Source organism: Numida meleagris, chromosome 1 (genome assembly GCF_002078875.1).
Source record: "Numida meleagris isolate 19003 breed g44 Domestic line chromosome 1, NumMel1.0, whole genome shotgun sequence".
Lineage (NCBI taxonomy): Eukaryota > Metazoa > Chordata > Aves > Galliformes > Numididae > Numida > Numida meleagris.
In genome coordinates this window covers 100,228,025-100,300,113 of record NC_034409.1, presented here as the reverse complement: position 1 = coordinate 100,300,113, position 72,089 = coordinate 100,228,025, and the positions used below count along the sequence as shown (strand labels likewise).

General features: G+C 37.1%; 1 long non-coding RNA gene across 1 annotated transcript; it reads left to right on the top strand.

Moving 5' to 3' along the window:
* On the top strand, positions 19,123 to 21,283 carry LOC110396924. Its single transcript, XR_002437370.1, has 3 exons — positions 19,123 to 19,276; positions 19,689 to 19,752; positions 21,121 to 21,283. It is a non-coding gene; the product is annotated as an uncharacterized LOC110396924 (long non-coding RNA).

Below are 72,089 nucleotides of genomic sequence, written 5' to 3'. Positions count from 1 at the left end.
CACATTCAAGTGTTTGCAGGCCAGGAGAGATTCCAGTGACCAGAGTTTTCTAATAACTGGCTTTAGCCCTTGGACGGGATTAAGTAGTGTAGGAGACCTGGTCCAGGAACTTCTGTAAGATGGGATAGGCAAAGGAGGGCCTCGGAGGATGTTTCGAGGGGCAAGCAGGGCAGATCAAGAGGAGGGGATCTGCAGACTGAAACTAGTTGAAAGTTGATTGTGTTGCCCTTATTCCAAACTGCAACTACAAGAAAACATCAAATTAACTACAATGATTACAATTCTGAGTGGCCACCCATTTCCAAAAACCAAAAACAACAGACCCTTCAAAAAACTACAGCTTGCTTGCAGCAATTTCTGGTAAATAAAATACATGCACTTGGTGTAAAACCTTCTATTTATGAAGCCTTACTTATAAAAACAAATCCCCTGGTAAAAGATGCCCAGCGTGATATTAAATTTACTGCTTTCTGTGTGTCATGGCTGGTGCAATACAAATCTGTCTCTGACTGCCCACTGAGTGCAACATGATGCTTAAATGTGAAATGCTGCTAAAGCAACTGTGAGCCCATTGAAAATAAACCAGTTTATTTTAAGAACAAAAGGAAATTCTGTTCTATATCACAGCAAAACCATTACAGATGAGCAAGGCTGTCCATGGAAGTAAATAATGTGGAAGAAAAGAATAAATATATTATAGAGTATGCTGGCTGCAGACCAAGAAGTACATTTCAGTGTAATTGGTCTGTTGAAAGAATCGATCTGTGAGTACAATCTCTCTACGCCAAACCAAAGTAAATGTTATAAATCAGCGAAGCTATATCATTTGAATATCTGTAAGAAGAATGAAGTCATTCAAAGCAAACATTTATGCACGATTTTTTTTTTCTTCTAACTGCAGTGTTTGCCTTGCAAAAAAGGAGTTGTGAACCACTGAAGGGAGTCTGAGCATCTCATGCAAGTTAAGGAGCTGGGCATCTCACCAGGGCAGATAGTAATGCTCTTCTTACTCTTCTTACTGAGCTCCAGCAGGCTGAACTTCATCCCCTGCTTATACTGTATATTCCATGGCCAGACACTTGATTGTGTTCAGAGATCCTATCTCGATGCATTTAAATACCAGTTGTGTGAGACTTAATCACAAGATTATTTAGGCAGTCTCTGTGTTTGTGGCTACCTGATGAATCACAACAGTAACTGTAAATTGTGAAGCATACGGGTCCATCTTTTCACAGAGGTCCAACAAAATGGAAAAAATATTCCTTTACTCTTAAAATGGTACTCAGCAAGTCATGAAATGAAAAGTTCAGAAATACGCAATACCCTGTATACACACATATACAAATAATGCCGCTGCTTTTGCAGAAGATTGGCTTTTGAACATTAGAGGAAATAAAATCGACTTTTTGCACCCAGCTATGCAATAGAATCTGATGGAATGGCATGGAGTTGAGACAGGGGAGATTCAGCATGGATATCAGGAAAAGGTTATTCATCAGAGGGTGGCTGGGCACTGGTCTCCAGGGTAGTGATCACAACCCTGAGCTTACTGGAGTTCGAGAAGCATCTGGACAGTGCTCATATGGTCTGATTTTTGAGTGGTCTTGTGTGGAGCCAGGAATTGTACTTGATGATCCATGTGGGTTCCCTCCAACTCAGGATATTCTATGATTTTATGATAAGTGTGACACAGGGAAGTTTACTCCTTTCAGCTCTTGTTCAGTGCCCCTTGGCCTGATCCTATGGCTTATGAGAATGAGAAAGACGTATACTGCCCTACCTTGGCCACTGCAACAAGCACGCTTTCCTGAACAGCACAAACATCATAGCTGAAATGACACACAAAACACCTCTTTAAAGGAATCAAAGCTTTTATATCATCCTGAAGGTAATATAACAGCAACTGATACACATTCAGACTCCTGTTAGTTATTTATTGTCATAAATTCTAGTAGTAGCAAAGCAGAACATATATGTTGGTCTCACTCTTTTTACTTTAAAATGAACCATAAAAAATAAAGTAAGGGTAGCTTTTATTACCTCTGTATGGAAAAGCTGCTATACGCATAATAGTGTTTTGTATGACGTGCATTTTTCCATTTACGTCTAACATATACCATTAACTTGCCTTCTAGCCCTGGTAACCTGGCTCCTCCCAAGGACTGGTGATTCTACATGCTCCCTCTTCTTTTTCTGTCTGAGAAGGAAATGGCTGCCCAACACTCATCCTCAGCACTTTGATCCCTCTTCAGAAAGGCAGTTTGTCTTCCTGCAGTTCATTCAGGATCGCTTTAAAGCCAATTATGTTTGCCTTACATGGTGATACATGATAATTAATGGGATTGGGTAGAGATGGTTAAGAGCTCTTTATAGCTACAGTACCTGGAATATATTGTATTATAAAGCTTTGTTATAAAGCTATAGTAGGTATGAGGCTCTTATCCAGTGTTCCTGAGTTTTGTGTTACACCATTACATTTTAAGCTCATTGCACTTAAAGAAAGCGATATATCCAATTTTATTAATCAAAGGGCAGCAAAGATGGCCAAAAACCTCAGTCATTAGACATTCAGGATTAACTGAAGGACAGTTGTGTGCTTCGTGTATCTGAGATGATAAAATCTTGTAACAGGATCTAAAGTATGGATTTGTCTTGTTGTATTCTCCTCCCACCCTCAATATTTTAATCTTTTTAAATCTTTTTGCATGTCTTCTGTGTTTTACTTCTAATCCCTAGAAATGAAACTAGATCAGCTGGTGTTTCATATATGGTTAAACTGGTAGAGACAAATGAGCAAATACATAATAGTTTGGGCTCAAAGGTACTACAATAATCTTTTGAGTTTCAAATATAGTTAATAGAATAGCTCACAGTATCTTCACCTCAGGAGGATGAAATGGGGGAAGATTGTAATCCTCATGATTCATCCAGTGACCATCCAGAATGACCAAGGTTTCTGTCTTTGTTATCCCGTACTATTTGTCATCAGTTAAAATGGAGTGTTATCCAGGAAATATCTGAGAACTGTGTTAGAGTGATAAAATTATTTTAAATTTCTCCATCGACTTGTGTTATTGAAATGCATTTTTTATGCTTTGAATGCAGCAAATTGAAAGAGTAACCACAGTTTATTAAAACATGATGGTTTGCTGAACGTTCTGTATAAATTTATGAATGACCTCTGTCAAAGTGGAGAGTGCCTGTTAATAATTTTGTGCTTTAAAACAAAGCAAACAAATAAACATTTAAAGAACATTACAGCTATCTTCAGGCTAAATGTTGTAAATTCAGATGGTTCAGATACACTTAAAATATATAAAATACATAAAATTAATAAAATGTTGAATGTCTGAATAACTTTCATTCTATTCTGATATAGATGGACAATAGCCATATATTTAAAGATGTTTGTGTACACGTAAAATGTGTTTTTTTTTTTGCTACATACTATGTTTTTCCTTGTTTAACATTGCATGATGTGTTTTATCTCTGAGTGCAATTTCTTCTTTTCTGAAGGGGCAGAAAAGGAAATGTAAAGTTATGACACATCATATTTTTCCATATTGCTACCTGTGGAATGGTTCCAACTTCTAAGGTTCATCATCTCTTAAAAAAGATTAATTTTACCAGGTTCAATTTTTTTTTGTCAAGCAGAATTATCTGGTTCCTTTTTTATTTTCTTTGTATGCACTGGAAGTTGTGAAAGGCAGTTTCTGGAGGAATTATGGAAATATAAAACAGGATCATCTTGTGCTGCCTATGGAAGGTAGGCAACTGAGGGGCTAATTAGGTGCTCATTATAGTAGGAAAGTAAACTGAATCAGTGGATGTCTTGGCAAAATAATCTGAGAGGAACTGCATCTCTCACAGCATATGTTATTAAGTACATAAATGAATCTATGTAATGCTTTGCCATGCCTAGCAGAAGAATATTTTACCCTAATTGACCCTGATTCTGCTCTCATGCAAGGAACTGACAAAGGTCTTACAAACTCCAGTGTGTTGGGACTACAATTATTGGCAGCATGAGGAAAAGTGTTAATTCATGGGACTGTCTTAGGTGAAAAGTTAGATAGTGTGCTAGGCTTGTCTCCACCTTTATGTTGTGTTCAGAAATGAACTACTCTTATGGGCTTCACCTACACTCTACAAGGGCATTTATATTTGATTTCTTTGTGCTGTATACGATAGCATTTTATAAAATAAGTCTGTTCTTGCATTTGAAATACACTTCCAGTCTCCCTTACCCTATGAGCAACCTACTGTACATCCTCAGTGCAGGCAGCCATCTGCTTTTTTATTGTAATATATTAGGATTCATATATCTTTAAAGATTTTTCAATCTGATAAAATCAGAACCAATCCATTTTTCTAATGTAAAGATCTAAAACTGTGAACTGTTTGCTGAGAAATATTTTCAGGCTAAGATGCCTTCTGGAATATGTAATAGACTCTACATGATTGGCCTAATTCTGCTCTCTTAACAATTTTGTGTCTGTATTGATGTTTTTGCAGTGCTCAGGCTATGAAAAATTGTGCATCCTTCTCTGTAGTTTAGAGAAAAATAAGTCATGACTGCTAATGATTTTATGCTATCTATTTATTAGAAATAAATGAGCATGGATGGTCGGCGATACTTCATTTTGTAATGGTCTGCTAGTATTTGTAAATAGGGTAATAATTTTTCTAGTACTTCCCATTTCCCTCACTTGAGACTTGTTGCTGTCAAAGCCGGGAAAGGCAAGTCAGGCTGATGAGCTAGGAAATGCCATGAAAGGTACTGAAGCAACACAAGAGCCTGTCAAATCAAGTGGCTCCTCCTTTCAATCACAGGAGGTTCCAGGTCTGAAAAATAAGAGCAGCATGATTTCTGAGAGTTAATTGGAAACTTCCTTTTTTTCTGCTGACTGTTGGCCTCGAGGACCTGCCAGGCTGGAATGGATTTTAGGAAGATGCCCAGTCCATCCCCATGCTGTGGTTGCTCTCAGCTGTAACTGTGTTATCCCTAGCAGATATTTATCTACCCTGCTCTTAAAATACCCTAGTGAGGGAGAGTTTGAAGCCTTCCAGGCTATTTACTTCAGTCCACTGCTATTTGTATTGCTGTTTCTCTGTTGTATAAGCCAAATCTTTTTTTTTTTGCTATGATCTAAGTTCATTCATTTATCTATTTACCATGGACACAAACACAATGTTCTTCCCTGTGTTTGGCAGCAGATTTTTGTGCACTTCATTTTTATGCCTCCTAAATCTTCTCATTTTTATATCAGCCATTGTGAGTCATTTTCCAAATACAATTCATCCATTTTAGGTCTCAGGCCACATTAGCTATTCTTTTCATTCATCTCATTTGATTTATGGTGTTCTTCAAAGTGTGCTCTCCAAAACTATTCCTTGTATTCCCATTGGACACGTAAAAAGATGTAATTCATCTCATTATTGATTATTTTCATCTTTCTAGTATTATGAGATTGGCAGGCCACACTGCAGTTTGAAATTCCAGGGTGATACTCAGCTTTGGTTTACCAACTAAAATGAGAGTAAAACCTAAAAAAGGGTCTCTACAGTACCTGATGTCAGCAACCTTAAGGCCATCTTTCTTTAACTTGCTTCCATGAGTTTCGTAAGTGATTGAACTTCTGTAAATTTTCTGTCAGAATTTAGAATGTACGTAAGGATTTGCAACATCAAAACCATTCTACATTAAGTGGAGAGGGATTCTGGTTTCTTTTCAACAAACTGCTTCTAGAAATAGTTAAGATTTCTTCAGGAAGAATCTCAATTTTTTGGAGAGATGGTGGTAGAAATGAAATGATACCCGAACATGTGTTTCTCCTTAACTATGTTTTACCTTCATTGAAATAGGTATAAGACTTTTAAGAGGCAACCAATAAATCAAATAGAGTTTTTTTTTTTTTTTAGAAATCCCATTCATGTGACAGTATCTCTTGTCCTCCTAATTTAACTTACGATTTTTCTATTTTCAAAACAAAACAAAACAAAACAAAACAAAACCCCAAAACTGCATCTGTTTAAAATAGAAAATATTTCAATTTTCCAATTAGTAAATAATTTCAGGGATCAAAGTTTGCATATTAATGCAAATCCTGGAATACAAATTTTGGAAGTTTTGTGCTTCCATATAAATAAATAAGGAAGAATCTATATTGCGGTTGGGACAAAAAAAACATTCAAACAGATTATGGACCTAAGTTATTAGAATCATTTTATAGCACTCTGCAATCCGTGTCATAGGTTCAAATCCTTTTCAGCAGTGGCATAGTCTGGAAAGATAGTACTAGCCTGAAAATTAGTAGTATTTACCTTGAGGAACCAAACAACAAAGTTATTCAGATCATAGCAGGATGCTTGCTAATAGAGGATAACAGATAGATCTACATAGATAAATGACAAAGTGACAAAGTGACAAAAAATCACTTTGGCAGAATTTTTATAATTGGTACACTGTTCAAGGCTGAGGCAGGTCAGGAAAATAATGAAAAAATGATAGTAATTAAAATAAGGTCCTGTGGGATCCTGCCTTTTTATGTATGGAAGAAGGAAGAGGGATACTTCTGTTATTGTCTTTTAAAGTAAAAAATGAAGTGAAAGACTAATTATTATAAAGTTTCATGTATTTTAGATACAATTCATAGCAGATTATCTCTACATATAGACATTTTAAAGATAAAATTTATACCTTTAAGCCTTGCTAGGCTTTGATTCTGCTTCTCACTACTGAAATACATTGTATTAAAGTCAATTAGAATCCACAGTAAGCCTTTGAGCACCACACCTTTGTACTTGGATCAAAGTGAGGAATACCTTTGAGGTTAGGGGTGAATTCAAATCAAAAGCTCATAGTGAGGAAAGAAATGAGTGTTCACCAACATGAACAAGGCAATTCTTTCCAAAAAGCTTTTTGCTATTGTTAGCTATGGTAATATTTTACAGAAGTTGCTGCGTTTTAGAACTGTGTTTGTATATTGCTTTGAAGTTAAATTTTCAGAATGTTGCAGCTAAAACTGGGCAAAACTTCTATAGCCCAGTAAAAGGCCTAAGTAATCTTATTTGGACACAATATTCATTGTGTCATAATTGAAGTTCAGCTTCAATTAACTGGCTGTTTCTCCTGGAGTTTCAGGTGACTTCTTCTGTTTGAAATGAAGAAAACATGACACATAGTGAAGTAGCATTTCAGCCTGCAGTGGGAATTCTTCCTCACAGTGCACATCAGCTCCTCTTTCATGCAATTCGTTATTTTTCCTCACTCTTAATAATGCCAATACTTGTTTCTTCCATTCCTTTTGAATTTCCTAGAGGTTCGTCTTCATATCTTGTGTTTTATGAAGTAGAAGGAGACAGTATTTCCTTCTTTTGTTCCAGCAAGCAGAATAAGTGAACTGAGAATTGAAAGCTATTGCCTTTTTCACCTGGCTTGGCAAAAACAGGAGCTAGCAATATTTCTCCATTGTGGTTGCTATCACTTCCCAGTGGCCTATAACTCAATATGGAGTTAAAATCTGCAAATCTGCACAGAAAATAGCCTCATTGTTGTGCGTAACACTGTAAGGTAACAAAATATAATGTGGAGATAATAAATAGATCATCATATAAAGCAATAGTGCATATGGAAAAAAGGGCAAATATTTGTACTAATTTGTACTATTTGTACTGATGTTGTACTGTTGCACGACTGATATCAGGAGCTAGAGAGCTTCCTTTTCTCTCTCTCTCAAGGATTATATGGCTTTCCATAAGGATTTAAACTTGAAAAAGATTATATCGACTATTTTTATAGGAAAAATAATGATCTGAGACCTTGTTCATGGGACTGTAAGCATGAGCATAACCCTGTAGAGGAGCTGCAGTTTGGACTAGTGCAGCCCACCCGGCAGCTGTCCATCAGCTGGTTCTCTTGTCAATCCAGTATCACTGGATTGAAAGGAAATAGAAAAGACAGAGCAGGAAAAATCAAGTGTCTCGTTCATTTGCTAACCTCCATGGGGAGAGAAGAAAAAGTTTTTCTTAAAAGGACAGCAGCATCACTAAGAGATCATACATTCTTTAACGAAAAATTGGGTGGAATTACAACATTTATTAATGGCTGCTAATGTAATAAAATTAAAGTCTAACTGTTGGAAGGGAAATGCTGAACAACATGATAATATACTATTTTTATCTTGATTCTGCTTAAATGTCCCACACAATTTGTGTCCAATAAGCTCTTATTTAATGAAACATAATAAACTTTAAAAATTGAAGGAATTTCTTTGAGAATGAGATATACACTGTGTATGACCTGTGCAGAACTGCAGTAAAATATAGAGAAAACTATGAGAATCAAAAAGTGGGGAAAAAGTTCACAAGGCTTAAATAAATTTTCATACTTATGCTAACTTTCTAAAAGATTTCTTTAAAACCTTTCAGTAATGCCCATGTGCGAGCACTTCTGGAAACATATTCAACTCCGGCAAGAGCAGTTTGATAGGTGTCTTTGGTTCAGGGTGAAGAAAGAGGGCTTACTGACTTTCTTGCTGTTCCTGACTTGGATTTTAGCTTGTTGGTTTTCTGATGAACCTTTACGTAATATAGTAAGGGTTTTATGGAACCCTTACTTGAAATTATATTGATTACTCTTTTCTGCATTAGTCTATGATTTATGAAAGAAGTTATTGGTCCGAAAAGTATGCTTTGAATTAAGAGCTTGGTGTTGTAAGTGGAATGACATCTTGCAAATGACATCTTGCAAAATCAAGTCCTTCAGTAGCACTAGAAGACATTCATAACTCCCTTCTGACTAAGCCATTCTATTCTATTCTAAAATTGACCCCAAAGATCAAATCTTTAATACTTGTTTCTCACCATTCCTTTTGTTTTAATTGGAAATAAATAAAATTAATTTTCTCCTGGTTGAGACTTTTAATTTCGTTGCAACTGGCAAGTTATCTCCCTGTCTTAAGGCTCCGATACAGAAATTTCCGGAGAGTGATCCATTTTAGAGATGCATGTAAGAAGAGCTGCGGCAGAAAGACAATCTGGTCCTTTCCATTCACTTTCATGATTATGAAATAGATTTCCATTTTGCATAACAGACAGTAAGATTTGCAGAGTCATGTAAATAACTTGCATATTTATTTTAACAAGTTACGTTCAACTAGAGTCATTCTCTTTTCGGTGGGATTCTGCCTGGAACTGTAGTAACTGATGTTCAAAACACCAGGGAGACAGAGACCTGTTCATACACTGTTTTTGGAGTAAGTGACAACTGTTTTTATTTGTATTTTTTTATTTTGTAGAAGAGCAGAAAGAGCAGAGAGAAGCGTTCAATTCAGTACGTCCAACCAGCTACCATTCTATCTCTGGAAAGTTTGTAAATTTTTTTTTTTTTTTATGGGGGGATCTTATGGAAGCATTATTTGAACCGATAAAGTAGATGCTATTTCTTTTGCAAAGAACTTTGTTCAGAAGCTATTTTAAATAGTATCTTTGAATATGGGCAGAGGAGATTGCACATATGGCATTTGTGAATTACAGCTTAAAGCAATTATAGATTTAGAACAGGAAAATATCATATGTACATGCTGAGCTTTAGTCGTGGCAAATCAGAAATATGGCTGGCATTTGACTCTGATATTGCTAGTCTATTGATTAGGCTTGTAAAGAAAATTGTATTGCTGAGGTTCTCGGCGTATTTGAGTGTGAAAAAGGAAGTCACTGTTGCTGGTGTCAGTTTGTCACTTTGATGTACACTCTAGATGTGCCCAACCATGTTGCTCTTTGCAGTTTTAATTTCCGCATTCTCACAGCTCTGGCAATATTCTCCATTTGCCATGTATAATAGTCTCTGTCTCCAATAGCACTGTGGTAAACTTAATTGACTCTAAGTCCCATCATTATGCTGAGAGAGGTTATATAATGTTTCACTTTAACATAAAAAATTCTTCACCCCAAGGAACAGCTTTCTGTATGTGACATATGGAGACATATAAAGTGCTGTTGGTGTAAAGATTCAGAGATCGCTCATTCTGTACTTCACATGTTTTATGACACTGTCATATTCCCTCCTGTCAATTGATGTTCTCCCCATGGCTACAAGCTTTTAAAGCATCAATCCAGCCATTCAGGGATTCCCTTGTATTTTGAATTTAACATACATCTAGTACACACTTAATTCTTGAATTGAGGAAAATAAACTAAGACTAAAACAAGGTGCTTATTTTTTTCTCATATGTAATAGCTTAACAGTTATATATCTTTTAATTGTGGATATCTTTCATCATTAAACTTTCACTCATTGGAACTGTATGATCCAAACATCATTATATACAAAAAAAGAAGAAATTTTAAAAAAGTCTTTGCAAAATGACCCTTTCACAGCCTGTATGTCCCACTTGAAGGCGCTGAAAAATTAACCCCTTCATTTGAGAGACACGAGTACATTACTCAAAGTCAAAAGATGGATCAAATACATGACATTAAAGTTTCCTACTCTCATACAAGTGTGGTAGTAGATCTGAGCTGTAGGAGGAGTGTGAAATTATATAGCAAAGTACAGGAGTACAGAATGAGTCTGCTTGGGGAGCAGGAAGTTATTTGGTGGTGTCTGTCTACTTTATTCTTACAGAACTGGAGAAGGCAGGAACAAAGTGAACCTCTTGATTAGGAAGTATAGTTGCATCTATTTCAAAAACAAAGTAATTCCAATGTTGAAAAAAACCAAACAGATATTTTAACTTCATTATGTATTTCATTGTGCTTATTTGCGCTCTGGGTGAGTGAAATCTGGAGGCTGGGATTATTTTGAAATTTAGCACTGCCATACTATTTCACTAGTGCCCACCTGTTTGAAGACATATTGTGAATACCAGAACAGACTGATTGAAACACAAATGATGTAAATTTTCAGTAGCAGTCGAGTTTACTTCCAAAGTGCAAATTTGAAAGAAGAACCTCAGTCCTTGCTCAGCTGTGGGATATACTATTCCAGCCCTTGCAATGACTTCAAAACTTTATGAGTGGGTTGATTTTGCTAAGGCTCATCTCCCCATGCTAATACTAAGGAGCAGAGCATGCAACATAGAAATTGTTACAGCAGATTGGAACTACTAGCAAATCCTTCTAAAACTATTATCCTCATTTTGGGTTGCTAGCACCATCTTTAACCAATGCCTTTCTGCTAACTGGTGCTATATCTTTTCAAAAAAATCCCACAGTTTATTGCTGCACAGTATGTGATCAGAATAGTGTTTTACTGCATGAGTCATAATGGAGAGAAAAGATTTTTGCAAGAAAACTATGCTTGCGGATTTAGAGGAAGTAAAACAGAAATTATATAAAGTGATATTTTCCAGAACCTGTGTAGTAGAGACCTTAAGCTTTTGACAACAACAGTCATTATTTCTAGTAATGATCTGAGGGACAGGGGATTGCACTTGGGTGGGACTGTCTGAAGATTCAATAGGATTGGTTGCAAGTACTGTAAAATGAAACTTCAGAATGATATTGACAACTTAGAGAGGTGGTCTCAGATAAGTGAAATGTAATCTGACATTGACAAATATGCAGTCTTAGCTAAATGTTTTGCAGAATCAAGACAGATTAGCTGGTGACAGTTCTGTGGAGGAAGATCTTGAGATTACAACAAATAACTCAATATCAAACTTGTGAAAGAAGCAGTGTAAAACTAAATTCATAAATATATGAAAGTCATGAGAAACAGTTTTTTGCTCTCCCAGGCACAGGGGATTCTGCAGGACATTGTGAGAGTCTTTGGCAAAGATGCTAAAGGGTGAAGTGGACCAAGTGAACAGGGTCATAAGAGGAGTAACAAATGACTGAGGATGTAAAAAACTTCAAACTTTCTGAATTTATGGTGGATTACAATGAAAGAACAGGATAACATAAAGGAGAATGGGTGCGGGGCACCAATACTGCAATCAGACAGATGAGCACCAGGGATTGCTGCTCAGTAGTGTTCAAAAGAAAAGGTGCAACATGAAACATGGGAGGAGATGCATGAAAATAGATGTTTGGAGATAAATGGAGGTAAAGAAGAAGAGAAGAAGTGGCATAAACACATGGGATGGAATACTGTTAGGGACATAACTGTAGGTGAACTCTTGGAAGCAGGCATTCAGTGCCAAAGGAGGTACCTCTGATGGTCTGCAACGCATCTCAGACAGGGACGTTACTGGGGGACTGTGGCCCATGAGCAACTCACACCAGTAGGCACATCCCTGAGTAACTATCATCCACACAGGACTCATTCCAGAGCATAAACACCTCACAGAAAACTGTTACCCACTGAAAACCCATGCTGGGGGAAGGATACTCCTGAGGAACTTCAGCCTCTGGAGAACCCAGCAGGAGTAGAGGGCCAGTAGTAAATGTGGAGCGATGGAGGAAAATGAGTAAGAAGAAAGGAATGGCAGAAAGAAAACATTACACACAGCCTTCAATGAAGGGATTGAGTATGTAACTGAATATGACATGTGGCATCAACGGAAAATGAAAGTAGGAAGTGGGAAGAAGAGTTGTACTGACTCTGAAGTCTGGGTAAAGAGAGGGGAAAAGTGTTTCTATAAGGACAGGCTTATTTGTTTGCATTCTTTGTTTCTAAATACCTGAATCAGTAGCAAAGTTTGTATTAATTAATAATAATAATAAAAAAAATAAAATGGTATGAGCTGAAACTGCTTTGTCCCCAACAATGCGATGAGTATTGAGCGTGGGTTAGATATTGTGACAGGCTTTCTAAAGGCCTAGATTCTACTGCGGCAGGTTTGAATGTTGCTGTGATACACATGCTAAGCAGGGGTTACCTAATCACAGGACTGATTTTTTGATCTCTTTACCCATGTTTAGAGAACAGTACCTTCCTCTGTTTCACTGCTACAACTCTACCTTACAACTCAGTCTCATTCTCTTAACTTACAAGTCTTAAAAGCCTTTAACTTTCAGTCTCCTGCTCCCTTATACATTCCCTTAAATATTTGCTCCTAGGTTCATTACTGTCCCTGGTATTGATTATACACAGAAGCATTTCACTCAGTATCAGCAGACATGATGTAGGCTCATTCTCATTTTTCACATATCCCTCCTGTTTACCATCTCCCATTGCAGCTGCAGCCAAGGAGTTTAGTATTAGCTCACAGTTATTGACAATTATATAGAAAACTCCAAAGTGCAGCTTAACTAATGAAATACCAGGCTACTTGCTAATATCATTGCTTTGATTGTTAGCCTGAGAATTAGATTTGGGAGTCCAGTAAATGATTGGGTAAATCCTTTAGAATATTGTCTATTCCTAACAGAGGGTAATTAATGCCATCCAATTGGAATTCAAAATTCCAGACAGTTGGGACCTAATGGAACAAATAATCATGCTGGAGGTGTGTACAAATTAATCTGCATTTACAAATGCCAAACTCACAAAAAGACTTTGACTTTTCAAAGATCACATGAATATTGTCTTTTGAGATAGCAAACTGAATACCTCAAAGATTTCCTGTGGGTATATTTCATACTAAACTTTCATTTTTTATTAAGGATTGCATGGCTGTAATTCTTCTTTGTGTCTCAGATTTCCCACTGGTAACACACAAAATATTTCAAATTCAGATCTTTTCTTGCAGCTTCAAAATTTTAATGCAAATAATATTTTCTTAAAATGTAAATTTGATAACTCTGCCAGATACAGCAGCAACCAGAATCCATTCTGAAAATCAGCATAACTATGGCTGAAGGTTTCTATCCAGAATTCAAATAATATAAGTGGTTCTGCAAGGAAGTAGAAAATAATGACACAAAGACAGGTGTCTTTACACCTGTCTGTCTCTTCCATGTTTAAGACTCATCACAATTTTTTGGAACTAAACCCTTCTTTTTTTTTGGTGAAGAGTCATACTTTCTAATCATAGAGCACAGAATATGCTTAGTGTTTCAAACTCAGATAAGAACTATCTGGATGCCATGGTCAAATAGTCATTCCCTGGTGCAAGAAACCTCCACCAGCAGGTGGATTTAGACCAGTGGTGCAATGGTGTGGACACACAGTTCTGACCAGAGATATTTGTGCTACCACATTCAGCCACTGTCTTGGGAACAAATGAAATAAGTCTTGGGACAATTCAGAAGGGAAGGTTTTCACAGCAAGTCCCAAGAAAAAAAACAAGCCCTCTGCATGTAATTGTGTTTGCACGATTTGCTTTCTATGCTTATATTACAATAGAGTTTCTTTAGTTTCATTTGAGGTAGGTATGCTCACTGGAATTTCATCGAAAGCTGTGGTATAAAAACTAGGAGAACTTACTGTCTGATGGCCTGTGACATGTTACGATAAAGGCCAAATAATCTAGCATTATTACTTACATTCTGCAATCAAATGACAAAAGTCTTCTCCATCTTAATGTGCATAACCAAAGACTTAAAAGAAGGCCATTACTCTGAAAACTATAATTCTATATTTTTCTGTTTTTGTATCTTTGGATCTCCATTTTAACTTTATTGAGCACTCCTTTGAACCATTACAGGTTTTCTTCATTACATTAAGTATTTAAATCATTTAAGATTTTATTGGATAAGAAGACTGGTTACTTATACATTATCTGCTCTGAATTCATCATTAATGGAAAAACATACTTAGCACACTTGCCATGCTTCTGCAGAACACTTGCTGATCTTCTGATCTTTCTGGTATTCCCTCTGCTTGAATCGAGGTGTTACAATTCCTGCTCATGCTAGTGTGTTAGTTTTTTCTAACCAGCTTTCAGTTGTGATCCCTCTCAAAATATTAGCTCTTCAATTCATGTACCTGTTGGCTGGAATAGGGTGTTACCATGGCAACAAGATTAGTACGGTAGCCATATTGTTCCATCTCTCTACAATCTGTATTCTTATCAGCTCCAGATCACCTTTTTTTTTTTTTTTTTTTTTTTTTAAATACTTTCTTTTCCAGGAAGAAGAGCTTGGGAATAGTTGATCAACCCTGCTCTGATATTTTTATGGGGATTCCTAACATCACATGCTGATCTTTCTGTCAATAAATAACTCTGGGGCAGTATAAATTCCACAAGCTTATTTGGTAGCGCTCGAACTCATGATTCCAATTTATGTTGGTTTAGATTCACAGACAGTGTCTGAAAATTCTGTGCTGTAGGCACAGGCATTTAGACAATGTCACTCACTGATGTTAAGACAACTTCTTGGCTAAACCTTGACGGTAAGCTAACTTGCTCTGTGCTTTTATTAGTGCCATATCAAGGCGATGGAGTTCTGCTTCTTTTTTTCTTTCCTTTGGTATATACTTTGTACTTCTGAAACGTATTAGAACACTTCGAAAATGGAAACTGATAGAGATAATGCTGAAGACCTTTAAAGAAGAAATAAGAGTTTATCTAAATATATAGTTGAAAAACACTGAAGTTTTGATTAATTGCAGCACTTTTAATCCAAACACTTAAAGGAGGGAGAAAAAGAAAAAAAAATCATAAATTCATCACATGCAAATACACATAAACAGATTATAACATAAATAAGGACAAGTATATATATACATATAGACAGTTCATGTACAATATATAAATATAGAAATAATCTGCCCTTTTTAAAAAGCATTTCCTATACCACTTTTCATTTTTCATGATTCTGGCTATAGCACCAGGAACTTCGAGAAAACATTCATTCAAGAAAAAATTACAGTAAAATGGTCAGAAAGAACAACATGGGCTCCCTCAAACAAATCCCTTACAAAATGAGCTTTGGATTGTGAGGGATGGATGATGTGTGGAGAAGTATTGCAATATGTTCTGCACAACGCAGTTTTAGTATCTGCTTATGTGCTGCTGATCTCACCACAAATGCCCAGCGGCTGTGCTTATTTTCAGGCTCATCTAGCTGACAGGAGCAGGGCTTGAGTCTCCCTGGATGCAGTGTGCAGGGCAGATGCATAACAGCAATGCAGCAACACTAGGCTACTTGTAGCAGGCTAAGACGAAGATTAGGAAACAATAATTTAAAAATACAGGTAAAGACCATTCTCAAAATCCACTTTTATCATCATTTGGATTTTCTGATTTCTTCTCAAAGTAAAGTTTAAAAAATCATTAATTTAAAAATACTGTCTTTTTTCAAACATAGCTTTCTCTTTGAAATATATATAGGTCTAATATTTAGATTCTCAGTGTGAGGAGTGGTATAAATAATCCTCGTTGTAGATAAGTCTGAAAACAGCTTTTTACATCTCAAGGGGAACCCTTTTTAACTTTTCTTTCTTATGCTTTCCATTTAATTGTTTTTTGTAAAAACAATAACATAGATGACAGCTCCACAGGCGATCTGCTGTCTGATACGCCTCTCTTTTTTCCACCTTTCTAAATTGCTAATGGATCCACTAACAATAAAGTATATGTAGTGCTAAGTAGAAAGGCAAATTGTCTCTGGCATAGAACACTGATAAGATTTCAACACCAGATCATAAATCAGTGCTCTGGACTGAAGAAGAAACTATATGCATATATTTAAATGAACCTTCTCAAACTGATCCTAATTTGAAGATTATAGTGAAAAGAAATTGGAATACACTATCTAGCTATTAAAACATGTTAGCAAACAGAGCAGAAAAAAATAACAGCTGGTAAACCAGCTATTAAGGAAGCCAAAAGAGTTCCATCAGATTTGTTTGCTGTCTAAGAGTTTAATAAATGCAGTTGCTTTTGTTGAAATAATGTTGGGTTTCAGAGCACATTCCTTTTAGACAGTATAACGAAGAGGAATATCTTGCATTTACAGTCACAGTCTCAAGGTTATTAGTTAAAAGGATGGGATTAGCAATATACAGTGCCTGTCTCAAAGCATTTTAGTGTCTTGTGTTTGACATGTAGCATAGGAGTCTGACTGAAGCTGAGAAAGAAGTGTCGATGCAGTTCGATGTGGATACTTGGGATATTTCTGTGAGAAATATGAAAAAGATTATTCTATGCAGCGGATAAATATATATCCACAGTAAATATATACTGATAAATATTTACCCAGTATACCCCATCATGGTTACTTTCTTATCAGACAAAAAAACAGCTACATTCTCATTTTTTTCCCCAGTCTCTTTTTTTGGTGCAAGTTTTTGAGGATCCCAATTCCACCAACAAATATATTCCATACAATTTTCAGCAGTGGGAATTTTAACATAGAGAGAAAAAGAGAAACACCTAAACTGATGATTATTTTAGCAATGCTGAAATTTTGTATACATGAATCACCAAGAGGAACCTGAAACACTTTGCTAGATGAATGGTGGTTTTGGGGAACATTTTTTTTTTCCTAAAATCTCATTTGCATCCATCTCTCCCTGAAATTGGAGAGGCTTGAGGGAGATGTAGAGAAATGAGTAGGTTATTTAACATAAATCAGCGTACAAATCAGCTGAGACCCAATATGCAAATATGCTTAGTTTATTTCACCAAGTACAAAGCTAAGTAGGAGAGACTTGTAGCACCACAGGTTTATAGGGTACTTCTGAAGAGCAGACTATAACTGCACTATGTAGCTTATTAGATCATGGCAAACATGTTTATGATCTGAATATTATTTTCAAGCCGCCTACAGAATTTCATAGATTACGTTGAAGTAATCTCAATCCTTCGTCTTCTCATAACTGTATTTTTGCATTCCCTTTCTAATGCAAGAAGAAAAACCCTTGCATTTATCTCCAGAGGTCCCTTTCAACACCTACAATTCTGTGATTCTGTGATCTGATCTTTCCTCCCAAAAATTTTTAAATACATGACAGGAAAGATTCTGTCTCTATGAACCCTAACACATCAGAAAAGTAGCTAAGTGCTTTAAAATTCATAACTTTAAATTTAGTGTTTTCTTTGGAGTACTTACTTTTCTTTTGGAGTATCTTAGGGACTTGATACAAAGGAAGCCTAGGGAAGATTTCCACACAGTTGGAAGGCCAAGAAGTCTCCTTAGGGCATCTTACAGAAGAGAGCAGCATTGTTCTATGTATTCTGTTCCCAGGTATGTTAGGCACATAGGTGTAAGAAGTCAGATACAGATTAATCAGGGGAACCTTTGATGAACTCCTTTTCTCTCCTCTGTAGATTTGCGCCAAGAAGTTCTTGAATAAACAAAGAAAAATAGCTGGAGGAAAAGGGAAGGAATGAAAGACTAATGTTTAATGGAGTGGTTAGACTGTATGTTGATTCTGTCAGTATCAGGCCTTTGGGAAAGAGAAAGCACATACACTCAAATACAAGCACTTTCTTGGACCCCATAGAGCTTGGCATCTACTAAAGAGATGCACAAATATGAGTTGCTCTTCCCAAGTGAGTATGTTGGACACAATTGTGGTGTTTTTTTTTGAAAGTCTTCTGGTTTTGTTTCAATTACTTTTACAAATTTTTAAATATCATTGGAGAACATATATTTCTATTAAAGGCATCCAGTGAATGTGTTAGTTTTAGTCTTTTAATCCTAAAACCAGTTTTACTATGAATTATGCAAAGATGAAAATATAAATATTGAAATGATGTCTGAAAACACAGCCAGGAAGCCTCAATGCATATTTTCCTCTGTCATTGCTAGAGGAGTCAACACAGAAAATAGATAAATACCTCGTGGACCTAATGCCAACCCGAGGGCCAGTTCTATCAGTTCTGTCAGCTGTAAGATGCTAAATGGAAAGCGCTGAGTACCAATCATCCTGAATTTAAAGCAATTCTCCATAGAATTAATTCATGCTTTTTTTCCCTATTACAAAACCATGTTAAAAAAATAAGATCAATGAAAGCATTGGATGGGGCTTTGAGCATCTCTGGGGGAGGAGTTGGAACTCAGTGATCTTTAAGGGTCCCTTCCTACCCACACTGTTCTATGATTCTATGATTCCGTGATTCTGTGATTCTATGATTCCCTGATTCTGTGATTCTATGATTCCATGATTCTATGTTTGTAGGCTACAGCAAACAATCTGTTCTGTAAAGACAAAGTGCCCTTAATTTCTAAATGATACACTTGTGGTCTCCTATGTCACTGATATATAGAATATGTTCCAAAGATAATGTGCTTTTTGTACCAGTGCCAACATGTGAGTCCTGTCATTGAAACCTTATACCTAGGAATATGAAGATAAAAGACAAAATTTGAGAGGAGAGGTATCCACATTGGAGCCAGAGAAGACTGTGCAAAGAGGAAGGAGCAGCAGAGAGGAGCTGTTACGGACTGGCCACATCTCGTATTTCCTGCTCTCCTGAGCCATTCAGAGCTGGAGGAGGTAGAGAAGTTGGGAGTGAAGTTCAGCCTCAGAAAAGGGGAAGGAGAGGTGTTTTAGAGTTTGTCCTTGTGTCTTACTACTCAAACCTACTTTAATTGGCAATAAATTAATTTCCTCCAACTCAAGTCTGTTTTGTCCATGATGATAACTGGTTAGTGATCTCCCTGTTTTTGTCTCAATTTAGAATGTTTTTCATCTAATTTTCTCTCCCTATCCTGTCGAGGAAGGGTGGGAGTTTGGCCCTTAGCCAAGGTTAGCACATCATATTTTACAATCATTGGACAGTAACACCAGCTAAAGTCAGCAAAAACATTCAGCATAGTTTTGGATCATGCCTGAGATGTTGCAATTTATCATCACTTCCCTGTGTTGATTTCATTGTTCTATTTTTTTTTTTTTTTTGCTTCATCAGACCAAACTGGTTGACTGAGAAGGCTTTCTATGTGCTTTTCAAGCTCTTGCAGCCCTGGCCTGAGGTATGTGGCAAATTAATGTTTCAAGTGGAGTCTTCAAGGTCTCTTAGAAAAGCTTGGGTTGTAGCCAGCATGGACCCGCATGAGGCTTCAATTGTTTGAAAATGGCTTGCTTTTGCTTCCTTAGAAGGACACTCTTCTAACATAAGGTAAAAAACTGTTGAAATCTCTGGTCAAGACTTCATTATAACCTGTCCAACAAGAATAATTGGAATGACTATTTTTGTAGTTGTTTATTTCTTCATATTAGCTGTGCAGAGCACAATATTAACTCTGTTGTAATTACACCATAATTAGTCTCACAGTAATACAAACAGGGAATTAGTGGTAACTGGTAGTAACAAAAACTGTTACTACTCTATAATTACATCTGTAATTACCAAATAAATGTTATAACTATGTAATTTAAAGGGATGCCAAAAAAGGAACCCTTCCACCTCTATCTGAAACAGATATTGTACAGACATGTACAATATATTAATTTCCTTTTTTTTTTTTTTTTTAATTAGAGAGAAATAAAGCTCAAATTTCTGTCTCAATGAAGTTATATCAGGAATACATCCCTCCTCATACAAGATTACCCCCCACCTCCTTACGTATCTATCTACTATTTGCATGTAATAAATCATTTCTACTTGGAAGTGAAATTTTGGAATACTATAATAACTTATGTATTCTCCTGGACTGCAACATTTGCTATGTTTCTTTGTAGAATACCTCTATTTTCAGACGCTTGACCTGCTTAAACTTTGGCCTGACGTTTTTAGGTGGCATTTCCAACCCAGATTAGTTTATTTCCCATGTAGATGTCAAAAAAATGCTGTTGCTGTGAATGCAGGGGTTTGCCAAAACTAACACCCAAACTTGCCTCAGAACTACAAGCCATGTATATGCTTCCAAGTGATACGATAGCCTAGCTAACTAGTCTTGCTAAAAGCTAACATGCAGTATCACATTACTGTGAGCATACTGCTTCTGGGACTTTCGTTAAAATGCTCTCTATGTGACAATCACATTGGCCCTGGAAATGTGCTACTTTGCTAGGAACTGATCTGAGGATTCCACTTAGCTATGTAAATGAGCCCAAAGCTCCTCTTCCTACTGCCTGACACATAGTGGAAGGTATGGAAGGATTAATTATGACTTAATTATGAGGCTCAATTACTAGATGGAAACCCAGGGATTTTAGTGCCTGGCTTTGCTGATGGTCCTGAGTAGAGTTTTGATTTATCACCTTCCCTAAGGCATTTTGAAACCACTAATGGATGGTACTCATCCACAGCTTGGTTTTATTTCAGAAATTCCATGAGCTATACATGAAAGAAGAACATAGCTCAGATCACTCTGCACCACCTTCTGTTTCTTTCCCAGATGCTTCCCTAGAACCACAATAACACGGAGTCTCAGCCAGATTTGGTCTCAGGAGCTGGAGAAACTACATGGAGGCCAAAGAAGAATCAGGTCAGCCTCCCTCACAGATTAAGTCTCACAATTCTTTGTTTCACTCTGGATGAGATTGTGATGCTATAAACTGATTGCAAGAGCAGCATCTTGTTCTGCTTCCTCTGGTGTCTGGAATACTCTGCTAGTCTGAGTGGGATTAAACAGTGTGTTGTCCTAAGAATTAATGCATGGGAAAGTAAACTCCATGCGGCTTTCTAAACTAGCATTTAAGTGGAGTCTGTGGGTTAATCTGGTACAGAAAGGAGTGCTTCTGTTACTGATTGGAAACTACTTTTCTGTCTTCGGATATATGTCTACTGAGTCTGGTCAGTATGCATTTTGGAAAATACAATAAAAAGTACAGAATGATAATGCTATATCCTGATTTCCTAAAGATACTTTGTAAAGTTTCTGCAACATCATCAGTGTTAGACGAAAGGGAAAAGAGACAAAAAATTTATTTCGACTTCATTTAAGATATAGCTAAGTAAATAGTTGACAAATCTTGCAAAGGCACAAATCACTTTGCTGTAAAAGACAGACAGAAAATTTTAGTACTATTTTTTGCAAATTTAGACCTTGCCTTTAATCAGCAGGGGAACTTGATTAACTTTTACATGCACTAACTTTTCATTTTAGTTGCTGCCATTTCTATTTTAAATAATATATGCATTTTTTTAAACCAGAACACTAAATGTTTGAACAAAGGCCAGGTTTTCATGGATAAAAGTGTCTACTTTCTGGTAAAATGGAATGATGGAATACAGAATGTTTTATTAATAGACTCATTTACATACTTTTAGTTTCATTTTAGTATCTTGGGGTGTGTATTTTCTTTTACTTCTGCAAAAACAAATTTGCATTTTCCATACATTAACACTTTTGATTACATCTCTGCTGTAAAATACCTGAAAACACCTCTATTTTTCAATTAAAAATACAATAATTGAATATGAAGCTATAGTGCAGGACAGGACTTTAAACGTTTCTTTTTTTAAAAGCAAACAAAAAGGTAAAGGGTTTAAGACAAAATTTGCCATGTAACAAAGAGTTGAGGTGAGGTCTTCTGACTTTGTTCACAGTTCAGTATCTCTTTGAACAGAATGTAAAGTTAGTCTACCACATAGTATGAATAAGTCACTGAGCATGAAAACTATCCAAAGATATTACCACATAGTTCTGAGCCACAAAATTCACTCCTTGTAATTGGAGTGAATGTACTTGTAAACTAGTACATTATAGGGATGGGTTCTATGTACTCAGAATAAAGTACTATATAAAATATGAAAAATGATCATTATCTAAAGTTCTTTAAAAATACTGTGAGCTACTTAAATGTACAACATAGTTAGTTAAGTATTTAATTTCTGAGCATTATTTGCCCAGGACACTGTGTGGTGTGTATAATTTCTTTTCTGCAAACTCCAGCTGAAACTGTACATTTAGCATTTCAGCAAGCAAACATAATTTCTGTGGCTAGAGTTGGCATATAAAATAAATGCATAGAGGAAACCCCACTGGTGCAGGCTACGTGCCAGTCACCATTTATTATCAGTGTCTTGGGATTTTTCTGAGGTAGTTTTTCTGAATCATGTTAGGCAAACACTGTGAAAAACATGTTTTTTGAATGACACAGCTCAGAACATTTAAACTAATTCTTCTCTTGCCACAGGACAGGCACTGAAATTGAAATGTACTGATAATACATGCTTGGAAGACACTAAATGGTATGGATAGAAATAGATACACCTGACATGGCTATAATCTTACAATAGGGATTAATAGTAAGAGTTTCTATACAAACTGCGGTGCTCATTGAAAAATGTCACTAAGATGAGGCCTTATTTAACCCGTTACAAGTTAACTCTAAGTCACCAGTGGAATGTGACACAGCCAAAAACAAAAACAAAAAAAAAAAAAAAAAAAAAAAAAAAAACATTGGAAAGAGGCAAGTGCTGAAAAGAATGACAAAAGCAAAATCTGAAACAGGGAAAACCGTAATTCTGCTGTAAAAAGGTGCTGCTAGATTCATCTTGAATGCTGTGGGCAATTCGGTGTATGAATGTTGAGGAAAAATGTTCTCAAACTACTAATACAAATGATAAGAACGAGCACAATTTGGGAAACATAGATCCTGTTTGGCATGAGGACACTAAATGAGTTTGGCAAAATTAAAGCTGAATGGAGATGTGCTTTTAAAGGTACATGAAAGCAGGTAAAGATTGCTAAAGGAAAAGCTATCTAAACTAAAGGTCAATGTTGCAAGGAGAAATGGGTGTAAACTGGCCATGATTAAAATTCACATTTGGAGCTAGATGAAGGTTTATAACTCTCAGAGGAATTTTGTTTTGAAATAGCATTTCTGTCTTGGGAGAATGTTGGATTAGACTTTGCACCTTTGTACCTGATGCATTTATGGATGGAACTGCAATAGTGTGACCTCTGTAATGTCATAGGACTAGACCAAGTAAGTGGCTTGGTAAATTGCCTTTAGTTCTAAATCCTGCCAAAACAAGCAGTGCTAGTTAATTCTTAGCTTCAACTCTCCTCTCTGTCCTGACATACACAACCAGATGCCAAACCATGGTATGTTTGTTTGCTTGTTTTTGATGCTTTGATAAATGTGCTGTCTGTCTAGTAGCTCAGCATCTCATAGAAATTTCTGGTGAGTATTTGATTGAGAGAGAGACTGCTGCAAAATCTACAATACTGCGAATGCCAAATGTATATTAATATAATTTTGATAGATTTCCCAAGGTTAACCAGAAATGGTTTTGAGGTTTGGTGCTGTGACTCATATTAATGACATATGGCAGTAATACAATTCTGCCAAGCAATTTTCAGGCCAGGCACGGTGCACAAAATCCTCGCAGAAGATTTGACAGCAGGCGATGAGTTTACATTACAAACTTCAGGTTGAAGCTTAATGTTTCAGGCATAGGTTGGAGATTAGTAATCAAAAACAAGCACAGCTTTGCATTGCTGAAAGCTTCCGCATTTTGGAGAATCTCAAAGTAGATGAAGACACGGATAAGCAGGAAATTACTGACTGAGATCAAAAATAAAATGAAAGTACACAGAAGGTGGAAGCAGGGATGCTTCATTGTATTAGAATATACTTAAGAAAGACAAAGCTCATCTGGTGTTGAAATCAACGGCAACAAGATGGACTACTGTAAGAAAAAAGGATGATGAGAGTACCCAGTGCTTTTTTTGCTTGCTGTCAAGGCCTGCCCTCTTGCCTTCCAGTTCCCAGTACCTAGACAGAACCTATGGGAATGTAGCTCTATACATTATGGAAGAAGAAAGACTTATGGAGTCATAAGCCACTATACTGGGAGTAGCTGACAAGATTTTGTTAGTGGACAGATGCAGGAGTGGTGTCTATGTGGTGAAGCCGAGGCTGCCCTTTGCATAGCCAGTTGCAGATAGCTCCAAATGCCCCCCCCCCAAAGTGGCCACCAACGGGACATCTTGTACAAAGCCTGTGTAAGGAAGGGCAGAAAACACCCATCAGAAAAAAAAGGGAACAACAAAGAGTGAGAAACACCTTAGGAACAACAAGGTCAAAGGAAAAGGAGGAAGTGCTCTGTGGTGCTGGAGCAGCTATTCACTGTGGCCTATGGAGGACCCACCTTGGCATGTAGTCCAAAGAGAGCTAATGTAGGAGCAGGAGAAGGCATGAGAAGGAAGGAGGAGCAGAGAGAAATTGTTTTGTACTGACTGTAGCCCTTACCCTACTACCTCCAGCCCATTGCTCCTTGATGAAGGGGAAGGAAGGGAATCTGGAGTGAAGGAATGGAGTCTGCTTGTAGGCAGACAGTGGAGAGCTGAGTTACAGTGGGCACAGGCTGGAGCGTGGCAGAGCCTGGCTTGTTTTGGGGACAAAACTGTCAGTGTGATTGGTGTGGCCACCTGCCTCTGGAGCTCTCACGCAATACATCAGATCAGGTGGTACCTTGCCATTGCAAACACAGTGGCCACCATTTTGTTTTAACCACCATTTTATGGCAGAGAGCCACCACTTTTGACAATGTCATGACTCGTGTTTTCATACTGCCCTTTGGTTGTCTTCTGGGACATCACACCCCTTGTTGACGTATGTCTAAAGAGTGAGCCCATTCCATACATGAAGAGGACTGTTTTTGGCAATGCCACACCAGTGTTTCTGTACTCTGCTCCATGATTTGCTGGTTGCCATGTTTTGAAACCATCATGCCCTTGTGAGCTCAGAGAACCCTCTCATTAGTGGCCTGTTTCTTTTGGACTAGGAAGCATTCATATACAGAAGCGTAAGCACTTACACATACATTACATATAGATACATGTGCATCTATACTAGTATACATATGTACACATGTATATATATATAAACACACATACAATACAGACATGCATATGTAATATAAATTATATATGAAGAAGTCTAAAATATGTATAAATCTCTCTATATAACTACCCTTTATATATGCTTATTTGTGGGTATATACAGTATACATATACATACATATCTGTAAAAGTGTGAGCATATAATATATAAAATATTCTATAATATGGACAAACGAAATGGGCAGTTAAGTATAAATAAATAAAAACAAGCAAAGCCAGGTTTCCTGTATAAGGCTGTTAAACAGGCCCTAAGATTTTTGGGGTTGGTAGGAAGGTCATTGTCCTGCAGGTGAGCATGAACCCATTGGAGTATGATCTATTGCTATGGAGCTGCCCATCTGCATGCTGCTGTTGTGATGGCCATGTCAGTGGGCAGCAGGTCAGCAGCGGCAGTGTTATACTGGGGTCTCTGTCTATGTCACACTGGGATCTATGGCGTAGCTGGCATAGGTATAAAGAGGGATATGGAAGTCAGGAAGCAGCACTTCTGAGCTGGTGAGAGCAGGAGAAGACAGGAGGTGGTAGGAGATGGGAAGGGGGTGTCATTGCCCTGTGGAGGGCTGTGCCTGTGCGCTGCTCCAACCCTGCCAAGCTCAAGGGCTGGCAGTTTGCACTGTTGCCGGCCCTGCCCCCCCTCCAAGCCATGAAGGAGACACGGGGACAGGCAGCCCCTGGGTAGGGAGCATGGAGCTTTCCTGAAGCTGCTGAGGGAGGACTGGGTACTGGGCAGGAATTTACCAGTAGCACCCACCACTGACCTATTGGCATATTTCAGCAACGAAGTAGGATGCCCTCTGAGTCAGTAAGGAGAGAGAGAAATGACTGCTCTGCTTCCGAGGCTGGGTGAAGGGGATGCTGGGGTGTCTGCTGGTGATTCTGTGTGCAGCCATGTAGAGGGGGAGGCAAGAGACCCTCAAATGCACGGTGCAGGTCTTGTCTGCTCCTCAGAAAGAGTCTTAGGGTGAGGGGAGGAATGGTGCTGCCCAGGGCTGGCTGGGAGCAAAAGTGCCCAAGGTGAAGGGGTGAAGAGGAGCAGGAGAGGAGAAAGGAGAAGTGAAAGCCAGTGAGGCTGGGGAAGGGGCCTGCTTTTGGGTCAGTGCGGGCTGTTTGGGACAGTAAGCTGGGATTTCAGCAGAAGCAGGATACGTGGAACTGACAGTGAAGGCATACATTGTGCTTTCCATCTCCATGCTTTGCTTTTATTCTGAAATGTGATGTACAGTGAAGCAATGGCAATGTTTCTGGAGTAAAGCAAGATCAGCACCAGCTGGTGAGTGTCTACATGTGCTGCAGAGAATAGTGTGGCTCCCCCATGCTCAGAGCTTTTCAGTATTGACTTTGTTCCAGGAAAAAAAGTGCACTTCTCTTGAAACATATGACTAATCTTTATGAATTCAGCGAGGTTCAACCTACTCCAGCAAACTATGTATGGTTACAAACATAATGCTGAAGAATACAGCATATTGCACATCCTTTGATATTTTCAATATGTTCAATAATAGAAAATAAGGATATCACTTTAACAATATGACTTGTGAACAGTATATTTTGGGGGGTAGAACTGGATGGCACATAAGAAAGATGTTCATTTATGGGTCTCCTAGTATGTTCTTACTTCTTTACGCATTCCACATATTCTTTTCTTAATCTTAGTGAGATCCTAATTCACAGCCTTACTGATGCCAGAGTTTTATCCAGTTTGTTCTGAGCAGAAATACAGTAAAAGCTTAATGAAAAACTTACTGTTTTGAACAAGATTAAGAAAATGCTTTTAAAACTTAATCAGTGGAAGCGGGAAGAGCCATTGGTGTCATCAGTCTGGACTTGAGTAAGGCTTTTGACATGGTTCACCATAACATCCTTCTCTCCAAATTGGAAAGATATGGATATAATGGGTGGACCGTTTGATGGATGAGAAACTGGTTATGAGATCATCCAGAGAGTGGTCGTCAATGGCTCAATGTCTGGATGGATATCAATGATGAGTAGTGTCCTTCAGGAGTCGGTACCGGGACCAGTGCTCTTTAACACTTTCATTAATGACAATGGCAATGGCAGTGGGATCGAGTGCACACTGAGCAAGTTTGCAAATGACACCAAGCTGTGTGGTTTTGACAGGCTCAAGGGATGGGATGCCATCCAGAGGGATCTAGACAGGCTCAAGAAGTGGGCCCAGGAGAACCTCATGATGTTCAACAAAGCCAAGTGCAAAGTCTTATACTTGGGTTGAGGCAATCCCCACTATCAGTACAAGCTGAGGTATGTAAGAATGGAGCATAGCCCTGCCAAAAATGACCTGGGACTAATGGCAGATGGCAAGCTTGACATGAGTCGGCAATTTGCCCTCACAGCCCAGAAAGCCAACTATATCCTGGGCTACACCAAAAGAAGCGTGGCCAGCAGGTTGAGGGAGGTGATCCCGCCTCTCTACTCTGCACTGCTGAGACCTCACCTGGAGTACTGCATCCAGACGTGGATTTCTCGGTATAGGAGAGACATGGACCTGCTGGAGTGTGTCCAGAGGAGGGCCACAAAAATGATCCAAGGGATGGAACACCTCCCCTACAAGGACAGGCTGAGAGAGCTGGGGCTGTTCAGCCTGGAGAAGGGAAGGCTCAAGGGAGACCAGGTTTCCCAGAGAGGTGGTGGATGGCCTGTCCTTGGAGACACTCAAGATCAGGCTGGATGGGGCTCTGAGCAACTTGATCTAACCACAGCTGTCCCTGTTCATTGCAGGGAAATTGGACTAGATGGCCTTTAAAGGTCCCTTCCGACTCAAACAATTCTATGATTCTATGAAAACACAACTAGTATTTTTGCATGAATTCTGTAGTTTGGCCTTTCTGTGAAAATTATATATTCACATTCATTAGTTCCATTCGTCACCTTGACAAATGTCAAATGTTTTTACTGGAAAATAGGTGATTGAAGTGTTGAAAATTTTAATGGATGCATTAATGGAGAAATTTTCCTTTTTTGGATACATTAAAAATGTTGTATTTTCCATCAGTGGGCAAAAGTGTTGTTCTATGACTGTTCAGTGCCCTACTGTTCATTACTCTTTTTTTTTTTTTTCCTCTGTAGAAGTAGGATGATTTAGGAAAAGAAAAGTAGGCTTCCTCCAAACAACCAACAAAAAAGGTAGCCTTTGGAAAAAGGGGAAAAGAACTGAAAAATTAAACGTTCTTAAAAGTCTGAGTGAAATAATTTTGGAAATAAACAAACAAACTTGAAAGCTATGCATATTTTGCTATATCTCTTGTTAAATAACTGTCCTACTTCTAACCAATGCTGACCTGCCTACCTCCTAGAGAAATTCAGTGGGAGTTAAGGAAGGCAGCGTTCCTTTTTAGAGCTATATATCAGCAAACTGCAACACACTTTTCTCCTCTTGACCATTTTAGAGGAAGATAAGCAAAACCTTTTTTTTTTTTTTTTTTTTTTTTTTTTACAGCTGAATAAACAAACAAACAGATTTTGACTATTCTGGTCTGCCTGTTGGACAAAGGAACTATTTTACCTCTCTGTAGCACAAAAGGATATATAATGATCTTTCATTTCAACACAGTAGCTAAGGTAGCAGCTTTCTTTGACTCTGCAGATTGTTATTGTTTGCATTGCAGCATTTTTCTAACGATTATCTGGAAGGGTCTGTTCAGAAGACTTATTTATGGTTGTGTTTTTTTTTGAGCTGTAACAGAACATTTTGAGCTTTAACTATTGCATAACCCTTCTGAGTTTTATTATGTTTGAAATACTTAGAAATTAAGACCTAACATTCCATGATTTCTGTGTTAATTTTCTGAGTTAACCAGTCTCTATTAAAGCTGTAATTACGTGACAATTATTAATCTTTCCTTTTTTAGACAATGTTAGTTATTGGTGTAACCTGCAGTTAGTTAAAAAGAGAATAAACAACCATCCCTACAACCTCCTCTAACAACTGACTCTTTTCTTACCTTGTTAAAATTTTTGTATATTCACAATTGTTCAGCTGGCATTCTCCTGAAATCAAGTTTGATTAGAGTTATTTTGTATGTTTATCCATTTAAAATCCTTATGTTATCAGCTTTTACCTTTTCTCTAATATGATTTTATATATCTTTATTGTATTTCTTTGTTGATTTGGAAAAAAAAGGTATTTCTGTTTGATTAATTTCTTGTGAAAGAAATAATGAAGAACTGTGGACTGGTATTAGAAGTTCATTGGATATATCCTCACCGCCAGTTTAGTATCCACTTATCTGGAGAGCTCATGTGCAGTTTTGAGTGTGGGAAAGCCTAGTAGCTCAAACTGCAAAGGTAACAATAATATAGACAGCAGTTATTGTGGATATTAGCAGAAGACCCCATTAATTCTTAGTGAGAGCATCCTTATTTACCTTGTTGTCATTTCTGTGGCTCTCCAGCCATCATGGAATACTAATGTCATTTCTAAAGCCAACCATAAGATGAACAAAGGATTAAAGAAATCCAACACACAACAATAAAACAGAAAGGAGACTCAAAAGTGAAATTCCTCCTCTCCTTTCCCAAAGCCCAAGTGTCTTTTTCTTTTGAAGATCACATTTAAAATAGCTCACTAGGATATTATTAAAAACATGCAGCAATTGCATCAGATTTTATTTCACATATAATATGAGTCTATTTGCATTATGTTTGATTTCCCTTTCTTTGTCACTTAGCACTCCTTTCTTTGAATGAAAAGCTAAATTAGGAAGCTGATGAAGGAAGACGTGCAGCGTTTTAAAGTCTGTACTGTAAGTGAAAGCAGCACATGCTGATTTTTCTATAATTAAAGGTTTAAGTAATTTCTTTTCCAGTTCATTGTCTGATGTTTCAAAGAGAATCAGTCTTAAAAATTAGCACAAGTAATTGGTCTGTAGGCAAGTTCTTTCAGTCAAAGTGATCAACATACTTTAATTTTATTATCTTAGTTAGGTAATGGCAAAAAATCACAGCTTATACATGACAACATGCTCCTTTTCTCCATTTTGGGAGCTATTTAATTCTGATTTTCCGCTGTGGTTTTATCTCTTTCTCTCTCTCCCATTGGTATTCTAGGTTTTAATCAAATCCTTAACGTTACTTCAATGCAATTTGTATTTAATAGATTTGGGCTTCAGTTAAATAATTCTCAGTTATCAGGACTCAGTGATTTGGAGAAGTGCAGCAGTAGAGCTTTTGATACAGAAGGCTTAGTGAAAGCTCCAGGGCTCAACAGCTATGAAATGGTGCTGCTCAGCGTGGGAAACGGCACTTTGCTTTCCATTAGCAGAAAAATACCTCCCCAGTTTGAATAATTATACATGCTTTGTCTTAAAGCAATTGTGTTTCATGTAAGATAACACTCAGAAAAGGTCAGATCATTACTCTGGCTCAAGTGCTCATTTGAACTAGCTACTTCCAAAAGGCATTAGGAAGAAAGTTGTGTCTGGAGTGGGAAAGAACTGAGAAACAATCCGTTTCTTTCACAGATCTGTGTCCTTCTCCATCTCATAATTAATAGATGTGGCTAGCTACTGCATCTTTGATTGACAAGTGGTTTGATCCAAACCTTGTGAAACAATGATGGGGATTTCTGCTATCTCTATGGGTAACATATTTTTGTGAGACATGTAGTCTAAATATTCTCTGAGAGTGTCAGATACTCTGTATTGCTGTCATATGTACCTTGAAGTAAAGGCGTAGAAGCATGAGTAAAGTTATTGTGCATTCACCACCAACAGTAGCAAACACTTGGGTATGACAGTTCACCCTATCTGTCTTTATTATAACTTTTTACTGTGCTCCTGCCCCAGAGTCTCAGTTAGATTCAATGGTGTGGAAGTCTTGGACCAGCAAAAGATGAGCCCAAAGTTTGCAAGGAGTTTGTCAGCAGAAAGTCTGAAAACAAAAGAAGTGAGAGGGAATATAAGAGCTAAATTGAGTGTAAAATAGAAGGTGCAGTGGAGAATCTGTCTTGATAATTAGCACACATTCAGCGCTTGGTTGGTAGTGCTGCCAAAAGACTTAGGTTGCCAGACAGATTTCATTACAACTCCTTATTTTCTGCTGCTCTACTTTGCCTATCCATGTGTACATTTTTCCATATTAGGTATTCAATTAGGCTGAATATTTTAAGACAATTTTAGCAAAAGTGCCTCAACCATTTCAGAGGAATGAAACTAGGGGAAAAACACATTGCTTATCACCATTTTTACAGCCCTTTGTGATGTTCTAGCTGACCTTTGGGTCAGAGATGCAACATTTGGCATTAGGTTGGTCTCAGGACAAAGTTGAGATTTTTTTCTACTTCAGAAAAATAACAACCAACCAACCAAACTTGTACAAAGTACAAAGCTTTGGAAAAAAAAAATAGTTCATCCATGTTCTCTAGACAAGTCTACACATGGCACTGGAAATACACTGGAATTCATATGTGAAGATCTTTCTCTGTACCAGGCATGCTGGGTCAGAAAAGTTCCCTGGAGAGTTGTTTTTCCTTATTCCACAGTTGCCGTGTGACTGAACACAGAAATGGAAAACAAGTTTTCTTTTTCGTCTTTTCTTTTTTTCCCTTTTCCTTCCGTGCATAGGAATGTAGAAGATGTAGCCCTCACAGAGACACTAGGATACTTCCAGTGATGTTTTAGACTATAATATATAGGAGGGAAAAGCAGGAGCCATTATGTGCAGACTTCATTTGGAAAAATGTGGGAATTAGGTGAACAAACTAAATCAGATGTATTTGCTGGGCTGTGAGAGTGAAGTGCTAGAGGAGCCTGTAATGGTACAGGAAGAGTGAGTCTGAATGAAAGTTTGAGGGCAGCAGAACAGTAGGGGTAGTTTAAAGCCTTTGGAGAAAAGCTAAGAACTGACAATTTTTGAAGAAATACTAGGATCTAGATGTCGAAAGACTAAAGATAAAATAAGGGCCTGGATGGTTAGAGGGAAGGCTGGCTCCACTCTTGCAGCAACAAGCTTGGATTTTGAAGCGCTTAGCCACCCTTCTGAGTATGATAAGGACTTATTAGTCCTGTGCACTAATAAGGTCTTATATTAGAATTTCTCCTAGATGGAAATAGAGGTAACAGGCTTCGATTTAGTGAAGCATTATGAAATTTATACATTTATTGTTCACTGAGCTGGTTTCCACAATTCTGTGAAAAACACAATACCATTCCCTTCTTCTCCAGTGATGGATGTACATGTTTATTACACACATCCATGGGACTCTGAACAAATGACAGCAAATCTAGGAAACCATTTTCTTGGCTTTTGGTTTCTTCTGTGAGCAAAAAGAGGAACAGAAGTAAAGACCATTTACCTAAACTACCGTTAATACTGAAAATATGCTCAGAACACTTTCAGTTTTTATTTTAAATGCGCCGTCCTATTTTCTGGAAAACAGGAAGAAAATCTATTGGAAGTACAAATGTAAAGGGTTAGTCAAACTCATCAATCTCTGTGTCTGCAGCACTGTCTTGGAAGAAATTTGCTTAAGTTATTCTCAATGGCAGGGAAATATACTCTCCTGACTTGCTATTATCTCTGATTTTGAAAGCAGCAGCCTGATTTCCTGCAATTGTAATTTAAAGCCAGGTGGGAAATTCCTCCCATTGCTCCTTCTCCCGTTTAAAACTTATTCCCAAATTGCAACGTTTTTACATCATAAAAAAAGAATCTACTGGTGTAGACTTTTCTTTTACACTCTATGTGCCCTTTAAGAATATTTATGGGGCTATTCCCCCTTAGGTGTGCATATAACTCCCATTAACTTTAATGGGGTTTTAGGTGCATACATGAAGGGATGAATATAGAGTTACTGTGTTTGGAGGAAAAAGGACCAGCCCCTTACTTAGTTGAGATTTCATTAGAATTTCAGATGCCAATTTTTAAGAGGAGGTTGGCACTCAAGGAACCTACGTTTTATAAAGTGTCTAGGGCCAAATAAGTACTTAATCTGTCTGGTGCTATTTCTTATTGTTGATGGCGATCAAAATTGAAGTTGCGCTCTTACTACCAGTGCCTTGAATATGTCTTTTTCACTTTCTGGTAACTGGGGAAAAAACCTATTTCATTCTTGGCTTTTTTGTCTGCTAAAGTCATTATAAAATGTAAATGAATACATTGTAAGCCAAATCTGAATTACAAATACTCTGTCTGGAGTTTTTTTTGGGAACACTATGCAAATTTTGTTCATCTTTAACAGCTATGGGTATGGATAGGATTTTACAATAAGGTGTCTGCTAAAGTTTCCTGGTTTTATTAAACTAGAAAACGTCCAAATTTCAAATTTAGAAAAGTTGTATATATATGTATATACACACACATCCATGTACATACACACATACATTCACTCCATATACACATAGCTAGCTATTCTTTTATTCCAAAATCATCTGAGCATGATCACTAAATGTACACATTTGTGAGGATGAAGTTTTTTCAGTACATTAGATTATTAGAGAATTGTAGGACATCCAAATCTAGGCTTACCAAGAGTCCAGCTAGACTGGACTAAACGTCTTGGTAATTTAGCCCATGAATCTGTGGTGATTGGAGGTGATTTTTTTTTTAATATTTTAAAAATCTTCTTAGTATTGTGACAATATTCATCAATGCTTACATGGCCTCCTAATTGCAGACTGCTTTGGTAGTAGAAACAATACTCTAGAATAATTTATACTGCCTTGGTAGCTGCTTAAAGAAACCTAGCTATTGTTCTACCCACTGTAGTCCTGGCCAAGGTGGCTGAGCATCATCAGACAGTTCCCGGGAACACAAAATCTTGCTTCAGCTACCTTCTACTACCTGAACTGCACTAATCTTCTAACCACTTTGTATCACTCAGTAAATTCAGTTGTAGCCCCTATAGACAGAAGAGTTCCTCCTAGGTTCCTTACCAATGAAGTTGCAGTCTGATTTCAAGGTTACAACCTAATTAACTTGTATTATGTGCAGTCTTTCTGGGTTTTTGAAGGGACTGAGTTTTTCAGTTGTTGCATAATTTGTTATTTTTTATGTTAACACAGGGCAAAGCATGAACATTGATTTTACAATTTCAACACTGTCTAGGTCACATTGTGTTATTACTTGTTCTTTCCTGTGGTTTTCATATGATAACAGTAGTGACAGGAAAAAACAGAACACCAGTCATTTTGCCTTCTGGCTTACTCAAATTTTTACAAATTTTAATTTTAGTGGTAATTCTAAAAAAAAATCAGAAGCTTTTAAAACCTTTCTGAAAACCAAATAAAATTTGGCACTCTTTCGTCATGCAGAGGTACAGATAAAACACCAAAACAGGAACTGTTTAACCTATAGTGCTTGGATAAGTAGAAATTATTGTGTCCAAATTAAGTAATAAGGCCATGAATGTTCCAGTCTTTGAGTTACCAATCCTTTTTTTGCTTAGAAAGACTATAAACAATGACATAGGTATTTGATTGACGTGCTCTACTGTTTATCTTCAGCGCATTCTAATATCTTTTGCAGATCAATTAAAATGCACCAGTGTGGAAGAAATGAAAATGAAAATGCCATTTTGTCCTTAGTTTGGAATAAAAAGAAATGCAGAAATGCAGTTGAGGAAAAAGATAAAGAGAAATGAGTTATATTAGAGCGCATTGAGAATAATGCATTTTACATATACATGAAGTTGTCTGGCATTGCTCATTGTGAAGTAAAAATAAATGAACAAGTAGATAGAAGTAATTTCCAAAATAAAGGAGTTAAGAGCAGAATACTAAGATGATATGTACAGAATCTAAGCTATCATCCAGAAGGGACAATGAATTTACTTTAGAAAGGAGAAGCTGAAAAATATGTTCTTTAAAATATAGAGTGAAACAAGTGGGCAAGTTATTGACATTTCTGAGAAATCTTGCTGGGACAGAGTTGCTGCCTCTGAAGATGAAATCCCCAGTTCTGCATGTACATGTAATATATAATCAAATATATGCTTCTCAGTGGTTTTCTTGATGTCATGAGTCCAGAGACTATAAGCATATTGCAGTTAAAAATAGCTATAAAATTGTCAGGATAAGTGATCAGTGTATGAACAATTGATGATGAAATAGGAATAGTTTTTGCATATTTCCTTGTATCCATTTTTCTTCAGAATACCTAACTGATGGAAATACTCATATACGTACTGTTTTGTTTTCCTTAAAAAGACCTTTAGAAACAGATGAATGTGAAGTATATTTTCAGAGTTTTCTCCAGAACGCTAAGCAGTTGACTTCATTACTGTTAGGGGAAAAAAAAAACAAACCTTTGATAAAAGCCCTTCTTGGTTTGCAATATTTTTTCCCTAACAGAAGATGTAATTCTTTTGAAAGGTCTTCAATACAGACAGGGAGTGACTTGAGGGAAGAACCTGAAATATGTTATGTATGCGTGTAGAAGAAGAGCAAGATAAAATGGGAAAGTCAAAGGAAAGCATAACGGATAACTTTCAATCACAGTAAAGACTGAGTCTGCATAGTTAAATCAGTAACCTTTGGACATCAAGACAAATAAGTTTTGTTCAGTACTAGTTTAGGTTCTGGGAAAGCTGATATTAAATTTCTGATATTTGACATGGATCATTTCAGTTTCCTCACTATCAAACTGTGATATAGCACAGCCTTGCAAGTGCACATGTTTGTTTCTGGTTTTGATTTTTGTCACAAGCTTCTTCTTTTCCTGTCACCTATCTGTAAAGAACCATACAATATGAAGGTACTCCCAAACTTCAGCTTCCAAGCAACTATGACCCTTAGGGTCATATACGAGCTCTGATTCAAATTACAGAACAGTCCTTTCTTTAGAGACTTTACAGATTATTTTCATTTCATTCAGGTTAGCAAGATTTGAAATACAAAAATTCTCCAAAAATGTAACTATTGTTGTCTCATTATAGAGGGCTGCAATGTGAACACAGAAATAGGAATATTCCTGTTTGCATGATACAAGTACAATAGAGAGAATACTAGGCTATACCTTCTACACTCACAACACAGTAAGTTTTCCTGACACCTCTGTTACTTCTGTAAAATTCCCTGATTTCAGCTAGACCATGTAGTCTATGAGATCAGATCCTAATGGCAGAAGCTGAACTAGCATGTCCCCTAATTAATTTGACATAATTTTATGGAAGTTTGTAAAAGCTTTTAGAGTGAAAGCTCTTAGGGTGTGTCAGCATGTGTGTATGTCTGTGTGTGGGTGGGTCTGTGTGTACATGTTTAGTAGCCTTTATAACCAAATACCCTCTTAAGGACATAGATTCAAACCTAAAACTTTTACATGAGCAAATATCTCATGCATAAGCAAAGGGCAAAAAAAAGTCAGTGAAACTGCTGCCTTGATGTCAGAGGGACACAATCTCTTTTCTTCCTACAGCAATCCTCTTGAAGCAGTTTTGTCTCAACCCAAAGATAAAATCTGTGAGACATCCTGTTCAACACTACATAGTATATTGTCTTTATCCTGATGATGTTGAAATAAGATGAATAATCTAGAAGTATTAGGGCCTCAGGTTACAAATCTAAACTCTTTTTTTGAACAAAACCCAGCTTTATTCTTTTATTTTCTTCCTTTAACTGAGCTGGTTGAGCAGATTGGTTTGAAGGAATGGGATGGTGGGATGTGGAGAGAATGAGGAAGAGGATTTCCTTAGGAGAGCTAGATCAGAAAACGGGCCATTTTCTCTGACCAGAGTCTGCATAGCAGAACAGAATGGCAAAGCCACTCAAGGAGGGCACAAATCCAACCTACTGTAAAAGCAGGCCAGCTCTAGGATCAGACCAGGCTGCTCAAGGCTGTCTCCAGATGAGATGAAAACCTCCAAAGATGGAGATCACACAGCATTGCTGGGCAACTTATTCTTCTTAGGAAAAAGTTTTTCCTTATATCCAGTCTGAACCTCTCTTTAGTTTTTTTAGGCACATTGCCTCTTGATCTCCTACCATGAAGATACGATCTCCATAGTGTCTATGACCTTCATAGAGTCCCCCCAAAACTGCTACATCTCCAGATTAGGTAAGTCCTGGTTCCTCAGGCTCTCCTTGCAGGGCTGGAGCTCTAGCCTCCGATGAGGTTTGTGACATCTGGATGCCTTTAATGCCAGGGGATGCTTCTGGCTCATACTCAGCTTGCTGTCAGTCCAGCTTCCCTAGGTCTTTTTTGCACTGCTGCTCCCCATTCAGTCAGTTCCCATCCTGTACCACTGCCTGGGTCTTTTTTTTCTGACCAAAAGGAGGGCTTCCAATTTGTCCTTGTTTAATTTCATGAAGTTCTTGTTGGCCAGCTCCTCCAAGCCACTCAGAATGGTAGTCTTCCCTCAAACGTATCAGCTCTCCAGTGTGGCATCATCTACAAACTTATATTGTGTACTCCATTGCCTCATCCAGACTATTGATTTAAACAGGACAGCTTCCATGGTAGACCCCTGTAGTACTTCACTGTGATGAAGTGCTGCGACAAAAAGTGATGACTGATGAACTCTGACAGGTGAGTGAGAGGTGAAGGCTATAATTTGTCAGTAGCAGTAATTGTTAAGAATTTCTCCCTGTCTGACTATTCTTTTCCATATTACTTTTTCTTAGTATGTTCATAGCATTTCCTAAATCCTAATTTGTGATCTTTGTACCTCAGTTTATTTAGCTTATACTTGCTGCTCTTGCATTCTCAGTCATGGATTTTATCTTACCACCTGGCATTGGTGAAGAATATTGAGTCATCAACTCTTTACTTGCTCCTGACAAATCTCAGCCCTCCACAGCCAAAAAAAAAAAAAAAAAAAAAAAAAAAAAAAAAAAAAAAAAAAGGCAGTAAAAATATATGTAAATTTGTAAACAAATAAAGGACAGAGGCTCCTAAGTAACTTTTACTTCTGATTTGGATCACTTTTGCTGCATGTATAGACTCTGTAAGTACAATAACGCATCTTAAATCTTAAAAAGCATAAGAGCTTTTTAAGCTCTTATGTCTGTGCTTTACTGGCACAGACATAGTAAATAATCAAAACCAATGAGCTAATCTGCCAAGACTGATTAAGCACCTGACAAGTCCCAGCTGACCAGGCAGTTGTTACGTGGGGAGTGAGCCTGGAGTGAGGTGATCCTCAAGGTTAGTGAGCAGCTGTCTGTTCCCTGTTTTTCCCTTTTGGATTATATACCTCTCATGTTGGTTTCTTTCCCCTTGAATCTTTTGAGCTACTACTTTTTACCATCTCAGCAGACTTACCTCTGCAATTTTAGCTTTCTTATCTTGCATGGCTGCACTTTACATATTTTCTTGCAGCTTAGGCAATTTCATCAGAAGTTTGGGCCAAGATCTCACAGCTGGGCTGTGTCAGAGCTGGATCCTTGCTCATAGGCAGATGACCCTCTGAGCTGGTGTAACACAGTGAACCTGCCCTTCCCACCCACTTTCTTTTTTTATCATCAGCTCTAAGATCAGCTAAACAAAGGTCAGCCTCAGTGCTGACGTTCAGAGAGGAGAATAACTTGATCTTCTGCTCTTAGGATGAGGAACAAGCAGTGTGAAACATGCAGAAAGAGGTTTTCAAAGTGCATATCTGTTGTAACTCACCTTGTCTCTTAAGGTCCAGAGTAGGAATAGAAGATGTGAAAGATTTAGTGCTGGGTTATGGCAAGAAGAAAAAATGACAATGCTTTAAGCCAGAGTTCAGATTCAGGTTTATGTGTAAATTTGATATGAATGAGCTGCTTGGCTCGTTCATTCTGAACACTATCATTTGACTTAAAACAATATGGATTGCATTGTTTATGCTGAAGCTGCACAGAACCCCATATTTTACTGGCTTGTTTCCATAGACGGGTTCATAAACTTTGAATGTAGGAAGACAATTTGGACATACCAGAAGAGAGAAGACTCTGTGTGAGACAAATAGTTGTTAATAGTAAGAGAAAATACAGAAGAGAAACTGGATTAGTCCAGCAGAAAAGATGAAGAACTTGAGAACTGAGAGGAAAATTAATAAATTAATTACAAGAAATAATCTATGGTGAGAAAGAGAAGAGTGAATGCAGAGTCACAAATGTGGTTGAAGAAGGAGTATTTTATAATGAGTGACTAGGTTTTAGTATGAAGGAGTTAAATAGTGGGGTTAAATAGATAAGATGTAACTGTTGCTGACCTCCCACCCCTCCCAGTTCCCCAAATGCTGTTGACTACTAGTAAGAAAAACAGTCCAAACTCATGTCACTACCAGTACAGAATGACACTGCTACATAAGATAGCTCATCCCTCAGTTTTTAAGAATGCCATTACTGAATGGTCATTTTCAATGTGTTACCCTATGGTCTGCCATAAAACTAATGCAGGCGAAGAAAGCTGTGACAATATTTTGGTCTGTTTAAATGATTTTTACTAAAATCTCATTTTCTTCTAGAGCGAGTGCCTCCAGTTACTGTTATGATTCTTCAGTACTTTTTATGCTAATAAGGACATGACATGTTCCCGTGGAAACTGATAGATAATTAAAGAATGAAGTGTGTTGTAAATTGGCCAGTGCATGGAATGTAATGTCTGTATTGTTACAAAAATAACATACATTTATTATGTCTTTGGTTCTATGATCGTAAGTGCTATAATGCAGAGCATTTTAAAACACTGGAATTTAATTTTTTGTTTGTTTGTTTTACTCCAAAAATGCAGGCTCCTATCTCTAAATGAGTTAAGTATTTTCAGAGTGCTAAGATCAGGTGGCAGCACTGCAGTGTCACTGTCGTGAGTTATGTGTTGCTTTCGAAGAGTCAAGGTCTTTTCTGACTTAGTGGGATATGGTGGTTTATTGTATCCTTTGAAGGAGAAAGGAGTGTGCTTTGGCAAGAGAATAGTGCCTTCTACCTATTCTGAATTAAAGAAAAAATTGGCTATTGCTAGAATAAATCCACTTTGCACTTTCTCAAATGTTTTTGGTGATCCAAAATTAAGAAGATACTATATTAAAATACTCAGTTTGCTTTGTTCACTCTACTTATGCTAATCAGTGAATAAAAGTCTTTTCGCAGAATGGATGAATTTTTCACTGTGCTGTTCCATTTTGCCTCCTGTTTTTCTGGCAAAAGTTTGGAGCAGAATATCTCTATTAAACAGAGGGTCTATTGTTCAAAGAACTTGTCTCTGTAGTTTTGCCATTTAATTGCCTCACCAGCACAATCCCACCTGGTCAGAGGTCAAAAGAGAGGAGCTATTGTGAAGGGCTTTACTGACAAGCGGGGCTGTTTAAAGTGTACAAAACCTTTTCCAGCAATTTCTGACTAGTTTTCCTCTTCATCACTGTAAAACTTTGTTCCAGTGGATATACTGGAGTCTTCCTCTTGAAAATTCTATATTTATCTGTCAGGGTGAGACTTGCTAAACAGCAGTTCCAAAAACTCCTTCACCTTGCTGTAAATTAATAGGAACTTCCTTCTACTGTTCCTTCCCCTTTCCCCACCTTAGAAAGACCTTGATACCTCAATTTCCTTTTTGATCTTAATGAAAGAAAAATAGGAATTTCATAATCTTTTTTTTTTTTCCCTGAAAGATTCTAGGGGGGAGCCTAATCAGTTTTACCTGGAGCAGAGCTGAATTGTTGAACTATTTCACAGAGAGCTATTGTCTCATGTTTTTCATGCTTTTGAACTAAATAGCTTTTTGGAAAATCATAGTTTTGTACTACTACTTCTTCCTTGTCACAGGTGACATTATAATTCCGTTATCTATGTTTCTGTCTTTTGGCAATCTGCCTTTCCAATACCTGGATGCCAAATTGGGTATATATATGCTAAAGTGGTCTGGGCCCTGGCTACTTTAGGAAGATTTGTAATTACACAATTACCCCAAGTCCACCAACCCTCATTACATCCTCCAGCATACACTCTGAGTGGCAACATGCTTTTTCCAAGGATGTGCAGTTGCTCTCTTGATGTTTCCTAAGGACTGCACACACAGCACAACTCCTAAAAGGACTCTGTGGAGAGCTTATTACTTTAGCAATGCCACACTAGAAATAGGTACCTCCTTTTCCCTTGCAGAGATGACTGTACCAAACTACCCCTGAAGGCAAATGAGGACCGCAGTGAGAAGCTGCTTCATGACTATGGTGAAAAGGAGAAATCTGCTACAGTATCTGCAAGGCTCTGGCTTAATGCCTTTTACAGAACGGCTGGTTGCCCACCTGGTATACTTGCTCTGATGCTTCTGGCTGTATTCCAAGACCTGGGTTGATCGATGTCCTGAATCTGCATAGCAGCCATCTGTTGAGAGCCTGGGAGGCTGTCACCAGTCACAGAGAGTGTGTGTTTGCAGACCTAATACACACAGCAGATGCCATGTTGTCCTTCAGCAGATGCTACTATGCACATTAACTATAGTTTTTGTCAGCTTGGCCACCCTTTTGCCAACACAAATCATACCTTTCCAAGCAATCTCCAGTGCTGACCACAGCCAAGGTGTGTGAGCACACACACACAGAAAGAGGAGCAGTGACAAAAATATGTCTAATGAAGAGCAGTCTCTACATAGCTCTGCCTTTCCTATCTCTTCCTTGGCAGCCTTGTCTTCATGTGGCAATGCATAAATAAAACTGTGTTTGGCTGACATCATTCACAAAAACTGTTTCACATTACTAAAAGAATGACTCCCAGGGATTGGATGGTGTGCACTCAGGAAAGAATTGTTCTTGGTCCATTGAAGGCACTCTTGAAAACGTGAGATTTCTGGAGCTCAGATTGTCTGACCATTTCTGAACAAACAAACATTTCTTTGTTGTGTTTAGCATGAATTTTCGTATGAGAGACTGTCTGTATAGGAAGAGAGACCACAGGCCTGGGAGGCCCTGAGTTCTGGTTCTGGACCTGCAATGCCAGCCCTGAGGGTCCTAGAGGAGGTAGGGCCTAGCTCCACTGGAGCCACTTCATGTAGTTCAGTTTGTCTCAAGAAGGTTTGGTGGGCATGGTGGTGATGGACCGATGTTGGACTAGATGCTCTTAGTGGTCTTTTCCAACCTTAATGATTCTATCATTCTAAGATAGCTGAGCATTGGACCAAGGGGAGCTGTTCTGGATAATACATAACACCATGCAGAGCTCTCACAGCCTTTAAATAGACTTGTTTGTAGCATACTACAAGAGCAGAATCTGACAAGATCCAGTGGAGGAAAACTTATCTGATTCTTTGGAAATATATATAGTAACTTTCATCTGCCTGTGTACATTATAAGATTTAAAAAAAAAGAGAGGTGGGTCTTTCTTTTCTACTACAGTTTGGTTTTGATAAAAAACTCTCTCCTGTTTGATGGGAGATAGATGTGAAAATATGAAGAGCATAGCTGAGTGGAAAGTAAAAAGAAAGCAATATAAATATCTCTGTACCTATAGTTGGGGCTTTATGTACTTAATTATCTATTTTTGCCACAGAGCCTGTAGAAAATATACTTAAATAGAGAATAGGCAAATAAATTACTTTCAAAAGTAAAAAGATGTGTACTTTCCCACTTCTTTCTCTCTTTTTCCTTCTTTCCTTCTTCTTTCCTTCTTTCCTTCTTCTTTCCTTCTTCTTTCCTTCTTCTTTCCTTCTTCTTTCCTGCTTCTTTCCTGCTTCGTTCCTGCTTCGTTCCTGCTTCGTTCCTGCTTCGTTCCTGCTTCGTTCCTGCTTCTTCTTCTTTCCTGCTTCTTTCCTGCTTCTTTCCTGCTTCTTTCCTGCTTCTTTCCTGCTTCTTTCCTGCTTCTTTCCTGCTTCTTTGCTTCTTTGCTTCTTTGCTTCTTTGCTTCTTTGCTTCTTTGCTTCTTTGCTTCTTTGCTTTCTTTTTCTTTTTTTGTAGGGCTGGGAGAAATTGGGAGGAATATTAAAGGGAATTGTTGAACTATGATTGGAGAAGTGTTTTGAACTTGTGCAGGTTTTCTTTCCCTATAACAGAAGAAGAACCTTTGAAAAATTAATACAAATAACTTCTGTTTTTCTCAAAGGGCTCCCATCCCATCCCATCCCATCCCATCCCATCCCATCCCATCCCATCCCATCCCATCCCATCCCATCCCATTGCTTGTAATGCAAGTTTTGCTGGTAATGCAGGTTTTGAGAAATTGCCTGCACAATAAAGCAGAACTCTACTGTGTCCTGTTGAGCTGTTAAAAAACCTGGAGCTTATTTGCAGGCAGGGAAAGTTCCGGCTTCCACAGAACTTGCAACTGATGTGATTTTCATCCTTTATGTTTAGATCTTGACAGTGTCATAAATCAATGATAAATGTGCCAGTCTTTTGGGTATTTTCAGCAGAAGGCAATCTTTTCTGCATTTTTAAAGCTCGGGAGTGTTATGATATGTGGAACTTATACATTCTCAGGTTCTTATGTAAAGCCTAGACCAGCTGCATTCCTCTTAAATGGTAATACTTAATGTTGTATTTGGATTCTAATTTAAAGTACCTTTTCACTTTATTTCATATTTTTGCATTTCCGATAGTCTAGGGTGACTTTGCTTTCCTCTTCACAATTGTCTTCTGTATTGTGTGATGAATGTCTAAGGAGATTATGTTGCTGTTTGTCTTGGGAAAAATTACTCTAAAGATGAAATCCCAGGCTTAATTAAATAAGGTAGGAATATCAGGGGAAAGAATTTTAAAAACTTACAGCTGACCATCTGAAGGTTCAAATAAAGCCATTTCTCTAATGGCACTGTGTCCTAAAGTGCTAGACAATAAACCTCTATTCCTTCCAGCTCTTCAGGCATGTCACTTTCTCCATGTTAGTACTTCCAATTAAGTGAAAAGATGCCAATTGGATACTTGCAAGATCAGGTTCGGGTATCTTTATACACATTCCATTATCTTATTTATCCTCTGTTTTTCTTGGCAGAGAAGGAAATGAGGCATATTAAATTGCTATCTTCATGTCTGCTTTCTCTTTCCCTCAGTAACTTCTAAATCTATTGCCAATTTGAAAGGGGGTGGGAGAAGGTATCGAGGATAATTACTTTTCTACCTGCTTGATGAAAATGAGCAGCTGAATAGATGAGAGACCCAGATTAGCGTCCTTGTTGAGGGGAGAACAGGGAAAGAGCTGAGCTGTGATGTATGCTTTGGCTATAACAGTTGCTCATGCCCGGACTTGCATGCAATTGCAACATCTGTTTTCTTTTGGTAAGCTTCTTAGGGCAAATGACCATGTGCTGAGCCTACAGGCAGGGAGACAGAAAGCTTTGTGGAGAAGGAGCATAAAGCTAGGAAATGCAAAGAGCACGAAGCTAACAATTAATGGAACCATTTACTTGATGCTTGTATGAAGCTATTTCACTGCTAATGTGTTGACAACAGTAATTTATTATATTAAAAGCATTAGAGTAAAAAGGCTTGAAAGTCGAAGGTATTTGAGTGTCAAAGACTTGTTGGTAAATCACAGCTTTAATACTCTTCTGAAACGATTAGCAATTTTAACACTCTACATTATTTGGATGCTTATCTCTAGCTTTCAGAGGACAAGATGCTGTACATCACTATAACAAAACTGTATTTCATTTCCACTCACCAGTTACAAATATTTAATGTTTAGGGCTATATTACTAACACATACAGAATTGTTGTTGTAAAAAAATATTTTTGAGTTTTACCAGACTGACATTCTGTAGTATTGCCCACTGGTGCAAACTGCTGCATTCACGGCTTTTTCATATGTGCCAGGCATTGCACAGAATGCAAATGATGCGCATGCAGTGTGGCTGGCTTGCATCAACATCAACAATGTTGTCAGCACTTGCACAAGCAAAATAAATACAGGTACTTCTTGAGAAATTTCATATCTCTATTTTGATGAGATGAAGGAAAATATCTTGTAGGTAGATACTGGACTATGCGGGCCTTAGTTCAGACCAGGTAGCTCCTAAAAGTTTAAACAGGAGATACTTCACCCAATGTGGCTTTCTATATTTCTATATTTCTATACTCCAGAGTCCATCTATTCTCTTTGGCCCAGATAGGTGTGATGTGTGTCTTTACAGAAGGGGTTAATGAGACTGGAGAGCTCAGCAGTCCATGGTTATGGACTGGTGCTTTAACTGGTGCTTTTTGTGTTTCCTGGGCAATAATGATTGTCCCTAAAGATAACTCATGAAACCTGATTCCATGTAGTTCAACACTATTATAGTGATTGAAATAAGCAACTTTTCCAATTTTGCTTGTCTGAGACCCATCTAGGATATATAGAGAATCATCATATATATAAAATATATAACTTTTATATCAGTAAGATATAATGAGATTAAAAATATGCAAAAAAGACTTAAAGAGAATTCTCAACACTAGAAATTGTAAGATATCACCTATACTTATGGTAAAATGTGCATTACCTAGCTGAATGCAATTTTTCTTAATACTCATTTTAGTGAGATTTCTGGTAAAAATGTTCAAAAGAAAAATAGAGATCTGAAAGTTTAACTTAGGAAAATCAACAAAAGTGTGAGTTTAGGAAAGAAGAAATAAAATTAGCATTCAGATATAAGAAAAGCTTATATTCTCCTATGTAGTTAACAAATAACAAGGTATTTCTAAAGAACTGTTGTTTGCCTCCAAAAATGACATAATGTGGATTTATGTATGGTGTGTAGCCTTTTGGCTCAGGATATCTCCAGAAAATTTGCAGAACTCCCCACTGCAGTTGTGGAGTGGGCTCTTTCAGCCAGGAACAGGGATTGGAAGAAGAAAAAACATGCCTATTTTTGATTTTTGTGACTAAAAGTATTGATTAATAGCATAATGTGCTGCTAGCTGCATTACATCCATCGCTAGAGGAAGAAATAGAAGAATGGCAGTTATCCTTGATTAAATCTCAACTCAGAAGTAGTGATGCTCTGAGATTTTTGAGATGATAGTCTCTACATTCACAAGTGAGATAGGAAGAAGATTGAAACACCTAACAAGAGTGTAAAATGTGCAATCACAACAGAAAAGTGGTTCTTCAGGAAATTCTTGTGTGAGTAAAGGAGGATGAAGAAATTAACTTCTTTGGCTGACATTCCCAGTTTTAAAATCTTCCATTAAAATCTTTGAAGCTAGAAATGAACAGGCAATTGCATTATTTGAAACTATCAGCTTTAACAAATATGCTTCAGAATAGCATTATATCTTACATAATGCTGCATTTATTTTCTAGAAATGTCCCCACTTCGTCAGTAAAATTGCAATATTTCAATATGTCATGGGTACAGTGCTCCTGTTGAATTCATGGTATCTTTAAACAAATGTCTCTTTTATTGCTGTTGTGTTGTTTGGAGACACATCAGTGTGTGCTGACTTTTACCTGTCTACTTTTATTAGTAAACAATATTTTTCTTTGAAAACATGACACTCAATCTATTGTCTGCATATTCAATGATGATTTTTTCCAGAGAGTATAAATATAAAATAATCCAAGTTGATATGTTTTCCAAAGTTTTCAATTTTTTTTAATACTGCTTGTTTGAAGACTGTAGAAAGGCCTTCACTGCTCACTGCCAGAAATTATTTTATTATAATGCTACTAGTTTTTTCCTGAAACCACATAATAGATAACCACTAAGACTTCAGATTTATAAAGTGTTGTCAACATAACTGTGAGTGGAGCAGTGTGTTGTATGGACATATTACCTAGTAACATTTAAAGTTTTGTAGAGCACAAGCTTTTATTAAAAAGGAGGCAGGGGCAGAGCTATAACTTGTCTGTAGACAAAAGCTTGCTTTAAAAAATGAAATGCCCTCAGCAAATCTGTGGACAGGATGAAACAGTAGCTTGAAGAGGTATGGTATGCTACCTTTATCTAAAAGGATATTAATTCTGAAATGTAGTTTCTGAAAGTTTAGGTGTAAAACATTTTTCTCCAATATGTGCTATTTTATTAGAAAAAAAAATGAGCATACTGGAATGAACCAAAGAAAAGATGAGGAGTGTACCACCTGCATTTCCTTCTAAGGTGACCTCTAGAAAGAATGTAATTCACTGTTATGAAAGTCTCTGTAGGAGTACTGCATTTTCATGTAGAAGGAGTACTAAGAAGTACTTTTTAAGAATAAATGTTCACAGATATCCAATGTTAAGTGCTGAACTGTGTTCAGTGATATTCACCATTATTTTATATTCACTTCCACAGATGAATATAAATTCATTCAGATGAATTCAGTCCCTGAAGTAGCAGTGAGATGCAAAAATCTCTGAAGTGTCCTTGCAGGTTCATATAAGTATTGATGCAGAAATCACCTGCATGGATACTTTGGTCATTCTTGGTAGTCATTTAGGAAGCAGAAACAATTGACTCATAAGTCAAAATGTTCAAATGAAGTGAAATGCATAAATGGATTCAGGGTGCTATCTCTGATGAGTGGCTTGCAACTTCCAGACCCAGTTCTGCAATCAGAGTACATTGCTGCAGAGTTTAGAAAAAAAGTTGCAAAATCCAATAAAGGTAGACCTCAGAAGCAATTCCTGTGATGTTTTGCAAGACAGAGCTTTTCTTCCTTGAATGAATATTAAAAGAAAATATGGAATCTTACTTCTGTTAGTTGGTGCGTTTAACTGAAAACTACTGGATCTAATTCTATTGTATGTTCTGCAGCTTTTACATCTGTATTGTGGTATTAAATTCAGTCAAGTATCTCCAGCATAAGACATAGGAACATAGCATCTTTTTCTGGTTTTGACTCATTTTTTTTTATCTTACTGTCAGGCTTAGAATCATAGAGCTGTTTGAGTTGGAAGGAACCCTTAAAGGTCATCCAGTCCAACTGCACTGCAAAGAATGGGGACAGCTACAATTAAATTAGGCTGCTCAGAGCCCCATCCAGCCTGACCTTGAGTGTCTCCAGGGCTGAGTCATCCATCGCATCTCTGGACAATCTGTTCTTGTGCTTCTCTACATTTATTGTAAAAACCCTTCTTTTATATCCTCTCAAAATCACCACTCTTTTGCCTGAAATCATTTCCCCTTGTCTTTCCACAGCAGACCCTGCTAAAGACTCTGTGCCCTTCTTTCTTAACAGCCCCTCATTAGATACTGAAAGGCTACTCTCAGTTCTCTCTGGAGTCTTCTCTTCTCCAGGCTGAACAGCCCCAGCTCTCTCAGCTTGTCCTCATAGGAGAGGTGTTCCATCTCTAGGATAATTTTTGTGGCCCTCATCTGGATGCGCTCTGACAGCTCCATGTCTCTTCTACACTGAGGACTCCACATCTGGATACAGTGCTCCAGGTGAGGTCTCACCGGTGCAGAGTAGGGGGGCAGGATCACTACCCTTGACATGCTAGCCACGCTTCTTTTGATGTGGCTTAGGATATGGTTGGCTTTCTGGGCTGTGAGGCATATTGCTCACTCATGTCTAGCTTGCCATCCACCTTATGAAGTTCTCCTGGGCCCGTTGTCGAGCCTGTCTGAGTCTCTCTGGATGATATCTTGTCCCTCAGGTGTGTTGACTGCACCACACAGCTTGGTGTCATCTGCAAATTTGCTGAGGGTGCACTCAGTCTCACTGTGAATGTCATTGATGAAAGTGTTAAAAAGCACCAGTCCCCATACTGACCCCTGAGGGACTGATCACTGATCACTGATGTCCATTTGGACACTGACCACCACTCTCTGGGTAGGATCTTGCAACCAGTTCCTCATCTATCGAACAAGCCACCCATCAAATCCATTGAACAATCCGCCAATCAAATCTTTCCATTGTGGAGAGAAGAATGGGGGACCATGTCAAAAGCCTTTCTGAAGTCCAAACTGTTGACATCAGTGGCTGTTCCCTTGACTTGGTGAGCATTTTTGGTGAATGTTACAAAAGCACTAACAACTGCTTGAGGATACAAAAAGACCTTTGTTTAGGACTGAATGTTTGTAATACTAAGAAAATAAGTGATATATGAGGGACAGAAGTTCCATCTATTTGCAGGAAGCTTTATTCTGCATTCTCTTGGATGTACAGTACCAAAGTGTCTTTAATTATCTTAACCAACATGAATAGTCAAGACATTTCAGCTGAAGGTTAAGCACTACTGAGTGTTGTTGATCAGTAGGGTCTAACACAAAGCGTGGTTGCTGTTTGCAATAAAAAAGAGCAACAGCGTTCAACAGCAGAAATAAGAGCTCCAAAGGATCTTGGAGAAGAGTGTCTTTTTGGAGAAAACTGTCTTTTTTTTTCTAGTGGCAGAACCAAAGGTGGTATTGCTGCTTATTCTTTGAATCCAAATACATATTTGGCTTTCTGGCTTTTTATGAACAGTTATCTGGGTGTTAAATTGAGATAAGCCAGCAATTTTAACAGCAAAGCCTATGTATTATTTAAATGAAAACTGCCACTGTATCACTAGTTTCTTTCAGTGCCTCACTTGAGTAGCAAATGTATTTATCTTTTACTGTCACTATAAAATGCCTTCCAACACAAAGCTGCAAACATCACAAGGGAACTATCTCCTCTCTTGTAACAATGCATTTATTATTTTACCTTGAACTGTCACAGTGTATTAGAAGAAGGGTTTTTTATAAGGTGCCTCATATTTATAAAAATTATGTTCATTTATATATATTATGAGAATTATAACATTTGTTTATTGTTGCTAGTAAAAGCAAATGATCTGTTCAGCTGCATTTAATCAAATAAAATTAGTTCATTTGCCAGTGCACACTGCTGAGATTTTACTTTCAACAGACAACAGAGGGTTTTATGCTGTGTTTTCTTCTGTTTCCTGAAGAATATAAGTGGACTCTCACACAATAAATTCTGATAAAAAGCCCATCTCCGCCTTGCAGGCTTATGGTATTGATTAGATTTATATTTATGAAGATTCACGTGATGACTGTTTTGACCCTCTGCGGAACATACGTATACATATGTTTGATGGGTTAAAGTTATATTACGAAAGTTGCCTACTAAGCAGCTTTTTCTTTCAGCAATAACTTTTCCTTCCTCAAAAGTAGCAGAATTAAAGACATTCTGAGATTTACCTGATGTTTCAAAAAATACATTTTCTGACCGTGAACATGATGCATGATGAACACAAAGAATGTTACATTTGAAATAGGCTGGAGGGAAGGACTATTACAGCAATATTTTACTCAGTTCATGTTGGTCTCAATATTTCAGATATGGTCATGTTGAAAAAGTGGCAAACTGGTGAATATTACCTGTAATATGTCAGCATTCAAATCAGAAAGTGAGGTATACTTGCTGCTGTGGGAACTGATGGTCTCCAAGTATCATGTGCTTCCACATTCAGAGATATGTACCAAATTATACCAGCTAGGAGGGCATATGTCACCACACACCAAACATAAATTAAGGCTGTAAATTAATTAAGAAACTTATTTTTGTCTAAGAGGTCAAAAATAACCCTGCTCTATTGTCAAGATTATAAAATGTTTTTTATTAACATGTTGTCAATTTGAGTTTTACAAGTAGTTGTGCATCCAGTGTTGCAGAGCTTGTTTCCACAGGGCCTTTCTTGGGCCACTGTTCTGAAAATTCTGCAGTTCTTAACTAGTAGTCACTTTCATTTCCCTCTATAAAATCTGATCTAGACAGAGGGAGAAGGGAATGTAAGTAGTAAAGGTTTTTTGGGAGCCATCATTATTATTCTGTCACTTTCTTCATGAAACTTCATTTCAGAAAATTTCCCCACCCATTTTGAGACCCTTTACAGCCTTCCCTTAGAACAGAGATTGTCAAGTGAAAGTAAATATAGGATGATCATTTAGAAACTGTGTAGAACTGAGGAAAGTGAAGAACAATGGACCCATTCCCAAAGTAAGAATATCTTGTGGATGAAAGGTGAAAAAAAAACTGAGTCTGAAAGTCCCATTACAATTAAATGATCACAGACAGACCAGTTTGATTTCCAGTAAATTTACTGATGCTGATCATAAATTTCTATTACTATTACTAATAATAAATAAGTCATTTACTTTCATCTGAATGCCTGAAAAGTGTATGTATATTTACACTATCAGAAATGGATATTCATCTTGGAAGTAGAATTCAAAATGTTCTTAGGTATTTTGAGGATATGCCTTTTAAAGAAGGCAAATACGTAACACTTCTTCAAAACCACTTCTTTTTAAGGAGACTTAAGCTGAAGAGTTGAGGAATAACAATTTCAGAAGCACTGATTTCTAATTATTCTGGAGCATTTGTGAAGTCTTGGGTACATTCTTTAGCAGGGCAGATGCTAATAAAATCCTATAATAAATTGCTTCTTTTGCTTTTAGTTTCCCAAAGAATCACGGATGCGTTTCATATATTTACCACAGTAACAATAACAACTGATTTTTATTTTCCTTTTTGTGAGGGAGAAATTGCTAAAAAAATCTTCAGTTTCTTTGGAAAGTCAGGCATGGTAGTTCATCCTCAGTCTGGCATACATTAAGTGCTTCATATCCTGTGGATTATTCAGAATTACTCCTAGCATAGTGAAAAATTATTTTTCTAACAGGTTGGTGAAATAATGATTTGATAAAATAATTAGACTTCTGCAATTCACCCATATTTTCATATATTTGCATGCTTTCATATGAGAATGAGTCTCTGAAAACATAAAAAAGTCACAGTTTCTCTTAAAAAATGTACTTCTAATGCATTTTCTGTCTTTTCACTGGTTTATAGTATTGATCTGACTTTTTTCAAGCTCATCGCCCAGATATTCCAATTAGCCTGACTATTGATTAGACTACTGGATCACAAGCACTGTTTGAATCTGAATCTTCGTGGCTAGGTCAAAACTTGATGTTGCTTGGAATGTTGTTTAATCAGTCATCAGCTCGATTACTCTGAAGGACTAAATGAGATCTCAGTTTAATATCTGTTTCCACATGCACTCACTTTAAATTGACATTACTGCAGTTCACGTAATGATCCTCTTGTTTCAGAATTGTGTTATTGGAAATGTCCTTTACAGGTAACACTCTTGAACCCCATAGGTAGCCTAAAATGACAAATATTTTCTAAGGCAGTATTTGAAGAAATTGCAGCAAATGTATTAGTGGAAGATTCAGTTGAGGATTTCTCTTGGTTTGTTTCCAGGCATTGTGAATGTCTTTCTCTTCCACCAAGGCAAAAAAGATTAGGCTGCCAAAGGGACCAGAAATTCTTCATGTAATATAAACTTGCTCATTTTCTAAATCTCGATCCCATTTGTTCCTGATATGCTTATTCACAACTCAATTTTATTAATTTTTATATATAATCCCTGAAACAAGAAATACCTAACAGAGGACTAAGCCATAAATTTATACAAATCAGTGGTGTCATACAGCTTTCCTGCCTGTGTCTCTATTTATGGTGCATTAAAGCTGAGTCACAAGAAAATCAAGGGTTTATGAAGCTTCTTTCATAAACCAGAAAATATAAAGTTTTATTGCTCTTTAGGCACAGATTATTAATGCTGTAATGACATTAAAGAGTATTAAATGCAAATTTGCAAAGCTCCAAAGAGCTTTATTAGGATAAGCAACATTTTTATTGAGTCACTGTTTTAATGAAAATCTGGGAAAGTAAATGTAAGCGAAGGCCACCACAGATGTTCAGCTATGCTTCATCAGGGAGTAAGCTGCTGAGTGCTTGGGGGGAGAGGAGAAAGCTTGGGTGCACCCAGTCTTTATGGACATTTACTCCAGTTGATCTGTAGCTTGTGATGCATATAAAACACAAAGGAGCATTCAGTAATAAAATAGGAAAAGATCAGAACCTGTATAATACTGTAATGAACATGCCAGTTAAAGCAAATGAAAGAGATTCTAGTCTACCAAGTGCTTTGTATGGTGTCACTTAGTATGGTGAATTTCTAAGGTGAAATAAGAAATGACGGTCTTGATTCTGTAGGCAACACTCAAGTGAGATTCTATCTCTGTGAGGTTTTCTTCCCTCCAAAAATCTCTACTTGTAAATTAATTCTGCTAATGCTGATCATATTACGATAGCAATATGGTTATATTGTTCAATAAAAATTGCAGGCTTGTACAAATGAACTTGTACCATGGATCATACTTTTATGACTTTTGCTTAGATGATAGTCTAGAACTATCTCACACTTGACACACTGTGGCACCTTTGAAGTATAATATCCTATTTTGGGTGTGTGACAGAAGCTATTAAGTATCATTTCAGAAGGCTAGATATGATGTGAAATCTTCTTTTCAGTGTAATTATTAAAGTATATAATGTGCAGAAGATCTTGAGTTGATTTATAAGCACAGAGGTTGTATATATCAGGAAACTATTTCTTGACTCTGTCATACACTGCTAGTACTTTTACATGGTCCGGATTTCCACAAAAAAATTCTGGAATTACTCAATCCTGTTTTATAAGAAGGATTAAGGAGTGAGACAGAATATCACAGGAAGCGTTTCTAATGCTGCTGGGACTATGTGTGCTACTATATCCCACACTATGGCAGCTTTCATATTTGTAAACTCCTTGTCTTATGTTTTCTTGATGTGTCCAGGAAATAAGCTTCTTTCTAAAATTTGAGAGCTGAGTCATAATATGGTCCATCACCTTTTTGTACTTAGGCAAAGAGTGCTTGTCTATCTTAATGATGTTGAAAAACTCAGGTAAAGTTGTCTGGGGCCAAATTTGGCAGTTCATACAGAATCCCAAAGTCACCTAACTAAATACTTTTGAAGCTTAAGAAGAGTTCACTTGTGGCTGTCCAAATCTTGAAAAAAAAACAAAACAATCTGTAGATCACTTCTCTAGTATGGGCATCTAGATGAGAAAGTATTGTATCATCAGATCGGCTGAGTCCTTGAACGGATGTTTTTAATCAGACAGCTGATAAGAGATCCTGTTTAATGTCATTCTTTTTTTAAGAAGTGACTTGAAGCTAATTAATCCATGTTGCAGACTAGGATGTAAAAGAAAGTATCTGGCCGTTTCTTCGAGTCTATTACCTTACTGTCATCAAAACAATTCTAGAGGAACACTATATTAGAAGCCATTTAGATACGTGCTTCAAATTAACGAAGGTGGCTTTTAAATGCTAAGCAGTATCTTTAGATACTGTCTAACCAGTCAAATAAAGATCCCATAGTAAGAGTCAGGTGTAATTTGATTGATGATAACATAATCATGTTATCATCAATGAGGGAGGGAGAGCTGATCTGCCAGAGGGTAGAAAGGCTTTACAGAGGGACCTGGATAGACTGCATTGATGGGCCAATGTAAACCCTTTCAACAGGGCCAAGTGTCGGGTCCTGCACTTTGGTCACAACAACCCCAGGCAACCCTACAGGCTTGGGGAGGAGTAGCTGGAAAGCTGCCTGACGGAAAGGGACCTTGGTGTGCTGATGGACAGTTGGCTGAATATGAGCCAGCAGCGTGCTCAGGTGGCCAAGAAGGCCAATGGCATCCTGGCTTGGATCAGGAATGGTGTGGTGAGCAGGACTAGGGAAGTAATCCTGCCCCTGTACTCGGCATTGGTGAGGCATCACCTCTAGTACTGTGTTTAGTTTTGGGCGCCCCAGTACAGAAAGGATGTGGAGGTGCTGGAGCAGGTCCAAAGAAGGGCAACAAGGCTGGTGAAGGGCTTGGAGAATATACACTATGAGGAGACACTAAAGGAAGTGGGGCTGTTTAGTCTGGGGAAGAGGAGACTGAGGGGAGACCTCATTGCTCTCTTCAAATACCTGAAAGGTGATTGCAGTGAGAGCGGGGCTGGTCTCTTCTCAGTGGTGACAGGTCACAGGACAAGGGGAAATGGCCTCAAGTTGCGCCAGGGGAGGTTTAGGTTGGATATGAGGAAAAACTTCTTTACAGAAAGGGTTGTTAAGCACTGGAACAGGCTCCCCAGGGAGGTGGTTGAGTCACTCTCCCTGAATGTATTTAAAAACCATTTGGATGTGGTGCTTGGGGACATGATTTAGCGATGGGTTGTTAGAGCAGTATGGTTAGGTTGCAGTTGGACTTGATGATCTTGAGGGTCCTTTCCAACCTGAGCAATTCTGTGATTCTATGATAATGACTAGAATTATCTAATAGATCTATATTTTCTAAATGCAATGTATAATTAATGTCAGGAAATATCTGTAGCATTTCAACCATTCCTGTTAATTTTACCTGTGGAATAATCATGCTGTTCCCATTATCTATATTTACACTGCATTGTATCAAAGATTCTTCTATTTAGGGCAAAATTATGCCACTGACCTTTAAAAAGTTATCTTATTCCTTAGAGTCCAGGAAAACATGATGGGTTATGCACTGCTCTCTCAGACTCAGGATGTTAGGCTCTTGCTTTGCAAAACATTTTTCCCATATGAATTTTTAATATAGTACTTAAATTTATGCTCTCCTGTTATGTCTTAGAAAATAGAAATGGTGTAGATTTATTTCCAGTCTTTAAAAGTTTGAATTTTAACTCAGTAATCACCATGAGTTAGAAAACATCTGAACTCGATCTGTTTTCAGACTCTCACTACAAGAAAGACACTGAAGCCCTGGAGTGTGTCCAGAGAAGGGCAATGAATCTGTGAGGGGTCTGGAGTGCAAGTCTGATGGGGAGCAGCTGAGGGAACTGGGCTCGTTCACCCTGAAGAAGAGGATGTTCAGGGGAGACCTCATTGCTCTATACGACCACCTCAAAGAAGGTTGTGGTGAGGTGGGAATCAGACTCTTCTCCCAGGTAACAATGATAGGATGAGAGGGAATGGCATTAAGTTGTGCCAGGAGAGGTTCAGGTTGGATGCTAGAAACAACCTCTTCTCAGAAAAAGTGATGAGGCACAGGCAAAGGCTGCCCAGGGAGGTGGTGGAGTCACCGTCCCTGGAGGTGTTCAAGGGCCATGTGGATGTGGCACTGAGGGACAAGGTCAGTGGGCATGGTGGGGGTGGGCTGATGGTTGTACTAGATGGTCTTAGAGGTCTTTTCCAGCCCTAATGATTCTATTTTTTTATGGATGCAGTGGGTCTCAAATTCACGACACATACAGTCACAAGAACAGCCTCTGCAGAACACAAAACTGCAAATTCCTTATTGAAAGTAGGGCTCTCTTGACTTGCTCCTGGGTCTTAAAAAAGCATCACCATTGCTTTATGATGTGCTTTATACATAACTGTTCTATATATCTTGATACTTATGTAAATGAAAAATGGTCTTGGGAACCAGATGCCTATCAAAGTACGGATGCCTTTAAAAGAATTTGGGACCCAAATATCTGTGAAATGATCAGAATCTTGTCAAAAAGAGCCATGATGAATCAGAAGAGGAGAGGAAAAGAAAAATGAAGAAAAAAAATCCATGTCACGAAAGAACCAATAACACTTATCTTTACAACGGCTGATTTATGACAGAGAAAACTGTCATCAATGCTTGCTAGAAGAATTAGGTGTTAGCACAAAAGGTAATTGTAAACCTTAACTATTTTAGGATCCATCATAACATTATCTGGTGTATCCTTGTTTTATTTCAAAAAGTGTTGGACTCGAATCTGGTTGCCACAAAGCATATTCACAATGACTAACTTCAAATATATAATTAAGATGTTTGCATTAGGAAACTGAGCTGTCTGTATGGAGAATACATAAAATCAATTGGAAATACAGAGCGTTGTCAGAATGCCTAAAATCTGTGCTTGAGAGCTTTAACTCTCTCTTTACTGTGTAGGCAACATTTGCCCCAAATACTGAAAGTAGATTCTCCAGACTGAGTGTGACCTTTTTTCTGAGCTGATATTCAAAATTATGTACATTAGCGAAAAGCAAACAAGCAACACCCCACACCTCAAAAAAGAAAACAAAACAAAAAAACCCTAGAATTCAAAGTGCTTTTTAAAATTATAACTTTTTTTTTCCTTTGAAGCTACACATCCTTAAAAAATGAACTGTTCTCCTTCCTTCTTTGTTTTCCTTCAACAGCAATACTATACCTATTTAAATTACAGTTGGTACTTTGTCAAAGAACTTCTGTATGGATGAAGTGCTGCTAGAGAAGAAAGAGAGTATCATGTAGACCCCAAATGCATTAGTGCACGTCACACTTGTACAGTGCAGCAACTCTGCCTGTGAAATAACTGGCAAAGAAGTCTAATGGAGCTGCATAGTTGAATGTTGTCTTCAGTGCTTATTTGTGCTTCATGTAAGAAGTGATAATTTGCATAATGTCACAAGGTAATGATAGATGTTTTTAAAGGGCACCATAGGCCAAAGGATAGTAGCAGTTAGAGAGAAAATATGCTAGGAGCCATGGTTTTATTTTTAAAAGTGATGCTTATATTTTAACATGTAATTCATGCATATTAGCTAAACGTTTACAAAGATTGTGAAGACAAGTTGATACTACGCTTAGCCAGTCAGATTTTCTCTGTCTTTCATTCCTTGCCTCAACAACTTAATGCAGTCTAAAACTTTGCTTTACTGGCTCTTAACATCTACTAGTACTTATATTTCTGTCTTCCATGGTATAGTTTAAAGAAAACCAACAAACAATTGAGAAAATGCCAGTGGGATGCATTAGGGATCAATGTTACATAACTACATCTTCTAAATGAGCTGAAATTGTTAGAGCTCTGTGAAGGTGAAGGTCCTGTTGCAAGAGTAAGATATATGTATACCCTTTAAAAATAAACAAATAAACAACAGGAAAAAATAGGCTGCAAAAGTTATTTCTGAAATACAAGACATCTAACCAGCTACACAAGCAAACCAGATAGCCTAAAATATTGTCCAAGAGGCAGCTGCCCTGACAAGAAATGAATTGTAAGAATGTAGTCTGAAGCAATCTGAAGTTGTCTTATTCTCCAGGTGATCATTTCTAAGGTCAAGACAGAGAACCAGGGCAAATACTGAATTTTGTTTATTCATGGTCAGTTAATAGCTTATTCACCCCTTGAAAGTCTGTGCCACTTTTTATGCATTTGGATGGAAAGGAGCATTAGTTTGGAGCAGGGACCTCCATTTAGGTATTATTTTGCTGTATTTTCTGCAACTTCTTAATATGCATGAACTGTGACACTGAATGAATCTGGATGCAGTTAAGACCTTTCAGTACTGGAGCTCGGTTATGTTGATATGTAAAAATATTTTTTCCCATCTTTGTCTATTCCTGACCCTACTCCTCCCCTCTCCTTGACCCTTATCTTTACTGCTGATATGTATTTTCTTTGTTATCAGTTAATGTGAAAATAAACAGTGTTGTACTTCAAACAGAAAATCTTGTATCATTTGATCTTTACTTGTTTAGCCTCATCAGTGAAGCAGCAGAGCTTGTAAGGTAATGGAGCATGTTCTGAGAAATTCTGCTGCTATCAGAGACGGCTGTCACCACACTGCAGAGCAAAACACTTTAGTGGGGGTGGCCATTAATAAATGAGAGTTTGCATTTACTCCTGGATCAAGCATGTGTAAAAAAACATGTAAATGACTGCAGCTGTCCTGTTTTAGTCCAGTCTCTTATTTTATGGCTAACAGAGATGTGACAATAAGCATCAAAGAGCAAAATGTTTTGCACTGTTGAGTAAATGAAAGTCTGTGTTAGCAAGTAAGTATAAAGTAATTATAATTTGAATTCCTGGGGATCAGGCACTGTCCATACTATCCTATTACACATCATCCCTGAGCAGAGGGTGATGTCTTCCAAATAATTTCCTGCAATATCACCTCCCAGAGCATCCCCAGCAGATCACTGGCCACACCTGGTCTAAACACTCTCACAACATCTCCTAGAGTGCTGGGACCTGCAGGGGTAGATGAGCATCCTCGGGATTGGCACTTTCTTGGGAACAGAGAGGAGTTTTAAATAATTTTTAATATTTGCCAGACCTCACAGTAAAGTCAACATGAATTTATTACATATGCATTTCTATGCTAAATGCAGTATGTAAGGAAGTAATTGCATTCAGAAGGAGATATGTGACATCTATGCTTACTAAAGACTTCTAATTTCATTTAGCACCAGATGACTTTTTTGTCTGTTTCACTCAATTAAAAAGCTGTCACGATGCTTACAGAAGCGTGTCAGCTGAACTAGTCCTTTCGCAAACACTGTCCTCAGACTTCCGTTCTCTGAAGTAGATACTAATCAAGGGCAAGATCCTTGTTACATTCTCATTTTCCACTTGTTCAGACTGGGATTACCTTTGAAGGGTTTGCTCTGAGTTCAAAACTTGATACTTAATGAAGGCACCATTTTAAAAACTTTTCCCAGAGGACAGTTGATTTCCTGATTATCTTGGACATCTTGTGTCTCTTGGAGTTATCACTTGGCCAAGTAACACAAAAACTCCAACCCACTTGTAAAAGATGAATATTTAACACTGGCTTTGGTACTTGACATGACTATAAAAAATTGTTCACATCCTTAAATGAAATTCTACTTGTCCCTGTAAAATGATAGGGTAGAGATTAAGCTTAATATGCTAACCCTTTACAACCTATGTATTGAAAACCCATTTTTTATGGTGAGAGTAAGCAATGGAGCTAATTTTTATTTCAGATGAATATGATAGAAAACAAATCCTCAAACTTGCCGTGATAGTGTCATACAACTGCTGGTTTTGCAGTAGACTGACATTCTGGTTTGGTCAAACTGGTGAAAATGTTGCCTTTTGATAAATGCAAACTGCTGCCTGTATAGGCTTTAGGAAAATGTTTATTATTGGGTTATTTTTAATCCAGTCAGGATATAAAAAGTGCCAAAGCCATGGTTATTTTTTATTAGTTGAGACTAGGAATGCTAAACTGGGGGGAAACGTGATCTATTCTAGGTTGTGTTTGTGAAGATACTTAAATGGGCTGATAGGACCATTTATTTATAGAATACTGCATGGGATGAATATTGGCTTCCTTGAGCAAGTCTAAAATCATTGCAGATGGCTTCCAGTAGATGCGTGCTCTGTAAAATTCCATTTGAACATGAGAAAAAAACTTCTTTACTTTGAGGATGACAGAGCACTGGAACAGGCTGCCCTAAGGGGTTGTGGAATCTCCTTCTGTAGAGGTATTCCAGACCCATCTAGATGCCTACCTGTGTGACCTGCTGTAGGGAACGAGCTTGAGCAGTGGGGTTGGACCAGATGATCTCTTCAAACCCCTACAATTCTGTAATTCTGTGGTTCTGTGAAAATAGTTTATTTTTTGCTTCTGAATGAACATCTTCTGTCTTGTAGGTATTGGCTAAAATGAATCATTTGTGAAAATGCTATGAAAGTTTATAACAAGAAATAATAATGAAACAAATTGGGACAAAGTTGTTAGGAGAAGCAAAATTTAGTACTGCAACTACAGTATCATACAATATAGTCATACGGATTCTGCTTCTACTTATATTACTGCACATTTACAGTGAAATAGATAGACTCAGCATAACTTTGTAGTGGTGAAAACTACAGAAGAATCTAGCTTAACAAGAAACATGAAAGAGTAGCATTACCTAATTATCTTTCCAACCTCTTGAAATTAATAATTTAGATTGTGACTGCCCCTAAATACTATTTTTTTTTGTTTTGTTTTGTAATTGTAGAGCATCTGGAATGAAGAGGTGATTGTACATAAATAAGGCTTAGGAAAACTATAAGTAATTATTGAGTCAATCTCTGTGATTCACATCTCTGAGATGAAACAAAATGTGTGTTAATGTTCTGTGAACATGAAATATCCCTTTTGCAAGAAATATTTACAAAATAACAACAATTTTTATTTTGATAGGATTTTTTGTGATTCCTTTTTATGCATAGTTCCTTAAATGCTTATTTTATTATCTATAATCCTAAATGTTCAATCTCATGTTCTCATATATCTTAATTTATAATAACAGTTCTTACTGTATATGGAAATGATTTAAAATGATACTCCTATTATTAGAACAGTAACAAATATGAAATTCTAAGACATAGGTGAAAGTAAGTTTCCCAGTCTTCAAAAAAATAACCAAATGAAAAAAAATATTTTATTATGATAAATTTGAAATTCACAGTTCAGTAAGTATTTAATCATGTCAATAAGTTTAAACACTCTGTGTACTTATGTGTTCAGTCCCTAAGTACTTTGGTGGCTAGGAACTGCACTGCTCTGCAAACTGTCAGCTGCTGACTTCCCTCATATTAATCTTCATTCTTGATTCGCTTCCTGCTTTTAGCTGATATTGTTAACAAGAATGAACATTAATGCTTCTCTAATGGCAATCAGTGAAGCTCTGAGAGACCATAACTTTACACCATTCAGAGTGGATCAAATTTGCAAGGAAGAGCAATGTCTATATGAGTAGGGCTGATTGTAAAGCTGTACCTGTCCTGATAAAACCAAGACTTTTTTTTTAAATAGTTACTAAGAGTCGTTTTCTATTTGTTCTGCTCTGCTCATCAGTGTTTTTCTCATGAAATGATTTTAAATTTGAATAAAGTATTTTATCATTATATTATATAATACTATGATACAATGGTAATATAATGCTACACTCTGCTATGCTGAGTAGCGTATATTAAAAAGATTTAGTGAAAGTTTTTGTGGATTCAGGATTTACACATGAGATCACCTTTGTGATCTAATTGAAATCACCCTTGTAATCTAACTGAAATTGCATTTTTTAACAGGGGAAGTAATATTTAATACTTCTTGAGCCTTATATAAAATATAATGTTTTATATAGATCGGATATGTTACTTTAAAAACTATTAGATATTTTAGAGTAAAAGTGCTAAATTATCAAATGGCTACTACTCTCTTGCATAATTGAAAGCATCCATTGCATAGTGTCCTTTTCTGCTTTTCTATTTACTCATAAAATGCACAAGATCAGGATCAGACAGAATTTTCCATGTGAGACATAATGCATGCAATAGAGAACATGTCTGAAGATGCAGAATTGTCAAAGATTTCAGTGCAGAAGAAACCCATGGATATCTAGGAAAACAAATTCATCGCTCTTTTACTATAGCAAAAATGGGTGGGGTTGTAAAACTGAATTTTTGAGCCACTGAGTCAAATTTTCTGCTATGACAATCACATCATGATTCATAACTCTATCAAATTTCATCTGAAACTCTCATTAGATTGTTTTCCTGCTACACTGAGTTTCCAGAAAGAAAATTTTCATTCCAGAGACTTATGATAATAATAGCTAGAAGCCTTAAAATAATTTTCATCTTCTATTTAACATGGACAGATCATGTATTTGCTTTAGTATTCTAACATTTGCCATACTCCTACACAGAAGTCTCAAACCTCCTCAAACTGGGCCAAATCAATTATATTATCAAAATCACCAGTGCTAGAATGTAGGTGAGAATGATGATGTGGCAGAGTCAGCCAAATAAAGACCCCAAAAAGAAATTTTTGGCTTTTTGTTGTGTATTGGAATGCCAGATAAACTGCCCATATGAGCAACTTGTTGATATTATAAATAGTGTTAAAATTCTTCCATGAATAGGGAGGAAAATATATCTTCTTGAGGAAAGCAGAATGTAGTTGTTCTAGTTCCTAGAACAAGGAAAAGGTAAAATAGCATGAAGTGATTTCATTACGTGGACATCCAAATACATCACATAGACATAAAGTAAAATATTTCTGTATTAGTGCTGATTTTTCTCTGAAATACTGTAGAACTAGTAAATAGAAAGACTTGGTAAAATCATGCTGGTAAAAAAGATAATTAAACATTAATACTTTAATCTTTTAAATCTCATTTCTGTTCTCATTCATGTAGGCCCAAAGCCACTAAGAATTTAGCTGTTCAACAGTGTGTCTTATTATATTCTATCCTTCTACCATCAGAACACATTATTTTAAGCTACATTATGTTCAACCAAGGACCAGAATGAAGTAAAGTAGAACTTTTAAGAGTGTGAGGAGCAAGAGTAAATTTCTGCAAGTTTACAGGGATAGATAAATTCAGCTTGGATATTTGAAATACATTGAATGCTTTGCATAAGTACAAAATTGTTGTAGGCAGTGTACCAAAGAAGAAGAAATATTCTAAGGGCAAAAATTCCTGTCTTGGCAAATTACGTCTGGAAACGTAGTCAGTTTCCTTTCTTTGCCTTTTAAAAATGTATTGAAAGACCCATTCTTGCCTACCCATAGGAGCCCATCAAATCCAACAGTGAAGAATCTTGAAAAAAATCCTGCACAAAGGGAAAAGAAAAAGGGAGAAGAAATATGGCATATTCTCTGTTAAACAGAAAATACTGTTTGCATTAAGCAGTACTATTTCTGTAAAAATCAGGGAGATGAATACTTTGGATTTTCTAGACCACGAGTTTTAGGTAGTACATGTGAAAAGGTGAAACAATGAATCAGAACTGTACAGCTTTTCACCTTTGAAAGATATTAAATGTACTAATCGTTGGGATTATACCCACACATTGATTTTTTTGAGTCAGTCTAAGCTCATATCTTCTATTTATTAGGCTCATAACTATTACAGACTTCTAAAAAATAGATTAAATTAGTGACGTTTGCAAACTGAACTTTTTAAGATCATGGGATGAAATTTGCTCCCACTGAAAGTAGAAAAACTTTTGCCCCATCTCAAGTGGGATTCACAGCTGGTATCAGTGTGATAGAGTTACCGACAGAATTCACCTACCTATTTCTTGCTAGTGAGTTAATTCATGACAACATTGTTCACAAGATCAATATTTATGGCAGTTATAATCATCAAGCAATCACCAATATCAATAATGTATGCTGAATACCTGACAAGAGTTTGATAATTTTTATATCTGTCAATTACCTGAAGACATTTACAGCATCTGATACATGCTTCTCCATATTTATAATTCCCATCTAGTACCTCACAGTATTTAAGTGCTCCCGGAAAACCACAGAAAACTTCAACACTGAGGACTTTTAATAAGTCCAGCATTTTAAGCTGAAATGTAATAAATATTACTGTACTAAGATTTTGTTGCAATCTGACTTACTTACTATCAGATATTGAAGTTTACTAACCATGCCACTTCTGAACTATACATGAGCTAAAAATGATTAAATTACTTTAAAAAGCTTTCTATTTTTCCTAGTATATTTTCCTAGTTTCTGCTTTCTCAGTTTCTCCCTCTTTTCTTCCCATCCTTTCTCAAAGAAAAGAATCCCATCAGGGACCAAGCAAAAAAAAAAGAAAAAAAGAAAAAAAAGAAGCAGATTTCTGCTCTCTTTGCCATAAGATACAACCATTGGAGATGTAGAGTTGGACATATGAGTTTGTTCTGCAACAAACTGTGGCAACTGTCAAGGTACTGTATTGTGTTTTGAAAAGTACTTGTTTAAATAAGAGAGAATAAAATTATTTATCAATGAAAATGCTAAGCATAGGATCGAGACAACAAAGAGTATCTGTGTGATTGGCATCACTGGCACATCCTCCTGACTATCACGTAGAGAATGTGGCTCTCAGGATAAAGCTCTACAGAATTGTGCTCACTTGGAAGTCAGTTTTGTTTTTCAGATTAACATGAGCAGAATTCTTCATGGTGCTACTTGCCCTAAAGCAGCGTCTCCTCTGGGGATGCTAAGTAGTTATTATATTCTTTATAGAAAACTAAATCTGGTTCAGAGGGGCTCAGAAAGAAAAACAGTATGAGCTGTGCCACATTTTGCTCGATAGTAAAACAGTCTTTAAATACTTAAATTTGCACAAAACTCTAATCAGGCAGGGGAAAAAATGCTTGAATTATTTAAGCTAATTTATCTAACAGAAAAAAATAACTCCACTGCAGGACTTCCATCTGTCTGCAATGGTAAACAGCTACCACCTGCTTCCTGTAAATGGCGGTATAAGATTATTACTCAGTAAATGTCGCAATTTCCATTTCAAAACCCCTTTTCAGCTGTCTGTTTCTGCAGCAACAAAATAATAAATCACCTGCTACCATGGTCAGAATTATTCTGCTATCTCTGTAATAATGACTGAGGGAATGAGTGCCAAGGAATGTTCTTTTTTGCATTTTGCTTTCAGTTACATAGAATTGTACCTAGGTGATGATATAAGGGAGATATATTCTACTGCACACTTTAGCAAATAGGACACTTTTTACCTTTAATTCTTAATAGAAAAAGGCAACCTTTACTAGTTTGTATATGCAATGGCATTCATCAGTGACCTCTAAATCCATGCAAATACATTCTGAAATATTGCTGTTAGTACAAGGAAGAAAAATATGCTTTAGGAAGAAACATTTATTTTCTAGAATTGTCTTTCTTTTGTTTCATGTCTCCTGAGGTCAAGATGCTATTCTAGCTGCAGTAACTGTAAAGTTATATTATCTCCATGAGTTATTTTGTGGAGCTGTAAGTTAACAGTCAAACTCAAGTGGATGTGAACAGAAGAATATTTTAGTGCCTGGGTGGCCAGGGTCTGTAATTTCAAGTCAATGATCTGGCAATGATCAGCAATCAAACAAAGCAAATTCCTGTACAATATTACATGCTTCAATGACATTTTGGTTTCTGACCAAAAAGCAGTGAGCTTTCAGTAATAAAAGAATCATTCTGTGGATTGTGGTCACACTGTCACTTTTGCAGCTCTTGGCACAGGTTAACATCTCTTAATATATGTGTAATAATACAAGGTGTAGCTCTCTGTAATTTTTGCACTGTAATTAAAATACTCAGTATAATTCAACAACACTTCTAAGGAGCACTTGATACCTGTGGCTTCCCCTTTATATCTCCTTTCTTTTAAAAGTCATCATGATTTGCTTATGACTCAGGTGTATCTAAGATGCAGACCATAAGCGATCCTGCTTGAGGAAAGTGACTTTTAATATGACAGATCTTTTCTTCTTCAAATTCTAGTCTTGGATGTATCTCTTTGTGTTTTCTCCTTCCTTTCTCCTCTCCAATTCAGAATCTCTTTAGGGAGTTTTCTGGCTCATTTCTGTGCATTTTTTTTTTCCTGATCTTTGTCTCTCATGAGCCCATTTTGCTTGCTTACAGCAACTTTGATTTTAGTGTAGTTCCATGCAGGTATCATGTTAAAACTGCAAAATACAGGCAAGAGGTTTGCTTTGCAATGTTGTGAAGGCCTAGTTACTAAGTAAGGATGAATAAAAAGCAACAGCAGTTAATTATTTTCATTAAAAATGTTCTTTTATTAGATAGCTCTCATCTTCTGAAAAGGTGCCTAATTTCAGACATTCTCACTGTCTTTCCCTTCTGAGTTAAAGACGGGAGTTTCTGTTGTGAGCCAGATGTTGGTGGATGGATCCCCCCTTGAGAAGACCTGTTTTTTCTATTGATTATAGTCAGATGTTAGAGAAACTTTCCTTTTAGCTTGGATGCCTCTGTTTGATCCCTAAATTGAGAGACGATGAATCAGAATCCTTCTCTGATAGTTCCGTGCTTCTTTGCTATTTAGGAAAAAGTGTATTTCCTTTTAGGAGCAAAGTGAATATTGTTGCAGGATCAGGGTGGCCATGGATGACTCGAGCGACTGTACAAGCAGGGAAGTACTGCAGAGTGCGTGTATGGAGTAGTTCTGGGTGGGCAGTCAGCAGGGCCGAGGGGTCCTTGGGTGGGGCGGAGTCCAAGGACAGAAGTATCAGGAAGTTAACTGTTGGGCGCAGGGGGGCGGTTGCTGTTTGGCTTTGTTTGTTCAACAAGTTGTAATCACCAATCAGAGGATGGGGCTGGGGTAGCGCCACCAATGGCAGTTTGCCAGGTGTAACTCAGTTTCTATATATGTTGTGAAGTACTCTATTAAAGTTGAAGCGTGCATACTCATATTGAGATTGTCATGCTTCCCGCACCGTGTAGCGTTCGGCTTTAAATCCCTGGAAAATCCGTGGCAGAATATTTTATGCATAACACAAACAATTTCTAAAGAGTATTATTACAAAAAAAACCACATCAGGTAACAAAAGTATGGTTTATGTTTGTGTATCTGTCGATGGATAATTTCTAATGTTCCAAACATATTGGTGGGAAATGATCGCAAGTTAAAACTTCATATTAATTCTCTATCAAATGATCTGTTATGAGTAAGCAGGTAAAACTGTCTGGTTTTTTGTGTCCTCCCCACGGCTTAGAGCACAGGGGAAGATGAACATGGTATTTAGACGTATGCCTGAGACATACATCATATGAGGAAAGGCTGAAGGAACTGGATTTGTTTAGCCCAGATTAAACAATGCTATAAGGAAATCTAATAGCCTTTTATTGCTCAGTGGAGGTTATAAAGAAGATGGTGTCTGGATTTTCTCAGAGTTGCACGTTGAAAGGATGAGAAGAGAAAATCATATATTGCTTCAAGGAAAATCTGAAAGATACTTAAAAAAAACTAAATACATTCATGATGAGAATAGTTAATCAATAGAAGAGGCTGTCCTAGCAGACTCCTGTGAACAGCCTCTTAGGACAAAGCTCTGGGCAGCCAGATCTAACAGAAGTTAATTCCATTTTGACCGGAAGTTGTATTAGATGAGCTCTACCAGTCTCTTCCAATGTAAATTTTTCTATGATTCTATCTGCATTTTTCCCATAAATGTAAAGAACAGCTTTCTATTCTGAACTCGTGGCATGCTTGCCTGTGCTCTGGGGAAGCCAGTGTCCTATGTAATTGCGTAGTCTATGCTGACTTGTCCCATTAGCATCCTAGCCAGCAACTTGATTGTTGCCCAAGATTACTTTGGTTTTGTGGATGTGTTATTGGATAATATGAATGTTTAGACAGCTGGAGAAGCTTGACATGGTTGGCTTTTGTAAAATAAAAGGTGTTTTTTTTTTTTCTCCTTTCTTGTCAGGTGTTACTGCAGTGACTAGCAATGTGGGTGGCCTTTTATTCTGACTAACCAAGAAAGCAATGAACACTGTAGCTGGGCTAATACTTCTGCGTAAGCTTTGCTTCATGCAAGTGAAGTTATATGTCTGTTATTTCACACAGGTTCTTGTGAAAAAAGACAAGAAGTTTATTTAAAGGACAGATGCGAAATGAGTGTAATAACAGTTGGGATATGACTCTTTGTTAAATTCTGATTGTTGGCTCCAAATTACCAATGGAAGTTAGGAGTACGCCTATGAATGTCTACTAGAAGTGCCTACAAAGTACCTAGGTTTCATATTTCCCAAAATTCAAAAAGATATAAGGTTCATTGCCAATGCCACTAATACAATGTATCTTTTGATGACTGTGACCTCTTTCAAAATGTAGTGGCATCAATTAAGAAAATGAGCAATCAATCTCATTTTTCAGAATTTCCTTTCAAAGAGAAGTGCTTGAAAGCAGCATATTTTACTGCATGTATATGTAATTAAAATGTGATGATAAATTTCTTTGATAAAAAGAAGCATATTCTAAAACATGACTAAAGCTTTCTTTTGCCCTTTACAGGAAAAAGAACCCACCTATGTATAACTTGAAATTATATGTAGTAAGATTGTTTCTGCATCGCTTCTTAGTTTTGGTTTACTGTTTATTAATAAGAAATTGTTGTGGTTGTTTTAGTTCTTGTGTTTGGTTCTTGTATTTGATGCAGTGTTGTAACTTTCTGTAGCACTCAGTCATAATTAAAATGAACCCTAGTGGTAGCATAATTACATGATGGTAGAAAATGACTTAATCTATTTCTAAAAGTGGCTTTATCAAGTATGTTTGATCATTTGAATTTCATAAGGATAAATCATGAATTTTAATAATTGAAGTAACCAAATTAACTAAACGATACAATGTAATTAGGGATGCAATACTTGTCATTATATTACAATTTGATTAAATACATCTCAGAAGACTCTTTTCTAAAAAACTAACTTCTTGTAATATCATTGCCCACAAATTAACTTCTTCTTGCATAGTTTCACTGTAGGACATTTGAATTAGTTTGTTTAAAATAAATATGCAAGAAGTTTGTGTTGCAAAACTTCATAAATTTTTGAAAAAGATGAAAGAGGCAATATTAAAGTGGAGACTAATGATATTACAGTAGAATTGTTTAGAATGATTATACAGTACAGAATCTGCATTTTGGGAAATGTTAGAAAAGAGAAAAAAAGCTACTGTATGTGGACCATCACAAACAGTTTGTAGGCTAGCAGTAATCCTAGCTTCCTTGAAAATCTCTCTTGCAGCTAAAGTTGTTAAGGCTAAAATCCAATGTCCCAAATTAATATTTTTGTTGTTGCCATTCTTTTTCAAATATTTTATTTCCACTATCCTTTTGCTTCATTGCCAAACTTCTTATTTTTTTTAAGCTAAAAGAAATATTCTTTTGCAATCCTTTTGTCCCACTGCATATTGGGATGCAAATATTTCATAGTAAAAGATTTACTGAGGTAGAAGAATCTTCTGCTGTCAGTCTGCTAACATTGTTCACATTTCAGAGTACAGGGTCATGAAGCAAGATAACACATCCTAGCCATCAAAAGGGCTGAGTTAGGGAGCTCTATAGCAGCTCTTTGAACTGCTTTATGGAGTGAGTTCATCCAGATTTGCCATTGCATTCAGTTGCTGGCATAAATTATCATAGTGGCACTGAAGCAAATGGTTCTTCATAGTGTTACAGCAGCTGATATTCAACATTTGGATTTTTTTTATGCTTCGCTCATCAGGATCTGTCCTGATCACTAAGCTAGAGCATGCTGTAGGGTGTATGACTTAGTAACTTCTGTTCTGTGACAATGCAGGGACAGGGTCCTGCTCTGTGGAGGTGACTCAGCTACCAGGTTGGGAAGGCATTTTTTTAAATTTTTTTTTTCCTCAGTTTTTCTTTCAAACTATGTAATATACCATGAAACATAAGTATCAACAGGAAAGCTTGGAGTTATATCACAAAATCCTGGCAATGGCACTCTGACAGGGTGGGAAATGTGGATACTGACCCTTTCAGAAAGAAGAGACAAGTGAAAATGAATTCATATGTAAATTCATAAGTGATCTACTCATAGCCCACCTTCAACCACAAAGAAATGTTCTGGCTTTTGATGTGTTAGTTGCTCCATTTTTTAAAGTATAAATTAATAAAGCTATGTGGAATTAGTAAATGAGTTTGATGTAAAATACTATTTGTTTCTAAAAAAAGTCCTAATTGAAAACCACTGTTGAGTACTGATTACTTCTATACACACTACAGGTAAGCTATATGCAGCTGGCCAGAATGCTTTATCAGCTGCAAAAGGCAACACTTAAAAAAGCTTATATGTGTTACTCACCTATAGAACAGACTCTTCTGTTGAAAATGGGGGTGAAGGAGCTGGATGAAAATATCAATTTATGCTGTTTAGACATACAGTAGTTTTTTCATTTCATTTTATACTCTGTACTGTACCAGGCATCATTATACAAAAGATGACATGCTCACTGTTCACAGCAGCTGCAATACATTAGTCTAATGGACTGGAATTATGGGTTGCCCTAAGAATTGTCTATTTTGTAAAAAAGTCCCAGTGCAAATCCTGCTGTGGAAAGTCTTGATACTATTAAATATGATAAAGTGCAACATCTTTGCAAAGAAAACAACGACAATCTAGAGTAACGATATGCAAAAACAATAAAGAAATTAGGTGAAAATTTCAAAAACGGTAGTTGATCAATGAAAGAATGTGACTGGATAAAAATAATGGTTATATTTTATTAAAGGTTTGACGTTTCTTAAAAGACTTTTGACCTCATGGCTTAATATTCAGGAGGCAGGAATGCAGAAGGTACTAATTACATACTGGGAAAACTTCTCCATATGTTTAAGTGGCAATGTTTAGAATCAGTTCAAAACTCCTTGAACTACCTTTTACAATCTTGGATGTTAGCAAAACATTCCAGAGTGCTGCAGGCAGATACTTAGCTGGAAGTAGTAGGGCATGTTAAAAACTTAACTGATATTGACAAAGCAATTCTATTTGCTCTGAAACTTTTTTGATACCAGTGTGAAGAATTGTCTGTACTGCTTTGCATTAAATAGTATGGGTATAGTGGAAACAAAACTGGAAACAAAGAGGTTGCCAACTTTCTTACAAAATGGCTGTGCTGTACTTTGAGGGATAAGATATGACCTCAGTTAATTTGCATATATATGCTAAACAAATGTCTGACTCTGAGGTGTAGATGAAGAAGAATCATCAGTTGCGTACATCACTGTCATAATTTGGAAAGTTAGAAGGCAACTCAGTGTTCTAATTCACATCACGCTTTCCAATAAAAGTAATTAAAAGATTCAAAATATTACATATAATCTTGCTTTCGTAAGCTGTTGCGTTTCAAGGAAAGAAAAGAACGCTAAAATGACTCAGTTTAATCTTAACCTGTATCTCTGCTCAGTGATCCTTACATATTAAATATCCTATCTAGTCTGAAAGACAAGAAATATTTAAAATGAAAGAGAATTCACTATGTCCCTGACTAGGTAGCAGTTTTATTAAGAAAAAAAAATCAATCCATTTCCACAATGAATTTTGCTAGCTTTGATTTCCAGCTGCTGGAATCTGTTACAATATTGTTCAACAGATTAGAGCCCTGTTGCATCTACTATTGTTCAGTATTAATATATATGATGAAATCTTGTCTCCACTGCTGCCAGTAGGAATTTTACCTCTCTCTTCAGCAAAACAAGGAAGAATGACCTGTACTGACTGTTGTATTGATTGAAAGTGTTGTCATGACTCTCTTCTGTTT